This window comes from Hylobates moloch, unplaced genomic scaffold (genome assembly GCF_009828535.3).
Source record: "Hylobates moloch isolate HMO894 unplaced genomic scaffold, HMol_V3 SCAFFOLD_16, whole genome shotgun sequence".
Taxonomy (NCBI): Eukaryota; Metazoa; Chordata; class Mammalia; order Primates; family Hylobatidae; genus Hylobates; species Hylobates moloch.
The window spans coordinates 10,843,261-10,915,349 of record NW_026652291.1 but is presented as its reverse complement, the minus strand read 5'-3'; the positions used below and the strand labels follow the sequence as shown (position 1 = coordinate 10,915,349).

Genomic DNA, 72,089 nt, shown 5'->3' with positions numbered 1-72,089 from the left:
CAAGTGTCCCTAGGCTTTTATTCCCATGGTCTCTCCCGGCTCTGAGTTCTATCTTCTATTAAGGTTCTCCCTGTTCCTCCCCTCATTCACACTGATCAGCATCTCTTCTGTCTGCCCTCACCAACTCACATACAGAACCCAGTCTCTTTCCTCCTATTTCCACCCAAAGCCCTCCCACAAGCCACTATTATATGTTCACATCCCTGTAATGCCAGTGAGTAATAATTGCTAATGAGACATTTTTCCTTTTAAGGAACCAAGGCTGTCCCATTTCTCCTCAGGCACCGGCCTCCCACGTGTTGTCACGCCTCTTTCCCCTATTTTCCCTAAACCTTATTTCTCCCTTGTACTCCTTATTCCCAGGTTCCTATTGATTTCTCGTTTAGCACAAGGAACTAGGTCTTTCTTTCATGGCCCTTTTCCCAATGCAAGCCTGCTGGGCTCTCCTTCACCCACAATAACTTCTACTCTTGCCAAGCTACTTCTCTAAACCAAAGCAGGGTCACTCCTGTGAGGGACTCTGGGTACTTCCACTGCTGGGGAAGCAGGGTCGAGGCAGGGTGACCCTTGCACTCACATGTTCTCCAACTGCTTGCTCCAACTTCAGCCAAATGGGAGATGCCCTTTGACCCCCAAGATACTCGTGCGTCAAGGTTCTACTTGAGCAAGAAAAAGTGGGTAATGGTGCCCATGATGAGTTTGTATCACCTGACTACACCTTACTTCCGGGACGAGGAGCTGTCCTGCACTGTGGTGGAGCTGAAGTACACAGGCAATGCCAGCGCGCTCTTGATCCTCCCTGATCAAGACAAGATGGAGGAAGTGGAAGCCATGCTGCTCCCAGAGACGCTGAAGCGGTGGAGAGACGCACTGGAGTCCAGGTGATTCTTCCCGGCCCCCCATGACCCCACATCTCTCCACATCAAGGTCTCACCAATGTCCAGGGACAAGGGCACGGTGGTGGGAGAACTCATACAGGGGCAGGTGGAATTTACACTTACTTTGCCCTGTGCTGCCTGCATGGCTTTGGGCTTGATTTTGTTTTTTCTTCTTTAAGATGATGACATCAGACAGGACAAGGGGCTGAGGCTTCCTCTGACTCCAGCATGTTCTAAGTCATGAGAAATCTTCTGCACAGTCCCAAACACTCATGCATGGTTTCTCCGGTCTCAATTTCTTGAAGGGAGAGAGAAACAGAAGGAATTGTGATTGGTTGAGGGCTGCAGCGAGATGGACTCTGATAATCAGCTCTGCACTGGTGAACCACTATATTTATTCATTCGCTCAGCATTTGCTGCATGATTAATTGAGCACCTACTATGTGCCAGACACTAATTTGCACCCTGAGAGTAAATCAGCAAATAAAACACTAGACTCCCTGCCCTCCTGGAGCTTACTTTATAATTGGAGAGGGGACAGGCAATAAATAAATATAACAAATAAGTTATGTGATATGTTAGAAGGTGAGAAATTGAGTAGGTGGATAGAAACTGAGTAGAGGAGGATGAAAGGATCAGGAAAACTGGAACTTGTGCTAGTTTGTGATTTTAAATAGAGTAGCCATTAGGTCATGTTTGAGCATCCATATAACAGAGGGGAGGGTTGGAGTCATGTTGGTATATTAGGGAAAAGCATTCCTGGCAGAGGGAACAGTCAGTGCAAAGCCTCTGAGGTGGAAGTGAGCTTGTTATGGTCAAGGAAGAGTGAGGCCACAGCAGCTGGAGCAGAGTGAGTGAGGAGAGAGTTGAGAGAGGTCAGGAGTCTCCAAAGGGGTGGAACAGCTTATGTAGGGCCACGTAGACCCCTAGAAAACCTTGCCCTTCCTCCTGTCTGTGAAATGGAGAGCCATCAGGAGGTTTGGAGGAGTGCTGCGATCCGAGTGTTGTTTTAAAAGACTAATCCTGGCTGCTGAGAGGAGAATAACTGTAGAGCAGGTGTGGAGTCAGTGACACCCGCAGGAACCAGGCACAGACATGAGGTGAGAGCCCACTGTGGCTGGGATCCAGGAGGGAGCATTCATGTGAGAAGTCATTGAGTTCTGGATAAATCTGAGGGTAGAGGAACAGGCTGGGACACATGGAATTGAGCTGACCAATTTCATGGGGACATAGTGAGGTGGAGCAGTAGTTCTGGGCCCAGACCCTGCAGTGGGCCCAGGGAGTGCATGTGGGCAGCTGTGTGGGGTAGAGAGGAAGGAGCACCAGCCTTGGGTTCAGACTGTGGTGGCTGGTGTGACCTGGAGCAGGTTGCTGCTCTTCTCTGGAGCTCAGCTACCTTCTGAAGAGAGAGGAGTGTCCTTTCCCCACCACCCCTGTTTTCACTGGGTGATTATGAGAATCCGGTGAGGTATTGCATGCTGAAGCCATAATAAATCACCAAGGGTGAGGGAGCCGCTTCAACACCAACCTGAGGCTGCAACCCCTGCCCCAACCACTGTCCGGAAGGCCGGGCGCCTCTCAGGATTGCCTGACCCTCAGCCCCTCCTCACTCTAGATCCCAGGAGACCCCAGAACGTGGGGGTCCTACCCAACCCATCCATTTACTCCCAGACTCCTTCCTCTTTTAGCACCAAATAGCCACCAGGGAGCAGGCGCTCAGCAAATAGTTTTGAATGGAAAGAATTCTCCAAACAATTTTGATTTACAAAATGCTGAGGAAATATGTGTCCACACACTCCTGGCCCACAGAGAATGCTCAATAGATACTTGTTGAATGAAGGATGGAATGAACGGACAAACATGAATGAATGAATAAAAATAGAAATAGGACCCCTTCCTCCTTCGTGGGACTCAGAGTTTAATGGAAGACACAGCCTCCTGTATAATTGTAAGACCAGGCAGACAGTGACAGGCATCTCAAGAGGGCTATAAACTAAGGGAGGGGGGAGTTCGCACGTGGGAGGTGTAACCTGGGCCTCTAGGAGCTTGCTACCTGCTCTATGCCAGCCCACACCTGGCTTGAAGGACAGTGCCCACCAGTGAGGCAAGATGGGAACCTCCAATTTATTGTTTCAGGATCCCCAAAGCTCTTCTAATACAATCAGACTCCTCAGAGGCACCCAGGCCCTTTTTGACCTGCCTCTGGCTCCTGGCCCACCTCATCCCTCACTACCCACCACCCTGAAACACTGAGATCACCCACTGCCCTGTGGAGCAACTCCTCCTGCTCCCACCTTCTTCCAGGTTCTTCCACCTGCCTCCTGCCCATCTCTTCACCTAGCTAGCTCCTTCCTGCCTTTGGGACTCAGCCTCAACACCACCTCCTACAGGAAGCCCTCCTGGTGCCCCCGTGAAGCAGGCTGCCATGCAGCCACTGCAGCTGGCCCAGCCCAGGCTCTCAACACACTCAGGGGTCCCTGCTGGTGCGAAGGTGATTCAACTGCATTGCAAGCTGCAGGGAAAGGGCAGGGCCAGGCTTGAGCAGGGCCACAACTCCAGGCTCGGTGTGCTGCCTGGACACTTTCACCCTTGCAGATCTGAATGAATAATTAATGAATAAGAAGAGTAAAGACAGGGATTAAGAAATTGAGGAACAGATTATTTATTTTCCAATCAGAAGGGGGTGACTGTAGAGGAAACCAGGGAAGACCATGCTGCGAGGTGGGAGGCAGGTAGGCACTGATCAGCAGAGGGTCAGATACTTTTTTTTTTCTCATTTTCTAGACAGATAGATGAGCTCTACCTGCCAAAGTTTTCCATCTCGAGGGACTATAACCTGGAAGACATACTTCTCCAGCTGGGCATTGAGGAAGCCTTCACCAGCAAGGCTGACCTGTCAGGGATCACAGGGGCCAGGAACCTAGCAGTCTCCCAGGTGAGTCTTTAGATTTGGGTCAATTCATCCTTTGTATCCGAACTTGAGTTGGTGAAGGCCAGATGGACTTTTGGGTACTCTTGAACTTGGGTTAATGCACGTGCATTTCTCATTATGTACTCACCCTGCTTGGGACACCCCTAAGCCAAGGAGAGCTAGGTTACAGCCCAGCTCATCCTGGCATGTTAGGGGTTGACCCTCTACAACATAATGTCACCCAGGCTTGGAATCAGAAAGCCATGGACACCATTCCACACTATACCATTTACTTCCCGTGGGGGCAAACAATTAAAGTCCTCCACCCCCAGCTTTTCATGTGTAAAATGGTAGTGACAGTTCTTAGCTAGTATCCAGTGCCTGGCTGGACAGGAAATGCCAATAGGTAACAACAATGATTATCTGACAATTGTAATGAAAATATGCTCAGAGTATGAGAGAAGACTACTTGGGACACTCAGCCTGTGTTACTAAAAGCAGAGGCGCCGAGGCAGGGTGGCCATGCAGCCCTTTGCTCTTGTCTGCCCTGTGTGCTCACACAGCACTGGGTTGAGGTCTGCACTCCACCTTTCAAACAGCAAAGTAACAGAGGGCTGTGTGCAGAGGAGCAGACCCGTATGGTTCAAGAACTCGAGGCCATGAAAGGTACTTGAAAGCCCCAAGGATGTTTAAGCTAGAGCAGGAGAGATGCTGAAAGCCATGCTGGCCTGGCTGAGGAGGTTTCTGCAGCAGCTGCTTGTGGTCAAGAGCTGCCGGGATGTTGCTTGGAAGAAAAATGCTTTACATTGCTCTTGCTCTTCTTCCCAACAGTAGTGGCTGTTTTGGGGGCAAAATAGACTCTCAACTCAGACAGAAAGGGATGCATATGAGGTGCTCCATTCTTTACCTCGATGGCTCTGGGCAAATCATACACAGCATCTGGGTCTCCATTTGCACATCTAGGCATCAGGACTGTGCAAAACTAGTTGGCAGGGGAGTTGGGAGGAGCAAACATTCAACAGCACAAAGGCCAGTGCTAGGTGCTCAATGCACATTAGTCCCCTTAGCGGCACACAGGCAGGTCGCTGACCTCCTGCTCATCTGTGTCTCCCGTGAGTAATGTTCTGCTGTCCCCACAGGTGGTCCATAAGGCTGTGCTTGATGTGTCTGAGGAGGGCACAGAAGCATCTGCTGCCACAGCAGTCAAAATCACCCTCCTTTCCGCATTCGTGGACCCAAAGACCATTGTGCGTTTCAACAGGCCCTTCCTGATGATAATTGTCCCTACAGACACCCAGAACATCTACTTCATGAGCAAAGTCACCAATCCCAAGCAAGCCTAGAGCTGGCCAGCAAGCAGTGGGGCTCTCAGTAAGGAGCTTGGAATGGACGCTGGATGCTTGGGTCTGGGGGCACAGCCTGGCCCCTGTGCACCAAGTGGCCAGGGCATGTGTGGCCCTGTCTGCTCATCCTTGGAAGGTGACAGTGATTGCCTGTGTAGCTCCCACATGCACAGGGGCCCATGGACTCTTCAGTCTGGAGGGTCCTGGGCCTCCTGACAGCAATAAATAATTTCCTTGGACATGTTGCTTGTGCCTTTCTGTGCTGACTACCAGACTTTGCGCTCCTGAGGCTACTTGTGCCCCAAAGCCAAGCCCCCGACCTCCCATGCAGGCTCAGCTCCACCCCAAGATCTGGGCTCCTTCTGCCTTCAGCTGCAGCAGCCTGCCCAGGACCACCTAAGCTTGTGGCCAAGCTCACCCAGACCTCAGGCCTAGGGCTGGGAGGGGACCCTGCTGCTCTAAGGCCAATTCCTGCCCCCCAGTCTTCTGGGTGCCCACTTTCAGTTTCCCTCTTTCCACTCCCAGGGCCCAGGCTCCACCTTGCTCTTTCCTATCCCTGACCACATCTGGCACAGCCCCGGGACTCCTCGCTCCTGCAGCTGGGCAGGGCTTTATCATGTGACATCCTTCTTCTGCCCTTTAGCACCCCCAGTTTGGGGGAAGTAGCTACTTTCTGGGTTTCCAGACGGAGCCCCTCAACTGCCTCATCAGTTTCTAGCCCTGGCTCTGTGAATGATCTCCCTCAACAACCAGAATGCAGGGCTGAGGACAAATGAGCCATCAGCGCACAACTGCAATAAAAGCAATCGTGTAGTCAGGCATTTAACCAAGGCTCCCAGGCACCTCGCAATCTCTATCACAAAGGCATTTATGATAATGTTGACAACAGCTCAATACTCGAGGTTTTGATGCCAGACAATCTGCTAAGATCTCTCCCTGAAATAACCAATTGAATCTTCCTCATGTCCCTATGAGATAAATGCTCTCAGCAGTCCCATTCTATGGATGAGGAAACTGAGGTGCAGAGAGGCTTAGTAATTTTCCCAAGGCTACATAGCTAGTAATTATGCCTGTAGAATGTTATCCCAACACTCCTGACACCAGAGGCGCCCTCTTAACCACAAAGTGATTTCCGTAGGGATTGCCTTCATGGAACGTACAACCTGATGGCAAATAGACGGTGAAACAAGTCTGTGGAAGCTGAGGGAGAGCACCAAATTCAGTTTGGGAAGTCAGGGAAGTCTTCTTGGAGGAGGCAACTTCTGTGCTGAGGTCAGAGAAAGAGAAAGTGGTCAAGTGAACAGAGAGGACAATGCTTCAGATGGGAAAAAGAGCAATGGTAGCATTCAAGAAACCAAAAGAAGTTGGGTGGCTCTGGGGCAAGGAGCAGAGAGGCTGAGGGGCTACAGAGAGGAAGGGGCCATGACAGAGCCGCTGGGCTGCAGAAAGGCTGGCCACTGGCAAGGATTCCCAAGTGATTCCTTAGAGCCACAGGGAGCGCTAAGTGAGTTTAAACACAGGTGATGGAAGCAGATTTGCACACTAGAAAAGGACTCTGTCTGCTGAGTAGAAAACTGATTCATAGCCCAGGACAAGGATGTGGATTGGACATCAAGGTGGCTCTGTGGGAACTGGGGCAAAATAGGTCAGAAATGGGGAGGGAGAGCAGGGATGATTCTGTTGGAAGGCTTTGAGGAGAATGGGTGTGAATTTATGATTACAGGTGGGGTGGAAGGGAGAGTAACTGTATTTGGGTTTGGGCGCCTGGATGATCTCCAATTCTCTGAATAGGAAACCCAGCAGGAGCTTGCTGGCAAGGGAAGTCGATACATTCAGATTTGGACCCCCCATGTCTGAGGTTCCTGGGAGATACCCCAGGGGCTTGTTCAGGAAGCAGCTAGGCTGAAGTCAGGAGAGAAATCTGGGCTGGAGGGAAGCATTCAGGAACCTTGCCTGGGATGGGCAAGTGAGTATTGAGGGTGTCCCCTCAAATGAGTGCCATGCAGTGAAAAGAAAAGGGGAACCTCAAAGACTGGCTAAGAAAGGGCAGCCCACCGAGGAGAGTCACCAGCGTGGGGCAGGAGACAAGAGGACAGGAAGAAAGCTGTCGCCGCAGGAGCAAGAGGAGAGACTTATCCAGGGGAGATGGGGGATAACCTAGAGACAAATGATGAATGAATGGGTCCGTGGGATTTAGTGATCTAAAACCACTCGGGGATCACAAATGCACTGTTAGCAGAATTAAGGGAGGACCACAGTGGGCTGGAGAGTGAGCAGGAGAGGGAGAGAGGGAAGGCAAGACAGCGTGTAGGGAAAAAAAAGAGAGATCAGACTGTTACTGTGTCTATGTAGAAAGGAAAGACATAAGAGACTCCATTTTGAAAAAGACCTGTACTTTAAACAATTGCTTTGCTGAGATGTTGTTAATTTGTAGCTTTGCCCCAGCCACTTTGACCCAACCTGGAGCTCACAAAAACATGTGTTGTATGGAATCAAGGTTTAAGGGATCTAGGGCTGTGCAGGATGTGCCTTGTTAACAAAATGTTTACAAGCAGTATACTTGGTAAAAGTCATCGCCATTCTCTAGTCTCGATAAACCAGGGGCACAATGCACTGTGGAAAGCCACAGGGACCTCTGCCCCTGAAAGCGGGGTATTGTCCAAGGTTTCTCCCCATGTGATAGTCTGAAATATGGCCTCATGGGATGAGAAAGACCTGACCGTCCCCCAGCCCGACACTCGTAAAGGGTCTGTGCTGAGGAGGGTTAGTAAAAGAGGAAGGCCTTTTGCAGTTGAGATAGAGGAAGGCCACTGTCTACTGTCTGCCCCTGGGAACTGAATGTCTCGGTATAAAACCCGATTGTACATTTGTTCAATTCTGAGATAGGAGAAAAACCGCCCTAGGGTGGGAGGTGAGACATGTTGGCAGCAATGCTGCTCTGTTATTCTTTACTCCACTGAGATGTTCGGGTGGAGAGAAACATAAATCTGGCCTACGTGCACATCCAGGCATAGCACCTTCCCTTGAACTTAATTGTGACATAGATTCTATTGCTCACATGTTTGTTGCTGACCTTCTCCTTATTATCACCCTGCCCTCCTACTACATTCCTTTTTGCTGAAATAATGAAGATAATAATCAATAAAAACTGAGGGAACTCAGAGACCGGTGCCGGTGCAGGTCCTTGGTGTGCTGAGCGCCGGTCCCCTGGGCCCACTGTGGTTTCTCTATACTTTGTCTCTGTGTCTTATTTCTCTTTCTCAGTCCCTCGTCCCACCCGACTAGAAATACCCACAGGTGCGGAGGGGCAGGCCACCCCTTCACAGCGTGCAAATGCCTATTTAGAGACTGGCCTTTAGGGGAGGTGAGAGAGAGGGTGGTGGGTAGTGAGTGCTAGGCTGAAGTTAGCTGCAGTGCTTGACAGATGTGAGAGCCTTGAGCAAGCTTTCATAACCATAGAAAGGATTCAGGAGGTGGGGTGACAAGCAACCAGGGTTGCAGAGTGGCACAACTCCTCAGGTTACAATTCACAGGTGGTCTGACACCATCCTAAGGTTACAGTTCACGGGTGGTTTGACATCGCCTTCAATCCGGAGTTGCAGAATGAGCAGTCGGCCAGGCTGCATGAAGCATCCCTGGAGAGGGCACAGGTGGAGGGCTGGAGGGCCAGGATCAAGGATCAAGGCTTCCACTGTGATGGGAATGCAGGGAGGGCCTGGCGAGGGGACTGGTGAGGGTGTGTGTTTCTTGGTAGGATCAGGTGGGACCTCCTCTCCTCCAATGACTCTGATGATTTCTAGTATAGGAGGCAAAGTCACCTGCTTAGTGATATTTGCCAGAGGTTGGGGCAGGAAAAGGCACAAAATGGGACAGAGAGTGGACCACGGTGTCACAGCAGGTCAGCCAGGCTCACTGATGAGTGCCTTGGAGGTCCAGCTGCAGGAATTCTTGGTGGTTCCAGGCTTTACAGACAGTTGTGGAATCCCCCGTCTTGTGGACTATTTCTCCATCCTTACCAGCCCCCTTGTGGGCTTCAAGAAGACGAGCTGCTGATCAGAAGGACAGGAGTCAAGGGAGCTGGAAGTACAGACTACAGAAGGGTTGACGTCATGGACTTCAACCCTCACTGGGGGGTACAGATGAGGGCAGAGGGAGCTGATCACTGGGGAAGACTGAGGATGGGGAGATGGGGTCCCTAGAAGGTCCGAGAATGACCTGTTAGAAGTGCCATATGAACTATAAAGGCTACTTTTCCCACCGAAGAGGATTTTTTCACATTGACTCTCAGTTTTCTCAACTGTAAAGTGGAAGCCATGACAGTGTGTGCATGTCTGTGTGCATCCGTGTGTAAGAAGTCAGCAAGTCGCTGAAATGCATGCTCCTGAGTCTGAACGTTCCCTTGACAGCAATTTAAAAACTCCTAAGATGATCTTTTCCATGTTAACTAACTCCTCATCCAGGCTGGCATGGCTTCTCGTCACTCGGCTGGGGCCAGATGGCATTGCACTGGACAAGGCTCTGACCTGCCCAGTTCCTGCCCCCGGTCCCTCCTGACCTCAGTCTAGGTGTCTAAGGAGCCTTACCACAGCCCAGCGTTCATTCCTTTCTGTGACTTAGGTCTGGAAGTTGCTGGCTGAAAAATGAGTTCCTCCCTTAAGAGAGTGTCTGGGCCCCAGATCTGTGAGGGTGGGGCTTAGTTTCATTCTTCTCCCTCCCCTGAGGGCTGAGGGCCCATCCACCTGCTGGTCGCTAACTATTGCCCTTAAATGGCTTCCTGATGCTAGCTGCAGGGACAAGACAGCCCCTGTCCTGACTTATTATCTCCCTCACTAACCAGAAGTGAAATCCAAGCCTGAGAGGCACTGACACCAATAAAAGACACCTACTTACTCTCTCATTCAGCCCACGGGAATTGCCAACCCTCCAAGTGCAGACACTGAGCTGGCCCTGGGGATTCCGAGGTAAAGAATGTGGACCTGGAATTTGCCCTCATAGAATGTTCAATTTGTTGAGCAAGACAGAAAACTGAACACGGATGTGACAGCAGCCCTGAGGAGTGGGGTACATGATGCCCAGAGAGGGCAGGAATCAACCCCAGACTAAAAGAGTCAAGTTTGGTCTCCTAGAAGAGCTGTCCTCAAATGCAAAATCCAGTACAGTGAAGAGGAGACACCAGGGAGATGTACCAGCAGAAAAGAAGACGGAGTGCAGTGTGTACATGGAGCTAGAAGATCCTATGGTCAGGATAACTGATGTTTGAAGAAGCCATGGTCATCTGTGGAGCTAAAGAGAAGAATGTGAACAAGAACATGCCTTGTAAACCATATTAAGTATCTCAGAGTTTATTCAAAGAGTGGTGGGCCACAGTGAATATTATACACAGGGAGCTGTTTTGATTAAGTTTAATTAGAAAGATCACCGTGGCTGAGCAGGGAAGGATGGATACCGTATTGAGTGTGGATTTGGTGAAAAGAAGAGAAGCAGAATGACCAAGAGGTTCAGCCTTAGCTAGGAATTGGGAGAGGACAGAGAGGAAAGGAGACTAATTGGAGAGATATTTATTAGACAGAATTGATGAGACTTCATGGTTGATTGTGTAGGCGACAGAAAGGAAGCAAAGTTGCTGGGCTGGAAACTTGGGGAACTGAAATCCACATGCCATTCTATGAGCTAAGCATTACGGAATGAATAACTTTTTGTGCAGGAAGAAGATAAGTCCTGACGTGGGCATGTGGAGTTGGAGATGTCTGTAGGCCATCTAAGAAGAGAAGTCCAATAGAGAATGGGCTCTATGGATCTGAACTTCAATAGGGAAATTTGGGCAGGAGGGATGGATTTCAGGATTTCTTCTTGTCAAAAATGTGAGGACACTCCTGGCAAATAACTTCTATTTTTCCCTGTGCCATAGAAAGAGATGTTATCTGCTGAGTCCATCATGGGGAAGCATAAAACCCAGAAGTCTGGAGGAGGGGAGACGAGGACACATCAGGAAACCTCGATGTTCTAGCAGGCATTAATAAGGGTCCCTTGGGGGCTGGAGACTACTGTGTCACTAGCCTGTACAGTTGTGTGGTTCTAGGAATAGTCGGCAGTTCAGACATAGACAAAAAGGGTACAGACTACAAGTGGCTACTGGAGCCAAAATTTCCCCTGGCTACAGGACGGAGGGACCATCAGTGGCTGACACAAGGAAAAATAAATATATCTGAAAATATTGACCAGAGAGTCATTCAAATGATGGGATTTTCATATTCCAGGCTGGGGACACCAATGAGCCATAACAGGAGGAGCTGATGGGTGATAGAGGTGTCCGGAAACAAGATTGTACGTTGAAGTTGAATAGGGCATGGTGCATTGAGGTTGAAGACATGGGATGATTCATGTATTGCTAAAAAGGGTTCCTTCCACTTGCTCAACATCCATTTTACACAGATCTACCAGTTGGGAAATGGGGAAAAGATGTCCACAAATTCCATGCAGCTGGTTCTCCTGTCTACTCCCTCTTTCTTCTCAGAGCTGTTCCTCTTGCCACACAGCTCCCCATGGTGACTTTCGAGTCAGCAAACCTTCAAAGTGCAGTTCAGATCTTGGTCACACGACTTTGGCCAAATTGCCTGGCATCACTGTTACTGCCTCTGCTCTTGAATGATGGGAGAGCATCTACTCTAGAGGACCATCAGGTGGATTACAAAGAATAATAATAACAACACATGTCAAAGACCTGGCTGGGTTCCACAACCCCAGCTCCACTGCCCACAGCCTCTGCCACACCAGAAACATGCATGACGCCCTCTTGGGCCCACAGGTGCTGCTTAGGGCTGTGATTGATGTGGCCAAGAAGGGCACAGAGGAATTAAGCTTCAATTCTCTACAAAGAAAACCCCACTGACCATTGTGCACTTCAGCAGCCCTTTCCTGAAGACCATCCTCTCCCCAGATACCCAAAGCATCCTCTCTGGGCAAAATTGTTGACCCCAATAAGAAATGAAACAAAAATCACAACTTGCAAAGCAAACTGAACCAGTATGTGCAAAACAGGTAAACTATACCCAACCATGACGTGTTACATGTACTGCCTAGGTCCAGAATGTATTGAGAGCAGCATGTTCAGACCTATGTGCTCCACGGCAAGGCCACAGCAAATGCTTCTAAGAGTAATTCCAGACAGACTCATGGGTTTCATAGATAAAAACACTGACTACTCACTTAGTTTACAAATCCTGGCCATGCTTTCCAAGTATCACTCAGAAACCACCATAGAGTAACTCCAGCCCATGAGACCCTGTATTTCCCTTAACTACCCTCTTTCAAGACTTTGCTGAGCTGCCAAGATGGTGTTCTCCCTTGCTCAGAGAGTTTAACAAACCCAGCTTTGTTTGAGAGGAGTGAAGCACTGGCACATGCTACAATGTAGATGAACCTTGAAAACATCATGCTAAGTGAAAGAAGCCAGGCACAAAGGCCACGTATTGTATGATTCCATTTATGTAAAACATCCAGAACAGGTAAATTCACAGACAGTGAAAGCAGATTAGTGGTTGTCTGGGGTTAAGGAGAGAAAGAATAGGGATGACTACTCAATGGGTAAGGAATCTCCTTTAAGGGTGATTACAATAGTTTGAAACCAAATGGAGGTAATGGTTACACAACATATGAATGTACTAAATGTCACCAAATTGAACATTTTACAATGGTTAATTTTAGGTATTGTGAATTTTACCTAAATTAGAGAGACAGAGAGATTAAATGTCATATATAGAACTTATTTGTATCCTAATTGAAACAAATCAACTATTAAAAAAACAATTAGGGTCACAGTCACACACCTCTTCTGGCATGGGGAGGGCACTGAGGATCAGGGTCTCTCGGCCGCAGGCCACCTCCAGTGCCACGGGATGTAGCGTGGGGCATCATGACCTGGTTCATGCCCACTGGCCTGGTTTTTCTACCATCACAGGGAGATCTCTGCCCCTTGGGGCTGAGAGACCCCAACCTTTCCCCAAGATGAAGTTGCAGGGTATCAAGGTACCAGCCAGATGTCTTCTCACAAAGGGTCTGTGGTGGCACAGGAATGGGGCTCCTGCTAGTAACAGGGAAACTGACATGGTGGAACTGGCTGAACTCTGAACTGTGACCCCTGCTACAAGAGAAGGGCAAATGGGTAATCACCAACCCAAACAAAGCTGAAGAAGAGGAAACATGCCCAGTGCCCCAGGAAGAAGAGGAGGAGGTGTGGGTACTGACACTTCCCCTGCAAGCCCACCACACCATGGAGAAGATGGAGGAGTTTGTGTACAAGGTCTGAGAGGGACAGATGTTGGAGGGTCATCCCATACTGTCATGGGCTCCTTGGGGGGAAGGGGTCGCTTTGCCAGCCAGAAACCTCTGTGGCTGGCAACACCTAATGCCTGAGTATTGTTTGTGTCTGCTGGGCTCGTTCCACCCACTCAACCCAGCAGGCTGCGCTCAGCTCACACTATCAGCCCAGATCCCACACCTGCCAAAGGCAAGCCAGGAGCAGAGCGGCGGAGGGTGTGTGAATGAGTGAGTGCAGGGTCTGGCCATTGCACGCAGCCAGGCATGCTGCCTGCTGTGGGGGGGCAGGCAGCTCTAGGCACTGGCACAGGGGCTGGTTCCATGCAAGGCTGTGGCTGGACCAGATGTACCACACGTGGCTTCCGTTATGGGCACCCACATCTGGACAAGGGGAACATGGTGGCACCCAGAAGCTTAGAGACATGAGGAACCAAAGAGCCCCAAAGAGGGTGTCACAGCCCTGGCTTGGGGAGCCCCTAGGTCTGGGCTCCCCAAAAGGGATCAGCTATTCTCTCCTTCTTGTTGCCCACAATGTGGTGAGCAGTGGGACGTGTTTCAGCTCTGTGTTACAGCTCTTTTAGTCTTTCCATTTGGTGGGTCCCAAGTTCTCATGCTGCGTCCAGGAAGAATGAGGTACATGGACAACTGGAGGGTGAGCAAGGAGTAGAAGAGCTTCATTGATCAACAGAACAGCTCTCAGGAGACGTGCAGTGGGTAGCTGCTTTCCACAGACAGGTTGTCCTGACATCTTTTGGAGTCTGGCTGAGCCCAGGAATTTTATAGGTTCAGAAGGGAGGAAGTGCATGCTAATTGGTCCATGGGCAGTCATAGGCAGGCCCAGAAAAAGCACCATAAGTTCTCATTCTGTACCACGGAACCCCACTCAGAACTGGCAGCCCAGTCTCCAGGCTTCAGGCTGTCCCTGGCTTGAAGGTGGGGCTTCACTGGGGATCCACCCCTTTCAGCCCAGGAACCTGCCTGCCTCCTGCCATTAACATGCTGTCCACAGCATTCAAGCTGTTTGTGCCGAGAAGTGCCTGTAGGCCCACCTCGAGCCGCCCTCAGCACCCCCTTGATCTCCCTCCTGTGCTTGTCGGAGCTCAAAGTCCGGAGGGTGCTGAGGTGGCAGGGGGCTGGCATGTCAGCACTGCTCTGAGTGTGCACACACCCAGCTGGCCTGTGACAGCACCTGGGCTCGGCCACAACTTTGCTCCACCCTGGAGCGGACACCGGCCATCATGTGCAGAGATCTCATGGTGGGACAGCAGAAGCCAGTGAGAAGGGAGGGAGGCACCAGGCTCTTTCTTTCTTGCTTGCCCCTTCCTTCCTTCCTTCCTTCCTTCCTTCCTTCCTTCCTTCCTTCCTTCCTTCCTTCCTTTCTCCCTCCCTCCCTCCTTTCCTTCCTTCCTTCCTTCCTTCCTTCCTTCCTTCCTTCCTTCCTTCCTTTCTTTTTTTGATACAGAGTCTCACTCTGTTGCCCAGGCTGGAGTGCAGTAGCGTGATCACAGTTCACTGCAGACTCAACCTCCTAGGCTTAAACAATCCTCACACCTCAGCCTCTGGGTAGCTGGGACTACAGGCACATACCACCATGCCTGGCTAATTTTTTATGGCATTTTGCCATGTTGGCCAGGCTACACCAGGCTCTTTTTAACATTGGTGCTCTTGGAAACTGTGTGAGAACTCGCTTACTTCCACAAAAATGGCACCAAGACATTCATGAAAGATCCACCCCCATGATCCAAACAGGATCCCAGCAGGCCCTACCTCCAGCATTGGGATTCGAATCTCGACATGAGACATGACGGGGCCAGACAAACCATATGCAATCTGTAGCACTGGGTTTTATACCCCGGGGCAACATGACTTGCTGGCTAAAGCGTTGAAGGACACCATGTTTCTAGGGAGGATGGGAACAGAGCCTGGGCTGTTCTGGCCAGTCCTTCCCTATCTCAGGATATTGCATTCCCAGCCCATGCTACAGTTATTCTTGAGAACTACAAATGAGAAAAAAGTGGGGGAGAACTGGATCATCCAAGACCACCTGGAGAAATGCCCTGCACCTGCCTCTCACTAGACACCCATCCTAGAGCCTTACCAAAGACAGCAGGCAGGCACAAGGAGCCATGCTTAGTGCTGGTCAAGGAGCCAGGCCTGCATGAGCCCACCTAACCTTCATTTTGCATTCTACATTTTTGCAAGAGATAAAACTTATTTTTTTTTCTTCTCTCCAATGAGAAGGTGCCCACAAAGTACCAATGAGTCAATAAAAATTAGCCTCCCCCAGAAGGGGGCAGCCCTGGAGTCACTGGGGGTAATACCCCTTAGAAGGTAGAGTGAGCAGCCCCAATGTACAAGAAAACAGGTGTCTTACCATTTGTTTTGTGAGGGTTTCCAATGAAAGGATCACAAACTCAAATGCCTATTGGGCTAGGTAGGCAGTAACCCAGTAGGTAGGGATTAGAAAAGGAAAACAACAGCACAAGTTCAGTCATGACCTGGGCCTCTGTGAGGGGATGAAGTGCTGATAACTCAATGCTCTCTCCTCCTCCCTTCCTGGCTTAAGGGACACTGTTCCCTCTGTCTGTCAGATCTGGCCAACCCTGTGCTCCCCATTCACACTCTGAGGGATGATCTAGTCCAATGCCCTGGCATGACCCCAGGTGCCCACAATACCAAAGCCAGGAGGGGGCTGTTAGCTGTCTGACAATGTGACTCTCAGTCCTGTGATCCCAAATTCCTGAAACGAGGAATCTCAAAGGCTGGCCCACCTCCTGGGACAAGAAAGCACACCAGCAGCACAGGGAACATCAGAACAGGAGACCCTGCTGCACACAGGAGCACCAACGCCATCCCTGTCCTTGAGGAGCCCATGGCAGAGAGAGGAGGATTGTGCCATGCACAACCAGCCAGAATGCAAGGCAATTACAGCTGTGACAGAGTGGCCCAGAGGACAGATTTCAATTCACAAAGGATGAAGGAAGCAGGGTAGCATGCCAGAAAGACCCTGGCAGTGGGGGGGTACCAGGTGCAACTTGGTGCCGCCATGAGCCATGTGAACGTGAGGAGGTGACTTTCTCTCTCTGAGCCTCAGCCCCCCATCTGTAAAATAGAAGCCATCATAACGCTGCCACCTGCCAGACACTGTTACGGAACGTGACATGTATTCATGAAGTCCTCATGGCAACTCGACCTGGGGGCTCCCTGCATTCGACAATTGAGGGAACTCAGACAGAGGCTAAGAAACTTCCTCTTCCATGTCTCCCTCGTGGGAGTGACGTCTGCCTCCCAAATCTCATAGCACCCTCCACACCGCTGCTGAGCCCTGAGCCCTCTGTGTCATGCATTTTGGTTTTAGTCTCTGCCTTTCATGCCTGCAGCAGATCGAACCATGTCTGAGCCACCTCTGGACCTTTTAGGCCCGAAGGCAGTGGGTGATCAGGGCCTGGCTGGCTGGAACGCCAGCAGACCTGGGTTGTTCTAATAATAGAGCAGAGAAGAGAGATTGGGGGAGAAAAGGAAAGGAACAGTAAGACACACAGAGACACACACACACACACACAGGCACACACACAGAGACACACACAGACACACAGATACACAGGCACACAAAGACACACATGCAGAGAAACAGACACACACACACTCAGAGACAGACACACACAGAGACACAGACATACACACAGAGACACAGACACACACACAGAGACAGAGACACACACACATAGGACACACACAGACACACACACATAGGACACACACAGACACACACAGAGACACAGACACACACACACAGGACACACACACAGACACACAGACACAGACACACACACAGACACGCACACACAGAGCAGGCTACGGAAAGAGGCAAAGCGGAGCCCTGGGAAAGGGGCTGAGAAAGGCAGCAGGGAGACAGGAGAGAACATTTCCCAGGCCCCCAAAGCACAGCAGAAGAAATTGTTTCCAGAGGCCATTTAGAGCTGCCTCCCACCCCTCCGCCTCTACAGCCCTCTACAGCCCTGTCACTTAGCAGGTCTACAGGTCCCCTTGCAGCTGCCAGGACTGGGTGGAGGGAGGGCAAGCAGGGCAGGGCAGACAGGGCCTGCTGGAGAAAATCTCACCAAACCAGGCTTGGCATCCGTGTCCCCCATGGCCCTGTGCCTGGGTGGGGGGTGGGGGGATGGCAGAGAAAAGTGGTCCAATATGGCTGGTCTGCACATGCCCCAGATGCCCGCAGCCTCATTAGGAGAGGCCAGGTGGGTAACCCGAGAGCCCTGAAAATGTGGCCTTTAGAACTGCCAGCTCTATGCTCTTCAAAAGGGGGCTCTGTCTGCTGGATCCCAGGTAGGTCAAAGTAAAACACAAAAAGCTTGCATCTGCTCTGGAGGAAATACATTGTGAAGCAAAGCAATTCCCCCAAATTTCTCTCTGACTTTTCTTTTATTGTTGTAAAAGCATTTAACATGGATCTACCCTTTAACAATTTTTTTTTCACAGACAGGGTCTTGCTCTGTCATCCAGGCCGGAGTGCGATGGTGGGATCATAGCTCGCTTCAGCGTCGAACTCCTGGGCTCAAATGATCCTCTCACCTCAGCCTTCCAAGCAGCTGAGACTACAGGTGTGCATCACCACGCCTGGCCAATTAAAAAAAGAAAGTAGAGCTGGGATATTACTATGTTGCTCACGTTCCCTTTTACGAATTTTTAAGTGCATGATACAGGATTGTTTTCATGCACGAGGTTGCACAGCACATCTCTAAAACTTCTTCATCTTGTATAACTAGAAGTTGTATCTGTTAAATCACACTGCCTCAGTTCCCCCTCCCTCCAGCACCTGGCAACCAGCATTCTACTCTGCTTCTATGAGTTCAGCTGTCTTACGACCTCACATAAGTGGAATCATGCAGTCTGTGTCCTTCTGTGATTGGCTTATTTCTCTCATCATGATGTCCCCCAAGTTCATCCATGTTGTCATATATTTCAGGATTTCTTTTTCTTTAAAGGCCCAATAATAATTGATCATATGTATATAGTGAAGAAACCATCTACAGACTGGAAGAAAATATTTGCAAACTCTACATCTGATAAGGGGTTAATATAAAAAATACATAAGGAACTCCCACCATCAATAGCAAAAAACAAAACAACCCAATTAAATAACGGGTAAAGAACTTGAACAGAGACCAGGCACAGCAGCTCATGCCTATAATTCCAGCACTTTGGGAGGCTGAGGTGGGAGAATCACTTGAGCTCAGGAGTTTGAGACTAGCCTGGACAACATAGCAAGACCCCATCTCTACTAACAATGAAAAAATGAGTCAGGTGTGGTGATGCACGCCTGTAGTGCCAGCTACTTGGGAGGCTGAAGTAGGAGGATCACTTGAACCCAGGAGTTCAGGGCTGTAGTGAGCGACGATCACGCCACTGCACCCCAGCCTGGGTGGCAAAGCGAGACCCTGTCTCAAAGCAAAAAAACAAAACAAAAAAAACCCAAAAAACTTGAAGAGACATTTCTCCAAAGAAGACATACAAATGGCCAATGGGCATGTGAAAAGACGCCCAACATCACTCATCGTCAGGCAAATGCAGATCAAACCACAAAGAAGTATCACCTTGTTAGGGACCATTATTTCAAAAAAATATTGGTGGGGTGGTGAAGAAATTGGAACACTTGTACACCGTCGGTGGGAAGGTAAAATGGTGCCGCTGCTAGAAAAACCAGTACGGCAGTCCCTCAGAGTATTAAAGATAGAACTGTCGCATGATCCAGCATCCCCAATTCTGGGTATTGATCCAGAAGAATTCGCAGCAGGATCTGGGAGAAACATTTGCTCCCCCTGTTTATCGCAGCGTTATTCACAAGAGCCAAGACTGGGAACCACCCAGAAGCCCGTCAGCAGGTGAATGGATTATGAATTCTTCTGGTTCATTTTCTCCTTCAGTCTTCACCACCCAATGTTAGAGAGGGGAAAGATTCCAAGACCACCTGCCCCTGGGCTTTTCAAACAATGCTTGAGGGGAAGACCACAGAGGATGATGAGGTCGAGGGGGCCTGCTGGGGGTATCAAAGTCCCCATCCTGCTCCAAGCCGGGCAAATCTGTTGTTGAAGATTTTATTTTATTTACTATTTATGTATTTATTTTTGAGACAGGGTCTCACTCTGTCACCCAGGCTAGAGTGCAGTGGCACCATCATGGCTCACTGCAACCTCTGCCTCCTGGGCTCAAGTGATCCTCCCACCTCAGCCTCCTGAGGAACTGGGACTACAGGCATGCACCACCACACCCAGTTAATTTTTGTATTTTTTTTTTTTTTTTTAGAGACGGGGTTTCACCACATTGCCCATGCTGGTGTTGAACTCCTGAGCTCACATGATCCGCCCTCCTCGGCCTCCCAAAGTGTTGAGAGTACAGGCTGGAGCCACCAACCCTGGCCAAAGATTTTAACTGAGCTGCTAAAAATACTTTAAATTTAAAACATCCTATGATCATATTATATAACTCACTATTTCCCAGGGAGGAGAAAGTGGCTGTTAATGTCCCCAGGCCTCATGACAAAGTGGATAAGAACCTGGCCTGGGCACATGGGCCTCTGAGTCAGGGGGCCATGGGTTCTTGCCTGAATGCTGTCCTTGTCTAGCTGTGTAACCTTGGGCATGCTGCCGAAATGGCTTCCTCCCTCCCTTGTGGATTGGGATAATATAGCCTTCTTCATGGGGTTGTTGATACAGTAAAACGAGTCACTAACCCCTAAGTGCTTAGGACCATGTGGGGCACAGGCAGCCTGGGGAGGCACCAGCTGCTGTGTCCTTCACAGAGGACCCTGGAGACCCAGGAGACGTCGTGCTGCTTAGCTACAGGACCACAGACAGCTCCCTTCTCTCACTCACCCACTATCTTGTCATGTGCTCAGCGAGGACATGGGTCTAAAGCAGTGGGTCCTCGCCCAGGCTCCGCAGCGAAGTCATCTGGGAGGTGTTGCAGTGAGAGTGAGCTCAGCTCTCACTCCCACAGTCTCTGATATCATTGCTCTGGAGCGGGCCTGGGCATCCGTGTTTTGTGTAAGTTCTCTGGCAATTCTCTTGCGCAACCGCAATTTGAGAACCACAGCTCTAGCTCATTATAAACCCCTCCCCAGTTCTGAAACTCTGAGGCTGGACTGAGCTTGATTCCAAAAGTCTCTGAAAAGCACCTCATGTGTTTGGAGCACTGGGTTAGGTCACTGGCCTAGTGACGTCTCATTGCCTGGGAAAGGCTTGATGTAGCTGCAGCTAGGAGTGTTCAAATGAGATGCCTTTCTTTTCTTAACATTAAACTGCCTGTCTCCATCTTGCCAACTTTTCAAATAAGCTAATTTTGTAAACAGTAGCCATACAGCTGAAATTTATTGTCCCACAATATCTATAGGTTAAATACAAGAAAGAAATTGTCTTTGGGCAACTCTGACTTACCCTTATGTTGACACTGGGTCATGCCCATTCTACTCTATCTTTGCCTTCAGTTTAATACTTTTTTTAAAAGTTGGAGACATTAATAGCTTTCACATATACAAAAAATAACGAAATAGGAGGGAAAAAGAAAAGGAGAAGGAGAAGAAGAAAAAGAAGAAGAGGGACAAAGAAAGGAAGAAAGAGCAGGAAGAAAAAAGGAAGAAGAAAAAAAGGAAGGACTTCTTTTTATACAATAGCAATGATGATGGCAAATAAAATACTAAGCACAAACTTGAGAATTATGCAAGCTCTAGGCAGAGGAAAAATTTTAAAAGCTGCAAAAGAACAAAAGGAATGCTTGAACAAATAAAAAGGCACATAGTGGCCTTGGATGGGAATACTCTACATCGTAAAGATGTCAGTTCTTCCTAAGTTGGGATATAAATTTAACAGGAACTTAATAGAAACACGAGTAAGTATTCTTGGTCTTACACACACACACACACACACACACACTGGGGTTGGGAGGTGGACAGGCTGAAGCAAGAGAGAAACAAAATAATTTTAACTAGACAAAATGAATCTAAAATGCATATAAAAACAAAATAAGCAAGAATAGTAAAATCTGAAAAAAAGACTATTGGAGGAGGGCTAGACATATAAGTATCAAAACATATTCTGAAACCTCTAATAAGTTATAAATAATAAAATTGTAATTTATTAATTATATAATGGATAATTAAAACTATATGGTCCATGAACAAAAAGACTGATCAATGGAACAAAATAAGAAATCTGTAAATGGTCCCAGATACATAGTAGAATTTAGAATACTATACAAAAAGGTATTTCAAATCAGTGGAGAAAAAGTGGATTTGCCATTAACTAGAACTGAGACAATAAAGTTGTCATCTGGAAATAAAATATTGGATCCATAATTTTTGTTAGTGATCCAACTGTTTACAAGGATTCCAGTGCTCCTCTCCTTCTCACCATGTGATTTGCTTTGATTAATGAAACATGGGGGGAGCACGTCACTTGTAGGAGGAAGCCTTTAGGAGACAGGGCGTGGTTCACCATCTCTCTATGCCTCTCCTGCAGTGACCAACAAGGTTCCCAGTGACGTGTTCTGTCAGTCTGGGTCCCTAAGCCCCCTGCTAATAAAAAATGAACAGAGAACATGAGTAAGAAGTTAGCTTTTGTTTATTTCAAATATTATGATGTGGAGATTCTTTGTTACTGCAGCACAAAACATCTTATCCTAACTGATGCAGTCACAGCATCACATTTCAGTCACATTTCATAGACATCAAAGATTTAAATAAAAAACAACATAACCTAAAAGTAGTCATCAGAATCATTCTGGAAGTCACCAGAGAACCATTTAAAACCTTGGAGTAAGAAATGCCTAAGAAATAAAACCCAAAGGCCATTTTTTTCCAAGATTTTTAAGTATGTATAAATTTTTTAAGATTCTACATGACAAATACTATGGTAAGCAGAATGAAAATAAAAGGAAAAACTGAAGGAAATACTTACAGCTTAAAAGGGGATTAATTCCATATATTTGATTGTCTATATATTACGTATATGTATATATTGTATAACCAAATATATGGAATTAATCATCTTACGTGTATATATATACAATTTAGATATATATGAGCAAAAATATTAATTGATTGTTCATAATAAAGCAAATAAGTTGGCTCTCAAACATATAAAAATATATTCAACTTTCCTCAGGTTAGGAGAAAAGCAAATTAACTACAAATGAAATCCTGTTTTACCTGTCAGATTGGTGAAGATTTAAAAAAAGGCATGCTGTATGCATAAGAGTGTGGGAAACAGGGACTTTCATATATTCCTTGGGGAAGTATATAGATATCCCTTCACAGAGGAATATCTGATTATATCTCTCAAAATAAGTGCATATGCCCTTTGACCCAGAAATTCAATTTCTAAGAATTTATTCCATAGGTAAATCTATACAGGTGAGAAATAATATATATACAGAGTATTCATTGCAGCATCATTTGAAATTGCAGGAAAAAAAGGTAAGAAATTATTTTAAAAAAAGAAACAAAGTAAAAAGAAAGCGAACAACTCAAATACTCATTAATAAACAGCTATTTATATAACAATGGTCCATGTACATGATGAAATATGATGCAGACAAAATGAATGAGTAAACTCTTTGGGATTCTTTGTGATCTTACATAGAAAGACCACCATAAAATATTAAACACACAAAAAGAGCAAAGCAAAGAACAGAATGAATATTATGTTATCTTTTATATAGGAATAAAATATTTCTGGAAAAAAAGTTCAAGCTGCTTATAACATGTTTGCCTTGGGGAAGTGACCTGAGTGCCTGGGAGAGATTTGGAGGCAGACTTTACTGTATTCCTTTAATGAATTTTGAATTTTGAATCATATTAATTACATTACCTATTTAAAGAACAACTTTAAATAAGAGAGAGAATGAAAAATCTCTCTGAATATAACTAGCCCTTCTAGAGTTTCCCAGCACAAGACCACAGCTAGGACCCATCAAACAATGGAATTAAGTGTTTATGTGTTTCTGAGTATTGGAAACAATTACGTAACCCTAGATGCAACTGAAATCTCATACCAAGAAGGTTCAAGGCATTTGGCCATAATTTCCCGCTGCATTGAGTTTTGTATATTTCAGAATTGAAAGACGTTTCTTTAGAAAAATCTAAGTCCTCAGGGGCTCAGAACGGGTTGCCCAAGAAGCCATCACCCTGAAGAATTGGCTGCCCGGCCTATTCCCAAGGCATCTGCAACAGCTCAGCTCCTCCCGTTTGCCAGGCCCCACTGCCACTCTGGGGCCTCCTCCTGCCCTTCGGAACTCAGGGCTCCCTGGTACCTTGGCATAGCTTGTGGTCCAGACCCAGGCCTTTGGGGCCAACCCTGAGGCTGACCAACATTTGGACAGAGATGCTCACTCATGGACTGGCAGAAATCAACATTACTTCTGTTCAGTGCAAGGGCTGAAATCAAACCGGAAGTTTCCCACATGCTACAAATAAAATAAGAGAGAGGAAGCAGGTGAAATTTTCCTCTCCTGTTTTATTTTGAAAAACTATCAAATAAATAGAAAAATGAAAAGGATAGCACAATTAACAACCGTATACTCTTCTTCTAGATTTACCAGTCATTAACATTTTGTCACATCTTCTTTGTCTCCTCTCTCTTTCTGTCTCACACACATGTACGCACCCGGTGTATATGTGTGTGTATATACTTTTTTTGCTAACCCATGTGAAAATAAATTACATGCATCAAAACACACTACATATAAAAACACATGCACATATATACATATAGGTATTTATATGCCTACACACATATATATACATATCTGTGATTATACATAGACACAGACACACACACAAACAAATGTATTACAGAACACAGAGGCAGGCATCTCTGTCTCTGCAGGTTGAGTGCTCAGGGCTTCCTAGTCAATCCTAAACATGACCTCTAACTAACATCGTTCAGGCCCCGTGAAAACAGAAACATTCCTCCACAGCTCTTGCCTGTGTCATCAAAACAAAAGATAAGTGTGTCCAGATGCTGGGAAGGATTGTGGGTTGTGTCTCTGTTGATTTTGGAGGCAGACAAAATCTGAGTATGAGGAGGCTTGAGTGTTTGGGCAAAAGGAAAGACAAATACTTTGACTTCCAAAGTCCTTCCTCTAAGATAGCAAGAATGCAATAGATTCTTACATAATGATGTGTCATTTTCCAGAAGTACACACATTCATTTTCCTGCCTCTTTTTATGTTACAATTTGTGCTTCTGGAGGTACTCACAAATTAGCAGAATATTCCCAAACAGTTGCTCATGACAGCTGAGGAATATTTTTCCGTATTAAGGAATGCATATCACCCCTAAATTTGTATAAATATGGATCTAAACAAACCACATATCAAGTGTGAGATGGACTACTCACCTTGGCAACTACAGTAAAATTGCAAATGGTTTTATAGTTATTAAAATATTTAAAAAGATTTAATTAAATTTACAAGTAAATTTTGCTTTATTTGAATAATACTGATTTTAAATGTTATATTTATTATATATTAATATAATTTGCATTTTTCATTTAACAAAAGATTATTTAAAATATTTTGGAAAAATCATAATTTGGAAGTATTTTTAATTTTAACTTTCTGTATTTTATATTTTTTAATTTACATTTTCATGCAAATATATTCACATTTTGTATACTTTGATTTCAATTATTTTATTTTTTTAATCTTTTAGCTCATTACTGTCAATAGAAAATAATATGTGGTAATATTGATTATGGCAATGTAACTAGTGATTTTGCTAAAATGAAGGCATAAAATACTTTCTGAAATAAATACATTCTAATTTAAGAATTTTGTGTTTATACGTTACATTCTTCATCCAAACTTTGACAGTCCATAATCACAACAGCCAGACATGAACTATAACAATTAGATTCAGTTTTTCTTAAATATTTTGCCAACTTTTAGTCATATGAAAATCATAGCTTTATAGATTATTTGTTCTGTCATTGTACAAGTATATTTGAGAAGGTAGGCTAAAACACATGTAAATTAGTGATTCCTTAGTTTTGTATAAAACTTTTTTTGTTTTGTTTTTTAAATTTTTAAAAAATATAAATAGAGATGGGGTCTTGCTATGTTGACCAGGCTGGTCTTGACCTCCTGGCTTCAAGCGATTGTCCCATCTCAGCCTCCCAAAGTGCTGGGATTACAGGTGTGAGCCACCATGCCTGGTCAGTATACAACTCTTAAATGTTTACACATATGGTTTGTGACTTCTGTTTATACTTTTATCCGAGGGCCTCTATTCATAGTCTCATAGGTCCCAAAATGTTAGGACAGACCTACACACAAAGAACTTTGGACACTCACAAACCCACATGCGCGTATGTCATTTATATAAAATATAAATGTAAAAACAAATAAGGGCCTGGTAAGGCAGCTCATGCCTGTCATCTAAATACTTTGGGAAACTGAGATGGGAGGATTGCTTGAGGTCAGGAGTTTGAGATCAGCCTGGGAAACATGGCAAGACCTTGTCTCTATAAAAAGTTTTGTTTTAAAAATGGCCATGTGTGGTATATGCTAGTAGTCCCAGCTACTCCATAGGCTAAGGCGGAGAATCATTTGAGCCCAGGAATTCAAGCCTGCAGTAAGCTATGATCATGTCACTTTCCTCCAGCTTGGGTAATGGAGCAAGACCCTGTCTCAAAAAAAAGAAAGAAAAGAAAAGAAAAAGAAAAGAAAAAGGAAAAGAAAAAGAAAAACAAGTATTGGCAAGCCAAAAAAAACCCATATTCATTTATAGCAATGTTCTCCAGAACCAAATAGATAAATTTGAAAGGTAAGTGGTTTAATGGTAGAGAAATTATTAATATAATAAAATCCATTTTTAAAAAAATGATCCCGACAAATGACATGGAAGCACATGATAAAATTTAATATTCATTCTCAGTTTAAATTTCTAAATTGTTTTTAAATTGGGAAAAGTAGAACATCAAACTTAATGTCACATTCCATGGTGACATATTTCAGATATTGTGCTTAAATTTGGAAAAGAAAAGAATGCCAGGGGATATTATCATTTGTCAACATTGTCCTTGAATTCCCATCTGAGGCACTTCTGCATAAAGTAGAAATAAGATATATAATTGTGGGAGGAAGAGACAAATTCAGGTTATTTGCAGCTGGTATATGTCAAGAAAACCCAAGACAGACATCTGAAAAGCTATTAAAAATAATGACGTTTCAATAATATGGCCAGATACACAATAAGTATGCCAAAGTCAATAGTTTTTTAATATACTAGTAATAACAGATGAGAAGACATAAGAGAAAAAGAGGTTCCTTCCTTAATAACAATAAAAAATAAAATATCTAGGAATGGCTCTAAAAAGATAATGGAAGAATCCATATGAAGAGAAATATAAAGGTTTAGTGTGGGCTATAAAAGATTTGAGACAATGGAGAGAACATGATCCTGGATAGGAAGATTCAATAAGGAAAAGATGTCAATTCATCCCAAATTAAATGAACATCTAATGCAATAGCAACCAAACCAACAGAAGTTTTTTATAACTTGACATAAGTGATTATAAAGTTACTCTTTTAAAAAGTTAAAATAGCAAACAATTTTTCAAAAAGGGTAAAATATAGTCATTTAAGCTTCCATTAAGCTATAAAACATTATAAATAAATATCAATTAAAAGAGTGTAGTACTTGAGTGATTCAAGAAAAAGCGAAAGTCTGTTTGTCTGCAGCTCTTTAATGAGCTTGCCCTTGTCTTCCTCCCTATCTCAAGTTCTGATAATCTCCTCAATAATCCTCAGCACCAGTTCAACAAAATCACAATCTACACATGTCCCCAAGAGACCGCTTGATTTTTTAAATCGGTTTCTGATTATAAAATTTTATATATTTGGACGGCCAGGCGCGGTGGCTCATGCCTGTAATTCCAGCACTTTGGGAGGCCAAGGCGGGTAGATCACTTGAGGTCAGGAGTTTGAGACCATCCTGACTAACATGGCAAAACCCCATCTTTATTAAAAACACAAAAATTATCCGGGCATGGTGGTGGGAGCCTGTCATTCCAGCTACTTGGGAGGCTGAGGCAAGAGAATCACTTGAACCCGGGAGGCGGAGGTTGCAGTGAGCCAAGATCTTGCCACTGCACTCCAGCCTAGGTGATAGAACAAGATTCCATCTCAAAAAAATGAAAATTAAAATGTATATATTTGGAAAATTCAAAAATTAGAGCGGTGAAATATTCATCACTAATATCACTACCTGGAAACAAAACCTGTTATGTTTTTGTAGATGTTTTTCATGTTTGTTTCCAAGTAAAAAATAAAACACAAATGACATAGCTATTAGCGATAATTAGGATTATAGTGTTTATACAATTTTGGCTTTTTTTCATGAAATAATTATTTTACAGTATTCAAAATGGTCTGTCATATGGATATCATATAATATCAAGCAATAGTGTGCTGACAAATGCTTGACAACAGGCTTTTTGGGTGGTGGGCTGGGGAGCCATATTTGTAGCATTTGCCAGATTCTTTGGTGTAAATGCTTCCGTCACTGTCAATTTCAAGATAGTGATGTAACATCACTGAACGTATACACCATTGGAAAGAAACACCCACCATCAACTCTCATGAGACCATGCTAGCCAACTCCAGCACACCACTGATTTTAAGCAACTTTGTTTTGGTGGACATTGAGTTGGGTGAGATATTTTACCATCATAAATAAGTATTGTGGATATTACCTTATTCCACAAATTAATAGTTCTGATTATTTCAATAACACAGATTCCCAAAAAATAGAATTCTAGATCCAAGAAGACTATCACTTTGAAGCTGCTTATGAATACTGCTAAATTGCCTTCCCAAAATGTATAGATTTATTGCACTATCAAAAATGCATCTGCCTCACTCTATTCTCCTCAGAAGTATGATCATTTCCAAAACAATGTTGACCAATTTCATAGGCCAAAAATGAAAGTTTCACTTGCTCTTTAATTATCTGTGAAATTTAAAATTTTTCGCTTTGTTAGCCTTTGTATTTTGTCAATAAATTCTTTCATCATAGCCTTTGCTTATTTTCCCCTTCAATTATTAAGTTTTATTGATTTGTAGGGGTTCTTTATATGTTAAATACCTAGTCCTTTGACTAGTTTGCCAAAAAAGTTTGCATGTTTTCTAACTTTTTAATTTTATTTATTTTTTTCTTCTTTTTCTTTTACAGCATCACTAGACTTCTGATAAGTTTTATTTACACCATATTTTGATGAAGAGAAATTTTAATTTATAGTAGTCAAAACTATTAATATTTTACATTGTCAGTTATTTCATTGTTTTTTAGGCTAAAATGTCCTTCTCAATTTAATCTCTGATAAATGTGGCATTTTAAAGTAGAAAAAAATCGGTTTTTTCAATCAATATTATTGGGATGATATAACTATGCAGAGAAAATTAATTTTGACTTCCTCATTATGCAGATCTATTTCAGATGAAGTAACAATTTTAATGCAAAAAAATGAAATTTTAAAAATGCTGAAGAAAACATAGGACAAATTTGTGTGTGTGTGTGTGTGTGTGTGTGTTTCTTGCCATGATCCTAAATCCAAAACCTATAATAATTTGGACTACATAAAATTTCAATATTTGACATGACATAAGTAGCATGAAGTTATAAGTAACATGAAGTTATAAGTAACAAACTTTAAGAACAAAATTCTAGGAGATGATATCGCTATAGCAATACTTATAGAGATATTGATATAGATAGAATCTTCTCCAAATTATTAAGGAATTATTGATAGAGAAAAAACAAAATCAGAAAAGAACATGAACAGTTCACAGAAAAGCAAATACAGGTGGCATTTAAGTGCAGAGGATCACAATAAGTGAAATCCACAAATTGATACCAGATTCATCTAAGAGAGTGATAAAGAGCTGATGAGCTAGACTGGCAATACATTGTGTGGTAAAGGGTATGGGAAAACAGGCACCTGCAGAAACTTTGGGTGGGTATGTAAATGGATATGACCTTGGGGCCAATTTTTACAATATTTGTCAAAATTTAAAGTTTTTTCTTTCATTGACTGTTACACTTGCAGGAATTTGTTTAATAAACCAATAGGATGGTCACGTGCAGTGTCTCATGCCTGTAATCCCAGCACTTTGGGAGGCCCAGGCGGATGGATCACCTAAGATCAGGAGTTTGAGACCAGTCCCAGCTACTCGGGAAGCTGAGACAGGAGAATCTCTTGAACCTGGGAGGCGGAGGTTGCAGTGAGCCAGGATCAGCCACTGCACTCCAGCCTGGGCTACAGTGAGACTCCGTCTCAAAAACAAAACAAAACAAAACAAAACAAAAAACCAATAGGACAAGTATTACACACACACACACACACACACACACACACATCACACACAAGAATATTCAGTACAGCATTGTTTTGGGGGCAAAGAACCAGAAACAAGCTCAACAAGAGACTGAGGGAATAAGTATGGTACAGCCATTCAGTCCAGTGCTACCCCGTTATTAAAAAACAAGAAGCAGGTGGTGGTCTCTAACTCCAGCAGCCCCTCGAGCTTGCTGAGCTGCCACTGAAGGAGAAGGTGTAAGTAAGGAGATCTCTACACTGTGGTTTGCACAAAGCCACCTGCCCCCAAAACCACCCACAGCTAAGCACCCAGGAAGCTGCAGGCTACAAAAGCCCCTCTCAAGAGCTGCCGGACAGGTGAAAAAACGTCAAGATCAGAGGCCAGAACTGCAGCATTCCATGAAATTAGAAGTTATCAGAGTCAGAACTTCAGATTTGCTAACTTTCTTTCTAGTGCCTGGTGCCAGAAATTGCTCAAAACTTCAAATCAGATCTGCGCTTCCAGACCCAGCCACTGGTACTTTACAGAAGGCAAGGGAGGCCTTTTCTGGTTGGCTTTGAAAAAAAAAATTGTACATACACGGTAGGTGTATGTATTTGCAGGGTACATGAGATATTTTGAAACAGACATGCAATGTAAAACAATCACATCACGGAGAATGGGGTATCCATCCCCTCAAGTACTTATCCTTTATGTTACAAACAATCCAATTGCACTCTTTTAGTTATTTTTTAAATATACAATTAAATTATTATTGACTATAGTCACTCTGTTGTGCTATCAGGTAGTATATCTTATTTATTATTTCTACCTATTTTTTTTTACCCATTAAGCATACCCACCTGAGCCTCATACTACCCTTTCCCGCCTCTAGTAACCATCATTCTATGTTCTATGTCCATGAGTTCATTTTTTTTTTTATAGATCTCACAAACAAGTCAGAATATGAGATGTTTATCTTTCCGTGCTTGGCTTATTTCCCTTTAACATAATGATCTCCAGTTCCACCCACACTGTTGCAAATGACTGAACCTCACTTTTTTTTTTTTTTTTTTGAGACAGAGTCTTGCTCTGTCGCTCAGGCTGGAGTGCAGTGGTGTGATCTCAGCTCACTGCAAACTCTGCCTCCTAGGTTCTAGCAATTCTTCTGTCTCAGCCTCCCAAGTAGCTGGGATTACAGGCGCGAGCCACCACACCGGGCTAATTTTTGTATTTTTAGTAGAGATGGGGTTTCTCCATGTTGGCCAGGCTGGTCTTGAAGTCCTGGTCTCAAGTGATCCACCCGCCTCGGCCTTCCAAAGTGCTGGGATTACAGGTGTAAGCCACTGAGACTGGCCTCTGATTCTTTCTTTACGGCTGAATAGTACTCCATTGTGTATATGTACCACGCTTTCTTTATCCATTCATCTGTTGATGGACACTTAGATTGCTTCCAAATCTTAACTAATGTAAACAGTGCTGCATCAAACATAGGAGTGCAGATATCTCTTCAATATACTGATTTCCTTTCTTTTGGGAACACACCCAGCAGTGGGTTTGCTGGATCATATGCTAGCTCTATTTTTAGTCTTTTGAGGAACCTGCAAACTGTTCTCCACAGTGGTTGTACTAATTTACATTCCCACCAACAGTGTACGAGGGTTCCCTTTTCTCCACATCCTCATCAGCATTTGTTATTGACAGTCTTTTGGATATAAGCAGTTTTAACTGGGGTGAGATGGTATCTTATTGTAGTTTTGATTTTCGTTTCTCTGATGATCAATGATTTGAGCAACTTTTCACATGACTTTTTGCCATTTATATATCTTCTTTTGGGAAATGTCTATTCATGTCTTTAGCCCAATTTTAAAATCAGATAATTAGATTTTTTTCATGTAGAGTTGTTTGAACGCCTTCTATATTCTGGTTATTAATCCCTTGTCAGGGGGGTAGTTTGCAAATATTTTCTTCCATTCTGTGGGTTGTCTGTTCATTTTGTTGATTGTTTTCTTTGCTGTGCAGATGCTTTTCAACTTGTGATCATGTTTTCCATTTTTGCTTTGGTTGCCTGTGCTCATGGCGTATTGCTCAAGAAATATTTGCCTGAACCAGTGTCCTGGAGTTTCCCCAATATTTTCCTGTAAGAGTTTCATAGTTTGGCATGTTGGATTTAAGTCTTTGATCCATTTTGATTTGATTTTTGTATTTGGTGAGAGATAGGGATCAAGTTTCATTCTTCTGCATATCAATATTCAGTTTTTCCCTCACCATTTATTGAAGAGAACGTCTTTACCCTGGTGTATGATCTTGCCATCCTTGTTGAAAATGAGTTCACAATAAGTGTGTGCATTTGTTTCTGCGTTCTGTAGGCTGTTCCATTGATCTATGTGTCTGTTTTCATGTCGGTACCATGTGGTTTTGATTACTATAACTCTGTAGTATAATTTGAAGTCAGGTAATACGATTCCTCCAGTTTTGTTCTTTTTGCTTGGGGTAGCTTTGGCTATTCTGGGTCTTTTGTGGTTCCCTATAAATTTTAGGATTATTTTCTCCTTTTCTGTGAAGAATGTCATTGGTATTCTTATAGGGATTGCAATGAATCTGCAGATTGCTTTAGGTAGCATGAACATTTTAACAATATTGATTCTTCCATTCTTCCAATCCATGAACATAGAATATTTTTCCCTTTTTGGTGTCCTCTTCAATTTCTTTCATCAGTGTTTCATAATTTTCATTACAGAGATCTTTCACCTCTTTGGTTAATTCCTAGGCATTTAATTTTATGTGTGGCTATTGTAAATTGATTACTTTTTTATTTTATTTTCATATTGTTCACTGGGGGCATATAGAATTGCTACTAATTTTTGTATGTTACTTTTGTATCCTACAATTTTACTGAATTTGTTGATCAGCTCTAACGGTTTTTTGGCGGGGTCCTTAGGTTTTTCCAAACATAAGATCATGTCATCTGCAGACAAGGATAATCTGACTTCTTCCTTTCCAATTTGGATGCCCTTTACTTGTTTCTCTTGTCTGACTTCTCTAGCTAGGACTTCCAGTACTATGCTGAATAACAGTGGTGAAAGTGGGCAACCTGGTTGTGTTCCAAATTTTAGAGGAAAGGCTTTCAGTTTTTCCCCCCTTCAACATGATACTAGCTGTGGGTCTGTCATATATGGTTTTTATTATGTTGAAGTACGTTCCTTTTATCCCCAGTTTTTTGAGGGTTTTACTCATGAAGGAATGTTGAATTTCATTAAATGCTTTTTCAGCATCAATTGAGATGATCATATGGTTTTCATCCTTCATTCTGTTGGTATGAAGTATCACATAGGCTGATTTGTGTATGTAAAACCATCCTTGCATCCCATGGATAAATCCCACTTGTTCTTGATGAATAATCTTTTTTAATGTATTGTTGAATTCAATTTGGAAGTATTTTGTTGAGAATTTTTGCATCAATATTCATCAGAAGTTTTGGCCTGTAGTTTTCTTTTCTGATGTGACTTTGACTGGTTTTGGTATCAGGGTAATATTGGTTTCATAGAATGAGTTTGGAAATGTCCTCTCCTCCTCCATTTTTTGGAACAGTTTGAGTAGGATTGGTACTAGTTCTTCCTTAAACATTTAGTAGAATTCAACAGTGAAGCCATTGGATGCCAGAGTTTTCTTTACGGGGAGACTTTTTCTTTTTCTTTCTTTAAACTTTTACGTTCAGGAGAACAGAAGGTTTGTTATGTAGGTTTAATTACATAACAAATAGACAAATAGACAAATGGGATCTAAAAGAGCTTCTGCATGGCAAAAGAAACTACCATCAGAGTGAACAGGCAACCTACGGAATAGGAGAAAATTTTTGCAATCTACCCATCTGACAAAGGGCTAATATCCAGAATCTACAAAGAACTCAAACAAATTTACAAGAAAGAAACAACCCAAAAACGTGGGCAAAGGATATGAACAGACACTTCTCAAAAGCAGACATCTATGCAGCCAACAGACACATGAAAAAATGCTCATCATCACTGGTCATCAGAGAAATGCAAATCAAAACCACAATGAGATACCATCTCATGCCAGTTAGAGTGGCAGTCATTAAAAAGTCAGTAAACAACAGATGCTGGAGAGGATGTGGTAAAATAGGAATGCTTTTACACTGTTGGGAGTATAAATTAGTTCCACCATTGTGGAAGACAGTGTGGCGATTCCTCAAGGATCTAGAACTAGAATTACCATTTGACCCAGCAATCCCATTACTGTGGATATACCCAAAGGATTCTAAATCATGCTACTATAAAGACACATGCACATGTATGTTTATTGCAGTACTATTCACAATAGCAAAGACTTGGAACCAACCCAAATGTCCATCAATGACAGACTGGATTAAGAAAATGTGGCACATATACACCATGGAATACTATGCAGCCATAAAAAGGATGAGTTCATGTCCTCTGCAGGGACATGGATGAAGCTGGAAACCGTTATTCTGAGCAAAGTATCACAAGGACAGAAAACCAAACACCACATGTTCTCACTCGTAGGTGGGAATTGAACAATGAGATCACTTGGACACAGGGCGGGGAACATCACACACTGGGGCCTGACAGGGGGTAGGGGACTGGGGGAGGGATAGCACTAGGAGAAATACCTAATGTAAATGATAGGTTGATGGGTGCAGCAAACCAACATGGCACGTGTATACCTATGTATCAAACCTGCATGTTGTGCACATATACCCTAGAACTGAAAGTATAATAATAAAAAAACTTCTTCCTTTTCTTGGTAGTTCTGAACATTCAATATTTTTCCCATGGGGTTAAATGTACCTAAGTATATGATTACTTGCAATCGTGAAAAAAACGGGGGTCAGAAATCAAGAATTGGCAGTTTTTCTATTTTTATTTCTTGTGAATATTTAATATAAATGCAGAGAAGTAAAGCATTAACACAAGCCTGAATGTTTCAGTGAATAAGTTTCAGCAGTTCAACTTAGTATCAACTATAAACAAACATGTCAAAGTTTCCTGGACAATGCGAGCATTCACATTTTGTAAAACAGGTAAATTTCTTACTGACGACCACTAAGTGGTGTCTGTAGCATTTTTATCATATAGTGATTCTATCTATTCACTATACGTTGTCCTACATTGCAAGTATGTGTTTTAAATGTTGTCTGGCTTCTGTGCTTTTCCTGCAGGTTTGCTATTAAAATACATTAAACTGTATTTTAGAAAGAAAGACACAGATCTGCACACATGACAAAAAATAACAGATGGTAGTGGCAAAAAGGTAAGACATGAAACAATGTATGCAATATGATTCTGTGTTTTTTAAAAAACACATATAATGCCTTTAAAAGGATACACAAAAGCTGACAATAATTGTTAAAACAATGACCCTGGGGTAAGAGGTTGGGGAGGTGGTGCAGAGTTTGTGTTGGGGTTGGGAGATGATGAGAAATGTGCTTCTCAGTGACATGCACAAGTGCCTGTTGGATTGCTTACCACATATTAACTACGCAAATAAATGTATATGACAGGTCTTCCCACTCTGAGATCAGGTAAATAATCACATATTTTCTTAGAGATTTCTACATTTTTCTTTTACTTGTTTTTAGATTTAAGTTTCTAATTCAACTGGAATTTATCTTGGGAACAAGTGTATGATACTGTTTCTCTAACTCTGAGCCCTGGGCTCCATAGAGTTACAGCCGGGGAAACCCCCAGGCAGGGAGCAGGGAAAGGAACAGGCTGACACAGCTCCACCTTCATCCGGACTCTATGTAGGAATGCTGCCTCGATGTTGCAGTCCGCGCATGCAGGTGGGGAAATAATAGCCAGGAATTCAGAAGTGAGTTCAAATCTAGTGATGCAAAATTCAGTAATTTCAGAGAAAAAAAAAACAGAGGAGGATGTCAGCGTTCTTGTAGTCACCAATCCTGGAAAAGCAAAATAAATAGAGGAGAACAAACAACTAAACCGTCAACTTCTGAAAGTCTGACCTTAAATCAGCCTTAATGAGAACTCATGGACACAGGAAGCGGAACATCACACTCTGGGGAACTGTTGTGGGGTGGGGGGAGGGGGGAGGGACAGCATTAGGAGATACACCTAATGCTAAATGACGAGTTAATGGGTGCAGGAAATCAACACGGCACGTGGATACATATGTAACAAACCTGCACATTGTGCACATGTACCCTAAAACCCTAAAGTATAATAAAAAAAAAAAAAAAAGAGAAAACTCCCCCCAAAAAAAAAAAAAAAAAAGAAATTAAAGGGGCCAGGCACGGTAGCTCATGTCTGTAATCCCAGCACTTTGGAAGGTCGAGGCAGGCGGATCACCTGAGGTCAGGAGTTCAAGACCAGCCTGGCCAACGTGGCGAAACCCCGTTTATATTAAATATACAAAAGTTAGCCGGGCATGGTGGTGCACGCCTTTAATCCCAGCTATTCAGGAGGCTGAGGCAGGAGAATCACTTGAATCTGGGAGGCAGAGTTTGCAGTGAGTCGAGATCGCACCATTGCACCCAGCCTGGGCCACAAGAGGGAAATTCCATCTCAAAAAAAAAAAAAAAAAAAATTAAAGGGAAAGTAACACAGAACGTTTTAAAGTCTACAGTTTTAAAGAAAGAGCCTGTCTCAAACAGGGAGGAGGCGCTCCTCATCAAGAGCCTACACCTGGGACATCAGATAGGAGACACGTGGGAGAAGATGGAATTCTGCAGCCACTGAGGCTGGTGACACAAGAAAGCTGAAAATCTATGGGGCTTGGAATGGCGTATATTTCTTTACTTTTTGGTCTTTACTGAGCTCCTACTGCAAAACAAGAATTTCCTAGGAGCTGGGGATACCGCAGTGAGCAAAGCAACCAAACACCTCTGCCTCTAGGGTGTTTGCCTCCTAGTAGGGCGTGACAAGCAGCAAAGAAAACCATGAAGGGGAAAGACAAGACAGTGCATCAGATGGAGATGACTGTCACGAAGAAACCATAGCAGGGGGGCGGGGGAGGGACAGGGAATGAGGGGAGAGGGATGGTGGAGGTGGTTGGAGAAGGTGACCTAGAGGGTGCTCTGTAGATACCTGGGGAAAATGTGGCCAGGCAGGGCCAGCACATACAGTAGTGCCCGTGCTATGAAGGTCCAGTGGAGAGAGCGAGGGGGGACGTGCCTGGCCCCCCTCATGGACATTGCTCTCTGGGGCCTGGAGCTGGACTGGTGTGACCTCCAGCTTCAGGACTCACACTCTCATAAGAACAATCTGATGCCCAAGGAGACTGGGAGCTTTTGGAGGCAAGGCCCTGCCCAGGCAGGATTACCTTAAATAGCCTATTTGTTTGTTTGTTTGTTTATTTATTTATTTATTTATTTATTTATTTATTTATTTATTTATATTTTTGAGACAGAGTCTCACTCTGTCCCCCAGGCTGCAGTGCAGTGCAGTGCCTTGATCTTGGTTCACTGCAACCTTCACTTTCCAGGTTCAAGCGATTCTCGTGCCTCAGCCTCCCAAGTAGCTGAAATTACAGGTGTTCACCACTATTCTCGGCTAATTTTTGTATTTTTAATAGAGACGGGATTTCACCATGTTGGCCAAGCTGGTCTTGAATTCCTGACCTCAGGTGATCCACCCACCTCGGCCTCCCAAAGTGCTAGGATTACAGGCGTGAGCCACCACGCCCAGCCAAAGAGGCTCTTTTAATGCCCAGAGCCCGTCACTGTCAGAAAGATTTGCTTCCTAAAGCCTTAGTTCATCAGATATGTCAGTTTTGTAAACATTCTGAGCCTCAAGTTTTGGGGAATCTGAATTTAAAGAGCAATGCAAGGTTTTCTTTTTGTTTTTGTTTTGTTTTTCTTTTTTTAAGAAAGGGGAGAGGGAAAGAAGGCAATTGGTCAGAGCCAGCCACAGAGAGGCCTGGAGGATGCGTGCATGTGTATGTCCTATGCCTAGATACAAAGCTGTACAATAAGCCCTGTGGCCACCTGGTGGTGGCCACTGTCACACAAGGAACAAGGCCCCAGCCCCAAGCAAAGCCCTCTTCAGTTCAGTCTGTCTTCACACAGAGGCCAGGAGAGGGGTCTGGGCTCTTTCCCTGGTGAGAGACCACTGATCGTGACATTTTTTTTCTCACCCCCCCAGCTAGGGCTGGGCCACCCCTGCCAACAGGACACCCATTTCTCCCGTCTCTCTTTTTTGCTGTCTTCAGGGTGCAATGTGAATTGGGGCGGGACAGTCTGATGTCGGGTGAGCAGCCCCAGCACTCAGCACTGGGCTCTGAGCTCCCGGGGTGGACAGGCAGAAAGAAGTGGATCCACCTCCTAGCCCTGCGCCTGAATTGTTGCTGGACTTTAGCACTTAATTCAGATCAAAGGCACTCAGTACTGACCCCCTCTCGACCCAAGTCTCTTCACCTGTAAACCTGGGACCAGGTTTCCTGCTTCAGGGGATTCAGGGAGGATCAGTCACACAGTGTCCTCCTCCAAGACAAAGACTGGGTCTTGTTCATCTGCAGCTGCTCGGTGCCTCCAAGTGCCTTTTGGTTAAGCAATGTCCTACTGAATTCCTCTACTGAAATGCATGTTCATTAACGTCTCTGCAATTTAGCATAAATTAAATTATTGATATCTTTGTGCCACTCCAAAAGAGCAAGGATTTAGAGGAGCCTCAGCTAACAGAGCTCAGATAAGACACTGTTGGTACCAATGATAATTCCTGCCAAGAGTCCTGTCCTAAACCCAATGGAAACTCCTGGGAAACAGAAGGCATCAAATGGCATTGGCTGGCATGGTGGCTCACTGCTGTAATCCTAGCACTTTGGGAGGCTGAGGCAGGTGGATGGCTTGAGCCCAAGAGTTCCAGATCAGCCTGGGCAACATAAGGAAACCCTGTCTCTACTAAAAATACAAAAAATTATCCAGGCGTGGTGACACGCACCTGCAGTCCCAGCTATTCCGGAGGCTGAGACAGAAGGATCACCTGAGCCCAGGAAGTTGAAACTCAGTGAGCCAAGATTGCACCAATGCACTCCAGCCTGGGCGACATGAGTGAGATCCTGTCTCAAAAAAAAAAAGGGGGTGCTAATGAGCCCTGTATGAATGTTCATTAACAGGCATGTGGAGTCAGAGGAACAGAGTCCAAGTCAAGCCATTGTGTGTGAGTAAATTCCTTGACTCTCCTAGCCTCGGTATCCTCATCTGTAAAATGAGGACCAGTGAACTGTCCCCATGTGCCCCGCGCATTGATCGGGAGCATCAAGCGAGATGAGTGAGCTCGCTTTGCTAAGGGCAGGTGTGGTGGGGGTGCTTGCTGTGGTGTACCCAGAGGGTGCATGGGACAAGCCACATAGCTCCTAACTTCCATGCTCAGGAGATTAAAACGGGACTGTGTCAAGTGTCCACTGAAGCCCCCCAGGGGTCAATAGTAAAACAGTAGGCCTCCAAATCTCCCCATAATCCGAGATGAGATGCTGAACTACTGATACGGGACTTGTAAAGATGGTGCAAGAAAACGCGTTTGGCGACCCTCAGCCTATTCTATCTAACTGAATAGAAGAGACAAAGAGAGAGGGGACCTCTTGGGGACAGCTGTTGGACTAAGGTATTCCCTGCCCCTGAGAAGGAACTATCCTCCCTCCTTACCTCAAGCCCTGGGAGAGGGCCTTGGTAACCCTGGGAGAGCTATGTCCCCGGGTGTCCGTGCACGCAGAGGCTGGTGGGTGTCAGCCTCGTGCCTGGGGAAACCTGAAGGCAAGAGGGCAGCTGCCAGCCTGAAGTGTCAGAGAGCAGAGGTGTCCGGGAGGAAGAAGGGCTGGACCGGGCTTGAGCGGTCCTTCCACAGAGAGTGGTCGGAAGCATGAAGCTGTGCCCCCACCAACTTAGCTTCCACCAGAGGAGCTGGCTTGGGGGGTCTTGGAAAGGGACTTTGCACAGAGGCACCTGGAGGGATGGAATGTCCCAGGACCACAGGCTGACAGAGCCCGAAGGCGGAGGGTACAGGCGAGTCCTGGAGGTTTCAGGTGAGGGGATTGCTAAGAAACCTGCAAGAAGGGTGCCCGTGAACATCGCCAAGCCCAGACCTCGAGTGCTCTCAGGCAGAGCTTTTCACATCCTAGAGCAGCAGGAAGGATGCCTGGTGAGCAGAGGGGAGGCGCTGGGGGTAAAGACAGAAGCAGCCACCAGCCCACCCCCACCGGAGGAGTGAAAGAAAAGTTTATCTTTGGCTGGAATTCAATGTTTTCATTATGACACTGGACTAAACAAAGGATTTTTTTCATTCATATCCTGTTTTATTTATGAGCCATCCCAACAACATTTAGCTTATGTAGGAAATATGTATAGAATCTCAAAGTTGGCTGTTGAAAGTTTAAAACAAAAAAAACTCACCTGTTTTGTCTTTTAAAGTAAGCAAAATTTCCTTTAAATAACAACATGGTGTCGAATCTCAACATTTACTTGTTTTTAACCCCCAACAGCAATCTGCTTTCATACATACTCTGCACATAATATTTTTTGAAACATATATAGAAAATTTTCTTTTTGGCTAAGCATAGTGGTTCATGCCTGTAATCCCAGAACTTTGGGAGGGCCAAGGCGAGAGAATTGCTTGAGTCCAGGAGTTCGAGACCAGCCTGGGTAACATGGCAAAACTCCATCTCTAAAAAACAAAATAAAAGGAAAAGAAAAACAAATTTTAATTAAAAATATAAAACATAAAATTTAAAAAAGGAAAGAAAAAGTTTTTATTTTTTTACCAGAACAAAAATATTTGCGCACTTTCTGTTTAGTAGAGTTAGCAATGCAGCTATGCTGACAAATTTAGCTCTTTGTTGGGAAGCACCTGTTACATACACAAAAAAATCCAAGAGACAGCAGATATTTTCACCTGTAAGAACAATGTCTAATTTAACTTTTTTCTTCTATTTTTTGAAGAAGATACTCCATTTGTGAATTTAAATTTGGTTGGCCCTTTTTAGTCTCTTTGTTTCATTTTTTTTTTCTCTATTTTTTTTTCCTTCACCCAGGCTGGAGTTCGGTGGCGCCATCTCGGCTCACTGCAACCTCCGCCTCCCGGGTTCAAGTGATTCTCGTGCCTCAGCCTCCCAAGTAGCTGGAACTACAGGCGTGCACCACCAGACCCGGGTAATTTTTGTATTATAATTTTTTTTTTTTTTTAGTAGAGATGGGGTTTTGCCATGTTGACAAGGCTGGTCTCAGACTCCCAGCCTCAAGTGATCTGCCTTCCTCGGCCTTCCAACATGCTGTCACTACAGGCATGGGCCGCTACACTCAGCCCTGGGCTCCATACTTTGAGCACTCCCATCTTTTTCTTTTTGTAGGGGCTTTGAGCTTCTTCTCCCTCCTGTTTTCTCCTCTCACATTCTTGTTTCTTAGCACGCTTAGCTTGTACCTGTTCCTAGTCTTCTGTGGCTCTCTGATTTGATGTTTGAACTTTTCTTTGGGATGGCAAAGGAGTTCACTGTTGTTCTGCATTGTTCTTCTGGCTGAGGCTGGTCACAGTGACACTGACCTTCAAGCAAACCTGATCATGCTACACTCTTCTTCAGGCAAAGGCTGGTCAACTTTTCAGAGCTGCTTCCTGAATCTCTCCTCTTCAGTTAAATAGCGACATTTCAAATGATCTGGGCATCGACCTGTGAATTGAGATTCCTGTGACATTGGAGACTTCTTTTCCTTCCACGGCAATTTCTTGTAACTTTGCTGGATCTTCCATTTTTTTCAAAATGCAAAGCCTGTCTCTAGTGAACACTCCCCACGAAGGCTTGCAGACAGTTAGGCAGCCACGATCTCTCATTCACATTCTTATTCCTGTATCCATCCAGAGAAACCCCTTCACCATACCACCATATACATATACATTAACTATTAGTAGGCAGAGGACTTTTTATTATCCAAGAGTGACTAGAAAAAGCTAAGCCATGGGACCTGCTGGAGACAGCGCTTAGGAACGGGGAAAAAAGTAGATCATCACTGGGGTAATAGAGACAAGGGGAGGGCAAATCCAGACGCTTTAGGATGGAATCCTCGAGTCCCACCTGTGAAAACCTGTAGCCCTGTTCATAGAAGAGCATAAAGGCATAGAGGGAAGTCTTGTAAAATAACCACTAAAATGTCAACGGTGGTTTGTGGAAAGGACTGAGGAATGTGGGGCAGGGATACTGAAAGGCATCTATTGCTTTTTTTTAATTCTAGGTGTTCTTGTATACGGGGGTACTTTTTTTGAGATGGAGTCTCGCTCTGTAGCCCAGGCTGGAGGGGCAGTGGTGCAATCTCGGCTCACTGCAACCTCCACCTCCTAAGATCAAGCAATTCTCCCTGCCTCGGCCTCCTGAGTAGCTGGGATTACAGGGGCCTGCCACCACACCCAGGTAATTTTTGTATTTTTTCATAGAGACGGGGTTTCACCATGTTGGCCAGGCTAGTCTCGAACTCCTGACCTCAGGTAATCTGCCCGCCTTGGCCTCCCAAAGTGCTGGGATTACAGGCATCAGCCACTGTGCCTAGCCTAGGGGGTACTTTCTGAGATGAGGGTGTAGACAGGCATCACTGGAGTAATTACAGGACAAGTAATAAGTGCATCTGTATACACACACATACCCCACCTCTTCCCCACCTTTAAGGCCAACCTTTGTCCTCTGACCCTGTCTCTTGCTTGCAGGCATCACTGGCCTCTGGAGACCATGAACATCTGCTGCATCAACCCAAATTCAGGCCTGGCCTGGCCCACCCCAGTGCCCAGCAGTGAAGGCTGAAGGAGATGGAAGCTAAGGAATGAAAGGGAGACAGATTGCAGGGAGGGGGCATCCATATGCCTTCCTTGTTCTCCTTTCTTTTATATAAACACTGTCATCTGCCATTAAATGTGAAGACTATGTCGACTGGAGAAACTGTCTGACAGCTTCCTGGAAAGCACTCTCGGTTCATTACGCAAATATCCATGGCCTCACTTGTAATCACTCATGGAGTGCCAGAGTCACTCCTAGTTCCTGCCAACAGCACGGCCCTTCTCCTTGAGACGTCGGAAGGAATCGAGAGGAAACCAGATGAGCCTGAGCCTCTTACCTACTCCCTGACCCTTCGGGAGGAAAATGTGTTTAGCCAGAAAAGCAGTGTCACCCCCCAATCGAGAGACCATTATTGAGCCAGGGAGCAGCTCCCATTTCCGTTCAGGGTATTTCCTTTTGGTTTGAGCCCCAAGTACTATCCTAGGTGGAAAGAGCTCCTGGGATACTGTTTTCTGTGGAGTTTGAAAAGAACATCAGCATCATAAATGTGGGCTCACTTAGAAGCCTCAGATTTCACATCTAGTAAGCGCTTCCAGGTCCCTGGCTTTGAGGTGGGAGCACAAGACCTTGTGATGTGGACTTCACCATTCATCCCTCCACCCACATGCACAGAGCACCTACTGTGCGCCAGCTCCTGGCTATGCATGCTGGACTCAGAGAGGGAAAAATGTAGCCTGCCCTAGAGGCTCAGTCTGGGGGAAGGACAGATATGAAAATACATATGAGCAGGTGGCCTTTGCGGATGCTGGGATGGAGGTCTGTATAGGGATGGTGGGACGCAAACGCAGGAGAGGCAGGAGAAGGAAGCAGGCAGAGCTTTGAGGAGGGAAAAAGACCTGAGATTACCAGGAAACAAGGCCAAGAAGGAGACACGAGAGGGAGCCACGCCAGCGAAGAGATGTTAGAACTTTCATGGGACCAGAAAGGGACCAATGTGGAAATGGAGGACATTTGTGTGTGGCTCCCTAACTTCCCAGAGCCTTAGCACACACTTCCCATATTTCAGGTTTCCCCTCTTAGGAACCCCAGCCTTCCCAAGGTAGAAGCCAGCAGCTCTTTCCCGGCTTCCCTTCCAGCTAAGGTACAGCCATATGACCTTGAGTCCACCAATCAGATTCAGCCGAGGGAGGCTTCATTTTGGAAGCCAGTGGTGTGATGACAGAGGCGGCTCTTGGACTAGCCCTGCAGGCTTCCTCCTACAAGGGTGACTGCAATCCCAGGGGTAACCCGCCATGTCCACCATCGCCCACACCAGCCTCCTGTCCTATTTAGCAGCAGAGGCACCAGGCCCTCCACTGGGCTGGAATGTGGCCACTGCTCCTACCCAGGAGACTCCAAGCCTGCACCCCTGGCTCTCCTGAAGGGTCTGAGAGCTGCTAACACCCTTTAGTGATCTCCTTTTCTCTCTAAACTCACAAGAGTGGGTTTTATTGCTTGTAACCAAGAATTCTGATTGGTATAGTGGGGATATAACAAGAGCTAGAACTAGAGATGCAGACAGGAGCCAAGTGCCAGCATCCGTATGCAGCCCTAGGAGTCTGGACTAGACCCTGGAGCCCAGTGGCTATCCGTTGGGTGCTGCAGAGACCTGACAATTTCATGGAGCTTCCTGAAGGCTGAAGTGGGGGCTTCTGCACCCCTTTCCTACACCCAGCTGTTCTGTCTTTAACTCTTTCACACACTGCTGAGCTTTCAAATGCAGATTGCATTTCTAAAAAAACAACAATAATACCCCTACCATTCATTGAGCACTTGTCACTTGTCAGGCACTGTGCCACAGGTTGTATTATCCAAGGTGGCTGCAATAGCATCTTCCATCACACAGGCTCTTGTTTCAACGTGACCTTGACAGCCCCTGCACCAAGAGGCCTGTGAATCCGTGGCTACTGTGAAACTGACGCTGCGTGACTTCCAAAGCTAGGTCATAAAAGTGGATGCAACTTCTGTCTGGTTCTCTCGGGACTCTCAGTCTTAGAGCCCAGCCACCATGCTGGAAGGAAGACTTGGCCAAGCGTGGGTGCTGCAGCTGAGTGAGTCTGGGTCAAATATGGGTGTTACGATCTGGACACTTGGCTAAGAACCCAGTACACAGTCAACATCATCTGTCAGGCAGATAAGCAAGGAAGCTCAGGAATGAGTCTAGCCCCAGCCACTTTCTGACTAAACCCATGAGAGAACAAATGAGAACTGCCCAGATGAGCCCCATCAATCCCCAGAAATGTGAAGGACAATAATAAAATAATTGTCATTGTTTTAAACCACTATGTTTTGGGGTATTTTATAGTTGCAGCAATATCTATTGCTGGAACACATTGTTTAAGTGCCTTAACTAACTGACGCATTTAATATTCACCATGACCTATGAGGTAGGTGTTATTATCATCCATTGTTATTAGTATTAGCCTCACTTTTATAAATGAAGGAGCACAGACACAGAGAGGGTGAGTAACTTTCTCAATGACACACAGGTGACAAGTGGTGGAGCTCAGATTAAACACAGACTGGCCTTAGAGTCAGTCTGTGTTACCACAGGGGTGCGCGGCCTCACTTGAAAAGCCCTGTGGTAAGCCCAGAGAGTCATAAGAGGATCTTAAGGAGGGAAGTGAGTGGGGTAGCCATGGTCAGATTTGTGTTTTAGGAAGATGTGATGTGGGGGAGGGACTAAGGGCAGGTGTCAGGGCAAGGCTGGAGGCAGAGGCCACCTTGGCCATTGCAACATCTAGGTTAGTCCTCAGCAAGGCCTCACCCCAGGCAGTGGCTATGGGGATGAGGAATTGAGAAGAGGAAACAGATTTAAGAGACAGCATCACTGGCTAGGTCATGGGAATGGGGAGGAGCAGGCTCAGGGATGATGCATTGTAGATCGTCAGCATGTTTACTACGGTGGCTGGAAGATAAAGATACCAGCTGCCACTTGTCTTATTGATTTCAGCAATTGCTAAATGCAATGAGTTATTGCTCCCAAAGACCAGCCTTGGGTACCAGCTAATATCACAGTTATCAGCAAACATATTCCCAAGGGTTAGCAGAACTAGGATGTGTGTCAGTAGAAATATGCGTGGTTCTGTCACGCTAACAATCAACCCTAAAATCCCAGAGGTTTAAAAGAAAACAGTACTCATTCATCTGTCCCCTGAGGTCAGCCAAGGGCTCTGCTCCACATTTTCCCCCATCCGTGGCCTCCTTTTCAACCATTGCTGATTACCATTGCAGAGGGAGAGAGAGCTATGGAGAGTCTCAGACCAGTCATTAAGTCTTTCCCCAAGAAGTGACCCAGGTTATACCCACTCACACTGATTGGCCAGATCAGGTCACCTGATCTACACAACTGCCAGGGGGCCAGGAAGTTCAGCCAGGTCCCAGGATGCAAGAGCTAGGTCCCGATAGTCAGCAGGAGATGATGGCGTGGGTGTGTCCTGCCTATAGGGCAGCGTGCTTGTGCCTCCACACCCTGGCTTCGTTTGGGTTAGCACTATTTATGCAACCTTTGACCCCATGTGAGACCCTCGAAGCTGAAAGCCTGTCTCCCTCTTCTCCCCAGCAGCGAGCTCTCGCATCGATCTGATTGCCAGTTACACAGACTGAAAAGTCATCAGATGTGCACTTTTTCTACGTATATATTACACTTTAATAAAAAGTTAATTTAAAAATGGGAAAGACCTACTCACTCCAGCAGGGTAGAAACCCTTTTATCCCAGAGTCTCAGCTCTTGGGACTGGTCCCATTCATTCCTCAGATCTACTCACTCACAAAATCAAAAAGCTGATCCTCAGCCTGACAGCTGTCGGTCCAGGAAGCAGGACCAAGTTAGCCTCAGTCCTCATCCAGTCTCCTTAGGGTCTCTCTGCTTTCTGGCTGAGGCTGAATAAAGGTATCGAGTGGGTTAATTGTGCGGCTACACAGAGGGAACCTCTCAGTTGCACAAAGTCCACTAACCTGGAAACCTGGGCGAGGAGACACTGTTTGTCTCCCAGTTTGTGCTCTTGGGACCTGGCAAACATCTGACCTCTCCTGGATGACTTTTCCAGGGTCAGCCTATTATGAACGAATCCTGACTAATTCAGTCACCCTTCCATTTCTTAAGTATGATTTGTAGCTTAATTGCAGCAGGAAAAAAATAATGAGAAGTGCACAGCCCAGGCCATATCCATAATTCATAACTGCAATAAAACCCTCGACATGCTGTCGTGACTTATGGTAGACTTAGTGGTGTGCACCCTGGGGCCAGCGGAGGGCCCAGATGTTTCCGCTGCAGAATTTAGAGCTCACAGGCTGGAGGATCCAGGCTTCCCAACACTCATGGCAAAGCTCAATCCTGGTTGCAGGCAAAAACCAGAGCTTTGGCTTAGGGCCCAGGGACTCAGGAGGGGCCCATGTGTAGGCTGCCCAGGAAAGCAGGGTGTGTTGGAGGCTTGGAGTCTGGAGACACCATTGAGGAAGCAACTGCAAAGTATCTCAAACCCACAGAGCCCCTCGCCATTGTCATACAGCAGGGCGGGTCTGCACCAGCCCCAAGAGCGCTTAAGGATGATATATCAGTTAAGAGGCAAGGCCATGAATGATAGAAAACCCAGGTCAAATAGCTTAAACTATAAGGGGAATTTATTGGCTCACATAACTGAAAAGTCTAAAGATCACAGGCTTCAGGTGAGGCTTGATCCAGAGGCTCAAATGACGTCATCAGATAGAAGGCATCGTCCATTCTTCTCTCTGCCTTGCACCTCTGGCGCCACACAGTGGCCACTCACTGGCGCTTCCAGGGTTCCCTCTCAAGAAGTCAAATGGCTGCATGAGTTCCACATCTTACAGCGTCAGGGCAAGAAAGACTGCCTCCTTCTGCCAAGCACTGAACAAAGGCCCCAACTCTCACTGGCACCCATTGGGTCAGGTGTCCGTTGCTAAACCAATTACCAGCAGAGGGGTGTGGAGGAGAGCAGAACACGCTGATCAACTGGGGCCAGGCAGGCCAGTGAAGTCCATGGACTCCGTATACTTAAAAAGAGGAGAAGGGTAGTTCCCTAGGGGGAGACTTGTTTGCCCAAAAGAAGCAGAACTGGAGATACTAGGAAGGAAAAGGAGAGATGCTCGCGCCCTAGGCCAGGGGTGGACAAACTGGGTCTGGGGGCCACATCCAGCCCAACATGTGTTTGTGTAGATAAAGTTCTGCTGGAGCTCACCCATATGCCATTCCTTTACAGGCTGCCTGGGGCTGCTTTTGCACTGCAGTGGCAGAATTAAGTCGTTGTCACAGATTCTGTCTATCTGGCCTGCAGAGTCTAAAAAGCTACTACCTGGCCCTTTTCAGAAAGTTTGCTGAGCCTGGACACAGGGGAAGCTTTATTTTAATGGGGGCCTTCTGAGACGATGGCTAAACACAAACACTGGAAACTTCCAGCATCCAGGCACCTTGAAATCATAGTTGGCACCTGCTCCAGCCTTCTGCCCACATTCTGGCTGGGGAACAGGGTGGGGCCGAGAGAGTCAAGATGCAAGAAGTCTTGTGGGTTGTGATCTGGTTCAGCCAGGTCAGGGCAAGGGCACCTGGTCCCTCTAAGCTGCTTGCCAACCAGGTGGCTTAGAATGTGGCACATCTCTTTTGGCCGGGTGCACAGGATGGGCCTGGGGGTCCCAAGGCCCTCTCCATAGCTGGCAGTCGGGACCCCCTGGGGTATGCCATGGAGGGGGCACCCCCCTCTCCCTTCAGCCAAATCTGGCTGCAGGAGGCAGAGTCACCAGCAGGAGGCACAAAGAGACCCCATCAGTGCTGTGCAGGAGGAAGGGAGAATGCCTGCACCGCACTCCTGCGACCACCTGTGTGCCTCTGACTGTTACCCTCCTGCAGGCTCTAGTCACCAGTGCCATTTGGGGAACTCAAAACAGGCTGGGCTCTGATGTCGGGAGAGGTGCACCTTCCACAGCTGTCTACTGGTGTCCCAGAGCCCCGGCCACTTGGCTCTCCTTTCAGGGAGGATGGAGGGGACTCGGCCTACACAACCTCTCCCATCCCTACTCTGAGGTGTGACTCCGGCGGAGGTGACCCCACCTACCCTCCCAGAAGTCCCATGTGCAAATGAGTAGGTCCTGGGCAGTGTGCAGTTTTCTATGCAGGAGGCCACACCCCACCCCACCTCTGGACCCTCTGCACTGGGACTCCATGTCTGCAGGCCTATTCTTTGACCAGCACCAGGGGAGGCAATGCTTAGCGTTGACTTCAGTATTTCCCATGAGCCCATGAAGAGTTGTTGTCCCTGCCCAGTGCCCTCTCTGCTCCGCGTGTGCTGGTCCCCAGCTTCCCATTGGGTTTGGCCGGTGGGGAGCCCGGCAGGGCAAGTCAAGGGAAGACAACTAGATTGGGTGACTTCTCCCTCTCTGTGGGAGCCTCAGGGGCTGGCTGCAGCCCCTCACATGTGGCTCTCTGTATTCTGGTAACTTCTCCCTCCCTTCACCCCTTCGTGTTACTTGTAACTGCTCCTCACTATTGCGAGCCCCTGGGTGCTGACCTCCTTCTTGGGGTTTCCCCAGCCCCTGCGCAAATCTTGCATCTTGGTTTCTGTTAGGACCCTGATACTCAAGCCAAGCCACACAGAGCCTCAGAGGGGCCTGGATGCTGACGGGGCTGGTGAAGGCAGGGTGGGGTGGGGAAGAAGGCCTGGCTCAGGCGGAACCAGCCTAGATTGCTCTGGTGGCCCGCACACCTGCCCCAAATGCCTGCCCACAAAGGAGTTCCCCCAAATTCTGAGGATGGCCGGTTAGCCAGAGCTCCCCTGGCCTGCTGAAGACCGCAGTGGTGGGGCCAAGTGTTTCCCAAGGTTTGAGAATTCCAGCAAGTTTGCTAAAGGGCCAGCACGGGCTTGTTTTCCTGGGGCCTGTGCCCTGGAATGGGGCAAGGAGCTTGAAGCTCCCTCAAAGGCTTCCCACGGAAGCATGCACACAGCTGCGCTCTCACTCCACAAGCAAGCATAGAGACGACACTGCCGTGCTGAAGAGTTAGGGAGCTGAAAGATTTGCCCTGTTACGAAGAGTTTTCTGTCTATAGAGACAGACAAGTAATGATTAAAAAGAAAATTCCAATGTTAGCATGAAAAATGCTACAATTTAGGGAAACACCAGGAATGGGGAGTACTGAGACTTAGGCATTCAAGAAGCTGTTTGAAGGAGGAGACATCCGAGTGCCTCCTAAAATGAGGCTAGAGGAACGCTGTCACCAGGAGGAGAGGGGAAGGGAGGGCCCCCTGCAGAGGGAGCTAGTTTAAAGGTCAGTGAGACAGCAGCGATCCTCCCGGCAAGGAGAGTCACCTGTGTGCCCGGCCCTCCTGGAATAACCTCCTCCCTCTCTCTCACTTAGTTATGTTCATTCTTTTTTAGCGGACCAGAAGTCTCAAATCTTCCCAGTCCCAGTAGTCTGGAAGGCTGCTCTCTGGCATGGTGAGATGGCTGATTCCCACTTTCCACAGTTTGCTTTATTGACAATTATGCATGAGCTCATTGTTCTCAGTGTTTGGACCAATGCATTAATAAGGCTGGAGACAAACGAAGAGGCACCCAAACCTAAGCCATGAAGAGTTAAGGAACACATACTTAGCTTTAGAATTGTGTATTTCATTCTAAGTAATTTAGTTCCTGCCTTTTACAGTTGCAATTAAGAGATGGTAAGTGACAAAAGATTTCTTTTTTATAGGCAGAAAAGCACGTACCCACACGCTCATGCACCCACACAAATTCTATCAGCACCCTTGTGCATGTCCAGGCACACACAGCAATACACAAGAGCCCTTGCCTCTGCCTGTACCACATTTACACACACGTGCACACATGTGCACACTCCATGCAAATGCACGCAGAGATTGGCGCAAATGAGAGCCCACGCTGATTGACTATACATCATGTGCGTTCATTGCATGCGTGGGCATGCTCGCACTAGCACCTGTGTGTGCTGGTGACACATTATGACTTGTAAGAGGCCCTGAGCGTGGAAAAGCTTCTGAAGTATCCTTGCCTCCTATGAGCAATTTAAAAGAAAAGGTTATTTTTTTAAATATCAGAAAATTTGCTGGGTGCGGTGGCTCATGCCTGTAATCCCAGCACTTTGGGAGGCCAAGGCAGGCAGATCACCTGAGGTCAGAAGTTCGAGACCAGCCTGGCCAACATGGTGAAACCCCATCTCTACTAAAAATACAAAATTAGCCAGGCGTGGTGGCACATGCCTGTAATCCCAGCTACTTGGGAGGCTGAAGCAGGAGAATCACTTGAACCTGGGAGGCGGAGGTTGCAGTGAGCCGAGATCGCGCCATTGCACTCCAGCCTGGGCAACAAGAGCAAAACTCCATCTCAAAAAAAAAAAAAAAACTGCTGAGGGCTGGGCACAGTGGCTCATGCCTGTAATCTCAGCACTTTGGGTGGCCGAGGTGGATTGATCACTTGGAATTCCTGGTCTCAGGAATTTGAGACCAGCCTGGGCAATATGGTGAAACCTTGTCTCTACTAAAAATACAAAAGTTAGAGGAGTGTGCTGATGCGCACCTGTAGTCCCAACTACTTGGGAAGCTGAGGTGGGTGGATCGCTGGAGCCCAGGGGGTGGGGTTTGCAGTGAGCCGTGATCATGCCACTGCACTCTGGCCTGGGTGACAGAGTGACACCCTGTCTCAGAAAAAAAAAAAAAAGGCTTTGAGGGGTCCTGGGTCCCATCTCCTACATTTTGATCCAATTGGTTTAGGGTGGGGCCTGAGCATCTGGGTTTAGAAAACCTTTCAGGTGATTCTAACATGCAGCCAAGGTTGGGAATCTTTGGTCTACAGGACCCCTGATGAGTCAGTGTCCCATGACAGGAACTCACTACCTGAATTAGCAGCCCCCCCACCGCCTTGCTTTGGGGACAAGTTCAGAGTTTAGAGCGTTTCTCCATAACGTGGTTCCTAATTTCCAGAAAGGTGAAAGCAACCCCAGGGAGCGTCCTCCCACCGTCATTAGCTGGGGAGGTGTTCATTGATCCTGCTGCCCTCCTCTGGTGGCTGGTTGCCCACTCTAGCAAGACCTGCCTCCTCCAGGAAGCCTGCCTGACTACTCCAACCCCCAGGCCTCTCTCCCAGCTCTGGGCACCCAGACCCCCGAGAATGGAGTGCTTGCTTCTTGTTCCTCATATCTAAGCCTCATCCCCAGCAGGCTTTTGTCAGGTGAAAGTGCAAGCAGCTGACACTACAGGGCGGCAGGTCTGAAGAGAGCACAGGGCGGGAGACCAGCAGATGCCGCCAGATGCATGGCCCAGGCAGGCCCTCCGCTGTTCAGAGCCTGCTTGTTCAGCCACGAGGTGGGGCTGATGCACCTGCCTGAAACACCTGAACAACTGTGCAGAGCACGCAAGCACCGAGCCTGCACACAGAGGGCTCCACATGGCTTCATCCCAAGCTGGGTGCCTGATGCTAGGCTGACTTCTCCACTAGGCACTGCAGACCCCATGCCGAGAGCCTACGCTACTTTTAGAGCGCCCTCAAAATATCTTCAATTTCTTTTAAAATCAGAAGAAAATGATGACTATGACGTAGCCTGGGTTATATTTGTCTTCATACCAACAACAGTGTAAAAGATAAATGTGAATGTTTTATGGAGAGAGGACCCATGAAAGCCATACTGCACCCCTAGCAAGGGAGGTGATATCCAGGCCTAGAAGGGGGACCAGCTGGATTCCCCCACATTCCCAGTGGGTCCAGAGATTTGAGGATTTCAGAGAAACCAGTGGGTTTCAGAGAGCACGGTCTGTGCCCATTGAAGCTAACTTCTACCAGAGGAGTTTCTCCAGCAAAGCAAGGCAGGTGAAAGCATCGGCTCTGGAGTTACACGGTTGGAACCTGAGCTGTGTGACTTAGGCTGGTTGCTTCACCTCTCTGTGCTTCTGTTTCTGCTGCTGTAAAATGATGGTGCTAAGACTCCTCCCAGGGTTGGGAGGACTCAGGGAGATGATGCACCGAGAGACCTGGGCACCTGGGAGGCCTGTCCTCATCCTCCGCTGGGACAGCAGCGCCTCCAGGGCTATGGCAGCACGGCAGCGGGCTCTTTCTGGGGCCCCGGGACAAGGCCAGGCCCTGGGCATCACTGCAGGTTGCAGACAGACGTGAGTCCATGGGAGATGCCTCACGCCTCTGCCTCCTCAAGCCTGAGAAAGGGGCTGAGCTCTGGGGCCTCCGCCTGAGGAGCCCTGGGGAGCTGCTGTTTGATCCCTTTGCCTGGCTCGTGAAGGGGTCCGAGGGAAGCCAAGAGCACTTTTCGGGACGTGTGGCTGCTCTGTGCCTGGGGCTCCTCTTCCTCCCTCCTCTTGGTCCACACAAAGGAGCAGCGGTAGCTCTGCTCGTTCTTCTGGCTTTTTATTCTGGGCACATTCAGCAAGCACTTACTGAGCACCTACTGAGTACTGGGGGGCAGATGGAAGCAGAGCCACTGGCTGGGATTTCTGGGACTCAGCCAGGCTGAGGGGAACCTGAGCAGCCCAGGGAGGGAGGGGGTCTCCTCTGCTGCAGAGTGTCCACAGGGGCTCGACCCCCACTGGTGGATGCTCTCTCCATCGTCACGCTGCCCCGCAAGATGGGGCGGTCATCACCACTTTACAGATAAGGAGATTGATGCCCAGGCAGGAGAGGGTTTCCCTAGGTCATGTGGCTGTCACTGGTGAGCCGAGGCCCACACCCAGCTCTGTCTGACTCAGAGCCCCCGCCCTAAGCCACCTCACCTCCCCTGCCACAACTGAGGCGACCCTTATGCCAGCGTTCCTGGGACCCTCAAGCAAGAGCCTGCCCACAGGCCCACCCTTTTGGCCTGGAACCCCAGAATGGCTGGGACAGGTTAGGAGGGAGCCAATCTTGATCTTCCCCCTGGGGGTCATCACCAGCACTGCAGCTGAAAGGGAGGCTGCAGCCTCGGGAGCTCCGAGAGGAACATCTGACAGATGGGGAGGGCGGAAAGTGACTTCCTCAAGGTCACACGGCAAGGGAACAGGAGAAGAGGGCTGGTGGCCGGGGGCAGTGGTTCACGCCTATAATCCCAGCACTTTGGGAGGCTGAGGCGGGTGGATCACTTGAGGTCAGGACCTCAAGACCACCCTGGCCAACATGGTGAAACCTCGTCTCTACTAAAAATAAAAAATTAGCTGGGCGTAGTGGTGAGCGCCTGTAGTTCCAGCTACTCGGGAAGCTAAGGCACAAGAATCGCTTGAACCCAGGAGGTAGAGGTTGCAGTGAGCCAAGATTGCACCACTGCACTCCAGCCTGGGCGACAGAGCAAGACTCCATCTTAAAAAAAGAAAAGGGGGCTGGGATCAAGTAGCCCTGAATGTCCTGTTTTCTCCCCACTGGGGAGAACCCTCTAAGCCATCGGATGGGCATTACACCCCACTGGGAAAGTGGAAGATGCCCTTTGAGGCCCAGTGGGCTCTTATCTGGATTTACCAAGTATCCATCCCCCACCCATACTCACAAAAATCTCCCTAAAGCACACATTGAACCTGACAATTCTTTTTTTTTTAAATATATAAAGAGAGTCCCACTATGTTGCGCAGGCTGTTCTTGAACTCCCGGGCTCAAGCAATCCTCTCGCCTCAGCCTCCCAAAGTGCTGGGATTACAGATGTAAACCACTGCACCTGCCACCTTCCCCCTCTTTTTTTTAAACCTGACAGTTCTTAAAACATTTTGCACTTTGCAAAGCGTATATATGTGTGTTATTTGTGCTGCCTTACCACAAGTGTTGGATAATCTCTTTTAAGGGTGATTTTTCTGATTTTAAATCTTTAAAGCACAGTAATAAATAAAAAGATGGGAAAATTCTCCATGAATAGAATCCCTCAGAAGTAACCCCTTTTATTAACATGTGGGCATATTTCCTTTTTCTTTTTTTTTTGAGGAGTCTCGCTCTGTCACCCAGGCTGGAGTGCAATGGCGGGATCTCAGCTCACTGCAACCTCCACCTTCTGGGTCCCAGTAATTCTACTGCCTCAGCCTCCCAAGTAGCTGGGATTACAGGCTTGCACCACCACACCCAGCTAATTTTTGTACTTTTAGTAGAGACAGGGTTTCACCATGTTGGCCAGGCTGGTCTCAAACTCCTGACCTCATGATCCGCCCGCCTCAGCCTCCCAAAGTGCTGGGATTACAGGTGTGAGCCATCACACCTGCCCTCCTTTTATTTTCTTTGCTACTTTGTTTTCACTTTCTGTTGACGTATAACATCCCCCAAATCTGTAAAGTGTACAGTCTTAAACCTACAACTCCCTGAGTTTTTAGCCACTAGCTAGATCCAGATCAGAAGTATTTTAACACCTCCACAGGTTCCCACCCCACCCCTGGCCCAGGACCAGTGCTGTTCTACCATCAATCAACATAAGGTAGTGTTGCTTGTTTTATAATTTTGTAAGGAAATCATTGGTATCTTGCTTCTTCCACTCAACATAATAGCTGTGAGGTTCCTTCCAGCTGTTGCCTGTGTCTGTGGTTGTGCTTTTTGTTGCTGTCTGCTATTTTATTTTATTTATAATTTCTACTTTTTTTTTTGAGATGGACTCTTGCTCTGTCGCCCAGGCTGGAGTGCAGTGGCGCCATTTCAGCTCACTGCAACCTCCACTTCTGGGGTTCAAGCGATTCTCCTGCCTCGGCCTCCCAAGTAGCTGGGATTACAGGTGCCCACCACCACACTTGGCTAATTTTTGTATTTTGAGTAGAGATGGGGTTTCACCATGTTGTCCAAGCTGGTCTCAAACTCCTGACCTCAGGTGATCTGCCTGCCTCAACCTTCCAAAGTGTTGGGATTACAGACTCAAGCCACCTTGCCTGGCCTGCTATTATATTAGAAGGATGTACCATTATTAATTCATCCATTCCACTGTTAATGGACATTTGGATTGTTTCTACACTGGGGCTATTAGGAATGAAGACGCTGGGAAATTCTTGCTTTTTGGAGGATTTCCTACAGTGAATACATCTCAATAATAACTGTTATATAGTATATAGTATATCAGGTTATATAATTAATAAATATATTAAATTTTAATGACAACAATAAAAACTAATATAATTTTCATCATAGCCAATGAAATCTTAGCTTTGCCGATATTTTAAATGCCACATCATTAAAATCCCTGCCTAGTCATTATGCTTAAAGGCTCTACATAATCTCCGATTTTATTTTTCTGTTTTGCAGACGAGAAAACGGCAAGGAAGGCTCACCTCGGGCTTGTCCGGGGCTCTTCCCCCTCAGCGTGGAGTTTCAATGCGACGAGGCAAAGAGCCTAAGATACGAACGCCCAGGAAATTAAGCAGGGGAAGAGGCCCTTCTGAGGCAATAAAGAAACACACATCCGAAGACGGTGGAAAGTGTTTAGTTGTTGGCTTCAGCAAATACAAAGCAGAAAGAGCCACGAGGGGTGGACCGAGCCTGGGCGCGGCTGGCAGGGGCTGGCCGGGGCCTCAGCGCTGGATCCAGGGAAGCGCCGTCCCCTCACTCGCCACGAGGTGGCGCCAGAGCAGCGTCCACTGCCCGGGCCTCTAGGCAGGCCTGGGGCTGCGAGAGGGGCCGCGGAGACAAACCAGGCCTCCAACCAGGCTTCCTGCAAAGACCAGGCAGGAGAAGGCTCTGGCCGCGGATTAGAAGATTTTCCGGCCGGGCGCGGTGGCTCACGCTTGTAATCCCAGCACTTTGGGAGGCCGAGGCGGGCGGATCACGAGGTCAGGAGATCGAGACCACAGTGAAACCCTGTCTCTACTAAAAATACAAAAAATTAGCCGGGCGTGGTGGCGGGCGCCTGTAGTCCCAGCTACTCGGAGAGGCTGAGGCGGGAGAATGGCGTGAACCCGGGAGGCGGAGCTTGCAGTGAGCCGAGATTGCGCCATTGCACTCCAGCCTGGGCGATAGAGCGAGACTCCGTCTCAAAAAAAAAAAAAAAAAGAAGATTTTCCACAGACACGCTCCACTCTGCCTTCCATCCTAAAGCTTCTGAAATTACCTACGCTCCCTGAGCTTCCCTGACCTCATCTGTCAGCCAGGAAGAAAGATGGAATGAGAGTGGGTGGGGGGCCTTATCAGACACAGAGGGTGATTCTCTGCTGTGCCGCCCCATTCCCATAGAATTTCCCAGCCGGGCAGCACCTGGAAGCCAGTCCCTCACCTTTACAGCGAGTTCAGAGAGGGCCTTCGGCCAGCCTGAGGCCACACAGCCACCCTGGGTCCTCTGTCTTCTCCCAGAAACCCTGGGATTTCCTCTCCAGCAGGGACCACGCAGAGAAGCAGCCAGTCCACAGGTCTCCCATCTGCACCCCGCCGCCACACCTGCCTCTGCCGCTGTGAAACGTTGTTCAGAATAACTAGCTCCCCCTGCGATATACAAGAGCGAGCTTTGCGAGTGGCTCTTCCAGTCACTTTTATGCTTGGGGTCGGAGGAAGGCACTAAAAAAGCTTTAAGACAAAAGCCACGTGGATGTCAGGAGTGCGCGCGGGGCATCGTCTTCCACGGAACAGCTGCAGAATCATCGTTGGAAGGGAACTCTGAGACCATCGGATCCCAAAACTGAGTCCACCGACTGGGGACCAGTGTGCCTGCCTCGTGCCACACAGCAAATGCATTTTATTTCCAACAGATGAAGCTGTCACCTAAGGGGGGCTTCTCAGCCTAGGCTCGGGGAGCTGCAGAAATGTCTTTCACCACACTTCACCTGCAGGAAGCTCATGAGACGAATGAGGGGAAATGGAGGGAGGAGGCGAATGGAAGAGGAGAGGCGAGAGTGTGATGCCCTCCCAGAGGCGGCAGTGCTGCAGAGGGCAGAGCCACGTCCTGCTGCCCTTCTCTCCCCTGCCCAGGGAAGCGGCAGACCTTCTCCTCGGGGAGCGGTGAACTGAGGGCCGACGCAAACACCTCCATGTGTGGAACACCGATTAGACAATCATAGCTGTCTGGCATCATTAATACCACTAATATTAACTCTTCAGCCCCTGCCAGGCATTTGACGGTTGTCACTTCTGGTCCCATAATGACCCTGCGGAAGTACATACTGTCATCTCCATACTGCGGTGGAGAAAATAGTTGGGGAGGCAACGTGACCTGCCCAGACCCACACAGCTAAGAGCAAAGCAGGCTGGACCACATCCAATGGCGGCGCCGGGACTTCCTCCTGCACTGCTCGGCCACCGTCCCCGGACAAGAGAATACATGGCTGCTTGAGCTGGAAGGAAGCGCGGTGATTGCCGCTCTAGGGTGTGTTCACATGAGGTCGGCAGGGTGACTGTATGCAGGGGATGCAACATGCACACACGTGCATGTACAGGATACAGCGGGAATCCCACCGGCCAGAGTCCCGGTGTTAGTGTCCAGCCACTTTCCCCCACAGCACGGGTGAATACTTCACTGGGATAAGAGCAATGCCTCCTTTGACATGCAGGCCACATCTCCCCTCTGCATCTGTGCTTGGATTCTGCACATCCGCATTTCTCTGGCCTCTGCCGTCCGCATCCCTCAGGATTATCCAGTGGAGTGGGCACCCTTGGAATGGCTGAAAGTTCCCTTCACCTCCTGCCCCAGTTGCTCAAAGCACGCACACATGGCCTGGGCTGGCCCCCTTTGGATAGCTCCCTATACTGGGTCTGCCTGTCCCTGATCTACTCTGGACACTTCTTTGCGGGGCAGGGAGGCTGCCTCATCCATCCCCTGATGTCCACTGTCTGTCCCAGGCTTGGCACCAACGGAACGTCCAGACCCCCAGCTCAGGGGCCTTCAGATTTTAGCTGCTATTGATGGCAAAAGAGTTCAGGAAACAGGGCAGGCCTCATCTAAGTTATGATGTCAGCCTTGGACAATATCCTCAGTGTATTTTTTTAGGATCCCAGGGCCACCAATTACTAGATATTCTTGGTTACTCCCACGCTAAGCTGTGCGTCCCCTGATTAAGGAGGCTATGGCATTGCTGACTCAGCTGGTGCCTTCTCTCTCACGAAACTACCACAAGATAGTCTCTGACTCATCACACTTATTCTTACTGGATGTGCACATGCTTGTTCTTGTGTGCAAGGCATGTGTGTGCATTAAAAGCCATTTAATATGCAGAACACGTGACATTATAACTGCCGTTGCATGCTAAGTCACTTTGTAAACGTATTTTTCTTCATGATAACTTTATTTTTGTTTTGTTTCATTTTGTCTTTGAGACAAGGTCTCGCTCTGTCACCCAGGCTGGAGTGCAGTGGGACGATCATGGCTCACTGCAGCCTCAACCTCCTGCACTCAACTGATCTTCCCACCTTGGCCTCTGGAGTAGCTGCAACCACAGGTATGCACCACCACAGCTGGCTAATTTTTATTTTGTGTAGATACAGTGTCTGGCTTTGTTGCCCAAGCTAGTCTTGAACTCCTGAGCTCAAGCGACCCACCTCCCTCTGCTTCCCCAAGTGTTGGGATTAACAGGCGTGAGCCACCATGCCCGGCCTCTTCGTAACATTAAGCCTCTTCATTTGTGGACTGCTTCCTGTCTTGTGTTTGCGTTTTCATCGCTGGTAACCCTGGTTCACAAATGCACATGGGGATGTAGATGTAGCGATGGTGGATTTCACATCAGCTGCAGGGAAAGATGGAGCACTCATGGGTGCTCTTAGAGGAGCTGGGTGGTCGCCAGGAAAAAACGGGAATCACACCTCATACTATATGCTAAAATAAATTCCAAATGGGGCAAATATTTAGATACAAAAAAATCTCTAAAAACTTCAAAAGAAAGCACAACATTTTGTATATAATCTCAGGATGCAGAACTCCTTTCTCTAAGCATGGCATAAACCTCCAACAACAGGATGGGCGCGGTGGCTCAAGCCTGTAATCCCAGCACTTTGGGAGGCTAAGGCAGGTGGATCACGAGGTCAGGATATCAAGACCATCCTGGCTAACACGGTGAAACACCATCTCTAGTAAAAATATAAAAAAAAAAATTAGCCAGGCGTGGTGGCGGGTGCCTGTAGTCCCAGCTACTCGGGAGGCTGAGGCAGGAAAATGGCGTGAACCTGGGAGGTGGAGCTTGCAGTGAGCCAAGATCACACCACTGCACTCCAGCCTGGGCAACAGAGCAAGACTCTGTCTCAAAAAAAAAAAAAAAAAAAATCCAACAACGTAAAAGACTGTTCAATTCTCATAAATAAATTTTAAAGTCAAAAGTCTAGCAAAAAGCAGGGGAAAATATTTGCAACTCCTATCACAGATACAGAGACAATTTGCTTAATATGTAAAGACTCCCTACAAATCAGTAAGACCAAAAATTCAATAGAAAAAAAATAAATAAACAAAAAACAAGCCCAGGACATCAACTGTTGATATGGTTTGGCTCTGTGTCCCCACCCACATCTCATCTTGTAGTTCCCGTAATTCCCACTTGTTGTGGGAGGGACCCAGTGGGAGGTGATCAAATCATGGGGGTGGGTCTTTCCCCTGCTGTTCTCCTGATAGTGAATGGGTCTCACAAGATCTGATGGTTTTAAAAACGGGAGTTTTTCTGCACAAGCTCTCTCTTTGCCTGCTACCATCCATGTATGATGTGACTTGCCCCTCCTTGCCTTCCACCATGATTGTGAGGCCTCTCCAGCCATGCGAAACTGCAAGTCCATTAAACCTCTTTTTCTTCCCAGCCTTGGGTATGTCTTTTTTTATTTATTTTTCTTTTTTTTTTCTGAGACAGAGTTTCACTCTCGTCGCCTAGGTTGGAATGCAATGGTGCCATCTTGGCTCACTGCAACCTCTGCTCCTGGGTTCAAGTGATTCTTCTGCCTCAGCTTCTCAAGTAGCTGGGATCACAGATGTGTGCCACCACACCCAGCTAATTTTTTTGTATTATTAGTAGAGACAGGGTTTCACTATGTTGGCCAGGCTAGTCTCAAACTTCTGACCTCAGGTGACCCACCTGCCTCAGCCTCCCAAAGTGCTGGGATTATAGACATGAGCCACTGCACCTGGTCTCAGGTATGTTTTATTAGCAGCATGAAAATGGACTAATACAACTGCCTTAACTCAAATCCCAGCTCTGCAAGTTACCACCTGTGTGTCCTTGAGCAAGTAAGTTACTTGACCACTCTGGCCCTTGGTTTCTTTGTCTATAAAAGAGCCCTGGCCTCACTGGGGTTGTTGTAAAGATCTCCACTATTACTGCTGGGTTTTTTTTTTTCATTTATTTTTTATTTTTTATTTTTTGAGATGGAGTCTTGCTATGTCAACCAGGCTGGAGTGCAGTGGCACGATCTCGGCTCACTGCAAGCTCCGCCTCCCAGGTTCACACCATTCTCCTGCCTCAGCCTCCCGAGTAACTGGGACTACAGGCGCCCGCCACCACACTCGGCTAATTTTTTGTATTTTTAGTAGAGACGGGGTTTCACCTTGTTAGCCAGGATGGTCTCGATCTCCTGACCTCGTAATCCGCCCGCCTTGGCCTCCTAAAGTGTATTACTGCTGTTTATTTACCTCCCCACCCTCCCTCAAGACTGGGGCCTCCTGGGGGCAAAGGCTGGGCCCCTGCAAAGACCCTCTGGCATGCAGCTGTGGTTGGTGAATTGTATTCAGATGGGCCTTGATGAAGGATCCAATTCCGGTTCTTTGGCCTAAGCCACAGTGCTGCCTGAGTCACTGATAATCCCTGCTGAGGTCCCCACTGTGCGTCCAGGTTAGAAGGAAGGAGAAAACACACCAAGGACTTGGAATGGCAAATGCAGGCCTCTGCAGAACGTTACAGCTACATGGCCCTGGGTGGAAGTTAAAATTCATAGACTGTTAATTAGTATGTGGAACAGGAAGTTTCTAAATAGCTTTGCAGTAAGGCAGTCGGCAGGCTGAGGGCCAGCACTTAAAAGCCTGCTTTAAAAGCGAGAGGAGAGAAAAGGAAGACAAAACAGTCACGACTCAGGACGTTTCTGCTTCTTTTTACATCACAGCAACCCAAATACTCATTTCTGCTGGGGCTTCCTATGGAAATGAAGCCATCTGCCCTCGAGGTGGGCTTCGAAAGGACTTGGGGCCCTGCAACAACCTAGGGCTGGGAGGGTGGGAGAGAGAGTGTGCATGCGAGGGGGAGTGTGTGTGTGTGTGTGTGTGTGTGTGTGTGTGTGTCTGTAACCACCTTCACAGGTCACAAAAGGCTTTTTCCTACCTGCTTTTAAGGCCACACCTGCCTCATTGATGAGCCAGGATGCGGGTATGGGATGAACCATAAGGAGATGATAGTGACCCTGATTCAGTGAAACGGATGCCTTTGGCTTTCAGCAAGAAGTTAACATTTCGGGGAACCTTGAATCCCAAATGCGCAACTCAGTGACCCCTCCCCCGCCGCCTTCCCTGCCTGGGCCTCAATTTCCCCTTAGTAGCAGGAGACCCAGGCTCCACAAATTGCTGAGGCCCTGCAGCTGCACAGGTGGGATGCACCCCGTTCCCTGTGGGGCTTGCTCACTGTCACCCAGCACTGACTCCGGGCCGAGGGCGGTGGTTCCCAGGCATTGCTGCCCAAGGCCAGTAGAGGTGACAAGTATTCTCCGAGGTTTGTGCCTGCTGCTGCACTACTGTGTCCCAGTAGCGGCCACAGCCTGCTGGCTCATGGACCAGGCCCACTGCCCAGTGCCCACCTCGAGGTAGCTGTCCTCAACGTTCACAACAGGGGGACTGGGCATCTGAACTCACTCTGCTTGGTGTCTCCCTGCCCTCAGTGGCGGGTTGGAGCAGGGTGCACAGGCCTGCGTTCCAGCCTGTGGGGTGGGAGGATGCACCGGGTTCCAGAAGGCCTGCTGGCAAGTCTGAGAGATGTTTTGAGAGCACGTGCCCTGGCCAGGAAGGCAGCTCCAGGGCTTTCTGCCCCTCAAGGCCCAGCCTCTGTCAGTGGCCAGTGCAGTTTTATTTAAAGGTGGCAATGTGCCCGTCAGGGAGGCCTTTCACCATGAAGAACCTGGGAAGGTGATTGTCTTTAGAATTTTTTCAGTCTTGCTAATTGTGTGGAAGAAGAAGAAGGGCTCAGCTTGGCGCTAATGTTTTTGTTTTTGAGGGTCTCCCTTCTGCCGTCATAGCTCACTGCAGCCTTAAGCTCCTGGGCTCGAGTGATCCTCCCACCTGAGCTCCCGAGGAGCTGGGACTACAGGCCCGCGCCACCACACCCAGCTAACTTTTGTATTTTTTGTAGAGACGGGTCTCATCACGTTGCCCAGGGTGTTCTAGAACTCCTGGGCTCAAGTGATACACCCGCCTCGGCCTCCCAAAGTGCTGGATTACAGACATGAACCACAGCACCTGGCCTGCTCTTGTTTTTAACACCTCTCTGACACCTGTTCACCCCTATTTTCCGACTGAGTGTGTCTCAGGGCCACATCCTCCAGCTGACAAAAGACCAAAGTACACAGAACAAAATGTCACGGTGTCCACGTGTGTGTTTTTGTTTTTTTTGTTTTTTTTTTTTGTTTTTTTGTTTTTTTGAGATGGAGTCTCGCCCTGTCGCCCAGGCTGGGGTGCAGTGGCACAATCTCGGCTCACTGCAACCTCCGCCTCCTGGTTTCACATGATTCTCCTGCCTCAGCCTCCCAAGTAGCTGGGACTACAGGCACCCGCCACCACATCTGGCTAATTTTTTGTATTTTTAGTAGAAATGGGGTTTCACTATGTTGTCCAGGCTGGTCTCGAACTCTTGACCTTGTGATCTGCCTGCCTTGGCCTCCCAAAGTGCTGAGATTACAGGCGTGAGCCACTGTTCCCAGCCAGTGTCCATGTTTAAGAATGCTTTTTTAAAGCTTCTTTTTAAGAATACTTTCTGTTCGCAGCAAGGGGTATGGTTGTCTGTTTATACGCAGTATGTGGTTTCCTCTTGAAGGAAATTTACTAAAGTGAAAAAAAGAGAAATGATTAGTAACTGTGGACATAAACTTGTTTAATTTTAAAATTTAATTTAATTTAACATTGTTACATAAACAAGAGCTAGGGGGCTCTGCAGCTCTGGACCATGCCTGAGGGTGGCTCCTGCAGGCCTCTGGGTGGGTGAGCCCCATTCAGCCCCATAGCTCCTGCTTAGACTGCACTTGACCCAGACGGGGGACAGACATGCTCTCTCCCCACTATGGCCACGTCATGTGCTGTGCAGCTCTGAGCCTGACGACAGCACAACTTGGTTTACCCAATTCCCAGGGATCAAAGCAGGGGTCCAGTGTCTCCTGCCCAGGACGAGATTTCACCATGTTGGCCAGGCTGGTCTTGAACTCCTAACCTCAGGTGATCCACCTGCCTCGACCTCCCAAAGTATTGGGATTACAGGCATGAGCCACCACTCCCTGTCCCATGTAACTACTTTCTGCAGGACCCAAACCACAGGGACAAACTCCTCAGCATGCATCAAGCAGCTGGTGTTTAAGGAGCAGTGGGTTAGGAGTTGGAGGGTGGGGCCCATCCACCTGAAGAAGAGCAGAGCTGGCCAGCAGCCTTGCAGAGCTCTCAGCGATAGTCAGCTCACCCTCGCACCCTGGGAATTCCAACATTTAGGGACTTGCAGAACTTTCCAGCTGAACCTGGTGAGCATTTGGCTGCAGCCCTGCCGTCTGTGGAGGCGACTAGTCTCAGAGAGGGGAAGGGGTGGGGATTGAGGGGCCCATGACTCCCGCCCTCCTGTATTTGGGAGCAGGAGGAAGCAGGTGCAGGAGCAGTATCATTGCAGACCGCAGTGTCTGCTTTATTGGAACAGCTGATTCGAGAGCTAGGCTTAGATCAGAGGCCAAATGCAAATCCCTAAGACTTTCTGTGCAGAGTTAAATTCACGCACAGCCGCGAGCCCCCTTCCCATCCTGAAAAGAGGGGCTGAGCTGCACCCCATCAGTTCCCCATCCCAAAGTCACCATCAGCTAAGTGACTCCTCCTCCCAGGGACAAGATTGAGGCAAGGGCTAGCGAGAGAAGAGGCCAGACTGTTTACCTCTCACGTTTTTATCCTGCAGGGGGAGAACAAACTCTTCCCTCTCTGGGCTCTCATGAGTACATAATTAGCGGAAGAGACTTGTCTCAGATCACGCATGTAGGCTGTTGGTGGCGGAGTTGGAATTAGAGGCAGAGACACGCATTATCGAGCACAACATGTTGAGAGGTCTGGCAAGAAAGAGACAGCCTCCTGCACAGCTGGCATCTGGGGAGAGTGTAACCCAGGGACTGGTCCCAGAGTTGGCAAGGCAAGGGGTACAGACACATCGTGGACTAGTGAGGGGGTGGCATTACCACCCCAGTGTTGCAGGGGCATGTGGAAAAACTGTGGTGGGAGCCCGGTGGGAGCTGAGCTTGGCTGAAGCCACAGAGCAAAGGAACTGGGGTAGTGACGTCCATGTGGCAACCTCTCCAGGCACAGGGCCTCAGGGGAAGAATCCCAAGGGGTGGAGGAGGCATCCTGAGGGGTGGAGGAGGGATCCCAGTGGATGGAAGGGGATCCCAAAGGGTAAGGTTGAGCCCAAAACAAAGAGCAAGAGCGCAGGAGCCCACCATGCCGTGCGCCTTATGGACAGGGTTTCACTGAAGCCCCCAGGATGCTTCAAGGTAGGAGACAGCTGCCCCTTTTATAGATGAGAAAACTGAGGCTCAGAGAGGTTAGGAGCCTTGGCCAAAGGATACCAGCAAAGAGTCATGGCGCCAATCATGGGACCTCCATCTTTAACGTCTTTCCACTCCCTCTCGTCTCACCTTCACAGCAGACGGCGAGAGGGTCACCAAGCTTCCTGGGGCTCTGGCTGGGTCAACGCCAGGCAGGGAAATGCTTGCTTTTCCTGACTGAAAGGATTCAAAGTCTTAGAAAGTCATCCTGCCTGTGTTCCAAGAGCCATTCTACTTGCCAGTTCTGTGGCAAAGTGCGAGTCTCTGCTAATCAAGCCCCAAAGGCTATCGACTCTGGGCGCTTTCAGCATCATTACCCCAGTGCACCCCTCATTGCATTTCTCCAGACATGTAGAAACATCTGTTGAGCATTTGGTTGTGAAACACTCAGGTGCTCCTCTTCAGGACCGCTCACATGAATGGATCCACAGACAGCTGGGAAAAACAGAGCAGGAGGCTGTGAGAAGGGGCCTCCCCTATCATTGATGGTGAGGCCAGAAATTCACTGGAGTTCGTGACCAGCCTGGGCAACATAGTGAGACCCATCTCTACAAAAAATACAAAAATCAGCCAGTCGTGATGGCATGTGCCTGTGGTCCCAGCTACTCTGGAGGCTGAGGCAGGAGGATAGCTTGAGCCTGGGAGGTGGATGTTGCAGTGACCCAAGATCAAACCACTGCACTCCCGCCTGGGCAGCAGAGTGAGACTCTGTCTCCAAAGGAAAAAAAGAAAAAAAGAAAGAAAAGAAAAGAAAGAATCCAGGCCAGGCGTGGTGGCTTACGCCTGTAATCCCAGCACTTTGGGAGGCTGAGGCAGGTGGATCACCTGAGATCAGGAGTTCAAGACCAGTGTGGCCAACATGGCGAAACCCCATCTCTACTTAAAATACAAAAATTAGCCGGGCATGGTGGTGGGCGCCTGTAATCCCAGCTACTCGGGAGGCTGAGGCAGGAGAATTGTTTGAACCCAGGAGGTGGAGGTTGAAGTGAGCTGAGATCGCGCCATTGTACTCCAGCCTGGGAGACAAGCATGAAACTTCATCTCAAAATGATAATAATAATAATAATAATAATAGTAATAATAGAAAGAGAAAGAAAGAGAGAGAAAGAAAGAAAGAAAGAAAAGGAAAGGAAGGAAGGAAGGAAGAGAGAGAGAGAAAGAAAACCCACTAGAGATGGCAGAGTCAGTGCAGTGAGGAGGGAACAGTAGGGATGCTGCCCTCGGGTTCCCCATAGTGGACGCTTCATAAACGGCTCTTAGATGAATGAGCACCTACCTTGTGCCTGTAGGGTGCTGTCCAGGGAAGGTGCCCTGCACAGAGTTAGATCTCCCAACAGAGCATGGCAGTGTGATTAATGCCAGTGGCTCTAGGCAACAGAACCTGGCGCTGAATTCTGTCTTCCCTTCTCATTAGCTGTGTGATCATGGAGAAGCATTGTCCTTATCAATCTCATTTTCCAACTGTGTTTGGAAAAAAAAAAAAGGATTGATGGGGCACAGTGGCTCACGCCTATAATCTTAACAATTTGGGAGGCCCAGGCTGGAGGACTGCTTGAGTTCAGGAGTTTAAGACCAATCTGGGTAACATCGTGAGACCCCCTGCCTCTACAAAAAAAATTAAAGATTATCCAAGGGTGGTAGTGCATGTCTGTGGTCTCAGCTACTCAAGTGGCTGAGGTGAGAGGATCGCTAGAGCACAGGAGGTTGAGGCTGCAATGAGCTGGGATTGTGCCACTGCACTCCAGCCTGGGTGACAGAGTGAGATCGTGTCTCAGAAAAAAAGAAGCATCATAAACAAAGACCACAGTGAAAGCTCATAGGGCTGGTGACAAATATTAAATGATGTAAGAGTTGGAAATAGTTAACCCTGTAATTGGTGTATTAAAAGCATGTGATAAATGATACCTGTGGTTATTGTAATCAGCTCTGTGGCTCTGGACAGTTTACTTAACCTACCTGTGCTTTAATTCCCTTATCCAGGCTGGGCGGGATGGCTCACACCTGTAATCTCAGCACTTTGGGAGGCCAAGGTGGGCGGATCACCTGAGGTCAGGAGTTCATGAGGAGCCTGGGCAACATGATGAAACCCTGTCTCTACTAAAAATACAAAAATCAGCCAGGCCTGGTGGCAGGTGCCTGTAATCCCAGCTACTCAGGAGGCTGAGGCAGGAGAATCACTTGAACCTGGAAGGCAGAGGTTGCAGTGAGCTGGGATCATGCCATTGCACTCCAGCCTGGGCAACAGAGCAAGACTCCATCTAAAAAAATAAATTAAATAAATAAATAAATAAATAAATAAATAAATAAATAAATAAATAAATAAAAAACCTTGCCTATAACGGTGATAAAACAGTGCCAACCTCTAGGGTTGTTGTAAGCTTACATGAGATAACACAGTGAAGGGCTTGGCCCAGGCTACCTGGCACACAGTAGGAATTCTGTTAAGTCTAGCTCTCTAATCAGCAACCATCATCATTGTCAACTACACCCATCTCTATTCTCCCGCCTAATTCTTACCCATCTGCATGGATCACCTCCTCCACGAAGTCCTCCGTGATCTTGCTGTGAGATCTTAAACCAGCTTCCCAACTTTACCCCTCCCTCTATTACTCACCTACTTCTTCCCTGAGGCCACAATCTGGTTCCTCTCCTCCCTATCCTCCCAGTATCTAAGTCAGGGCACATTCTGCAGTAGGTTTCATTGGATGAACGAAATGGAGTTGAACTTAATAAATGTTACTTGAAACAAAGTCTGAATACAGGTGATAAGGGAAACAAAAGAGAAATGCTACCAGAAGGCGATCGTCCCCGCTTTCCAGGACTGAGGCTCAGAGAGATTAAGTCAATTGCTCCAGATGACCCAGCAAGGAAGTGGCAGGCCTAACCTAGAATGCAGGCCTGTGACCCTTCCCTTGATGCCACCAAGCCTCAGAGGGGCTTGTATTTCTTTTTTCTTTCTACTTTGGCCCAGTGGTGCCATCTTGAGCAACTCCAGCTCAGAGACATTTTCCCAGCATTTCTTTCTGCCTACATCCAAATTCCTGGGTCCAGCCAATCACCAGGGCCCCTGCCCAGGACACATCAAACTCAAAGGAGAAATTTCTGATGTCTTCCAAAGTTTACATTTAATCAAGGATTTTGACCAGGTACAGTGGCTCACACCTGTAATCTCAGCACTTTGGGAGTCCGAGGCGGGCAGATTTCTTGAGGCCAGGAGTTCGAAACCAGCCTGGCCAACATGGTAAAACCCCACCTCTACTAAAAATACAAAAATTGGCCAGGTATGTTGGTGCATCCCTGTAGTCCCAGCTACTCAGGAGGCTGAGGCATGAGAATCTCTTAAATCCGGGTGGCAGAGGTTGCAGTGAGCCAAGATCGCACCCCGGTACTCCAGCCTGGGTGACAGAGACCCTGTTTCAAAAAAATTTAAAAATAAAAATAAACAAATAACATCAAGGATTTCGCTGCATTCTACATTGTGTTAGAAGCTGGGGAATCCATGCTGAACAAAGTTGTCAATCAATGTCCCTGCCCTCACAGGGAGAGTGTGTGTGTGTGTGTGTACACAAGAAGTGAAAAGAAGGAAATAAAAGGGGGGTTGGCCTTGAAGAAGGTGGTCAGGTAAGGCCTCTCCAAGGAGGTAACACAAAAACAGAGATCACCTTCTCTTAGACTTGACTTAAGACACTGCCCTGCCCACCCCCACCGGACACTCATGCGCTCACTGCAGGGCAGCTGTTCCCCATCCCAGCGTGCAATCCATCCCCTGGGACCACGGTCTAGGGCAGACCTAAGGCAATGGGTCTGGTCCAGGGTCTGAGATCCTGCATTCTTTCCAAGCCCCTGGGTGAGGCTGCTGCTGCTGGTCTGTGGACCCCACTGAGCAGGGCAAGGGATACTGAGATCCCTCCATAGAGCTCTTTGCCCTGAGTCTTCCCTTCTAGCCCCTTCCTCCAGACCCTTCATTAGCACTAACACTGGGTAGCAGTGGGTGGAAAGAACTAGCTAGAGCCTCCCTTAGATGCCCCTGATGACCCCTCCACTCTTCGATATGGACCTTTTACAGTCTTATTAAAGTGATACAAAGGAAGGTCCAAGCGCCTGCAAACACCATGCTTCTAGCCCAACTACCCCCCGATCCTGCTACATAGAAGTGTTGAGCCCCATTGTCCCTGTTCTTCAGAGCATGTCATCATGGTTAAGACAAGAACTCTGGGCCAGGCGCAGTGGCTCAAGCCTGTAATCCCAGAACTTTGGGAGGCTGAGGTGGGTGGCTCACTTGAGGTCAGGAGTTTGAGACCATCCTGGCCAACATGGCAAAACCCCATCTCTACTAAAAATACAAAAATTAGCTGGGCATGGTGGTACATGCCTATAATCCCAGCTACTTGGGAGGCTGAGGCAGGAGAATCGCTTGAACCCAGGAGGTGGAGGTTGCAGACAGCTGAGATCGCATCACTGCACTCCAGCCTGGACAACAAGAGCAAAGCTCTGTCTAAAAAAATTAAAAAAATAAAAAGACAGGAATTCTGGGCTACTTGCAGTGGCTCACACCAGTAATACTAGCACTTTGGGAGGCCAAGGAGGGAGGATTGCTTGAGGCCAAGAGTTCAAGACAAACCTGGCCAACATAGTGAGACTCTATTTTGGAAAAAAATATATATATATGTTAAAAAAAAATGGGAGATCTGGAGCCAGGCAGCCTCAGTTGCAATCCTGAATCTGCCTTCTATTTACTGTGTGGACTTGGGCAAGTTTCTTACACTCAGTTTTCTTACCTGTAAAATGGCCATAGCAGTATACCTACTTTAGGGCTATTGTGAGAGTTTAGTGAGTCAGTTCTGGGAAAACACTTAGAAGATGGCATATAATAAGTGCTATGAAAGGTTTGTTAGGTAATTAATTAATTACATTGCCCTTTACATTGCCAAAAACCACAGCCCATTTGTGGTCACTGTTCTCAGCAACAAGGGTGTCCCTTGTCACTTGTCTCAGCACCAAGGGTGTCCCTTGTCACTTGTCTCAGCACTTTTTTTCACAGCAACCTTGACAACTGGTATTATTAAGCCCATTTCATAGATGAGTAATCTAAGGCCCAGAAACACTGAAGTGAGTTACACAGCCCATGGCAAGTTGGTTATCAAGTAAATGAGGGCACAGATCAATTGATCTCCTGTCCTGGTCATAGCACTGGACAAGACATAAATTGATCTGTGCCCTCAAAGCACCTTTTTCCCAGCTGTAAAATCCCATGCGTAGCATGCTACTTTACTTGGGCCCCTTTCTTTTTTTTTTTTTTTTGAGACAGAGTCTCACTCTTGCCGCCCAGGCTGGAGTGCGGTGGTGCCATCTCAACTCACTGCTGCAACCTCCGCCTCCGAGGTTCAAGTGATTCTCCTGCTTCAGCCTCCCAGGTAGCTGGGATTACAGGCACCTGCCACCACGCCCGGCTAATTTTTGTATTTTTAGTAGAGGTGGGGTTTCGCCATGTTGGCCCGGCTGGTCGTCTCGAACTCCTGACCTCAGATGATCCTCCCTCCTTGGCCTCCCAAAGTGTTGGGATTACAGGCGTGAGCCACCGTGCCCGGTACATGGGCCCCTTTCAATTAAAAGGAACAATAGCTACTGTTCAGTGAGGGCCTATCGGGTACCAAGCACTTTGCATCATCTGGGGCCAGGGTGTGCAAATGTCATTCCCCAGACCCCTGAACCAGCTGGCTTCCTGCTGTGATCTGCCAAGAGGGGGCACTAGCAGGAGACTGGACAGCAGGAGGAAGTGAGCAGCACCGCCTCCTTCCCCCCTGCCCATTGCTCCTATTGGCATCTCCTGGCACTAGTCCTTCACCCCAATTCCACAGCACAGGCATTTTCATTTCTACCCCTCAGAAGTACCAGCAGCAACATAGCCACACCCCATCTTGGGGGTTCCTGGCTTCAGAGACCCCCATGCTCAGTCCTCTTGTGTCCTCTTCCCCTCCCGTGGCCACCGCTTCCTGAGTTGGCCTCTGGGTGAGCTCAGCACTGTTTGCTGTTGCATCACCTGGGGAGTCACTCTGCACATCAGTCCCCGCCCTGCAATGCCTCGTGTGGCTTGTTCTCCCGGACGCACCCCACTGATACAGTACTTGCCAGGAAAAGTCCTGGAAGAGCGACCCACAAAGACAGGTTTTTGAATCAGCCTGCCTATGAGCTAGTCTTGCAGAGTGGCACACTGGTGACCCTTGGCAGGCACGGTGGCGACACTTGCTACTCATCGGGTCATCGCTTGTGTTGCTTTGGATAAAATGCCTTTGTAGCACACGCTGCTGCTTGCCTTGATCCTGTTCGTGTATATATTGGTTAGATGCTTGTCCTCTTTCTGACAACTGAAATCTGAAAGACTCCGTGGCCCTGGTGGGCATTTGAACCCATGTCTATCTGACTCCCATTCCAAGGGAAGGATCGCATGAACAGTCAGACCAAGCTGTAACTTCCAACTTTGACCAGGGCCAGGGTCACCAAACTGGAAGAGAGAAATAAAAGCTGTGCCGGACAGTTGGAGGCAGACAGGCTGGGAGTCAGGTGCCCCAGGTCCACATCCTGGCTTAACCATCCATGGCCACTGGGGAACCGAAGTGTTGAATTTAGCTCTTTTGTGTCTCAGTTTCCCCATCTGAAACAGGGACCTACGTCTATGGGTGTTTGTGAGGATAAAACTTCACTGGGAGATTATCAGGCCATTATTAGGAAAATCACATCAAATTCAAGGATTCCGGGAATCCTGGTTTTGGGAGATAAGCAGGCATTTGCTCACAAAGACCATAATGAATTTAAAATGAACACTCAGTTGATGTCAGCTGGCTTTCTCCTGAGCACCAACCTGCTGACCGTCCTTTG

At 47.2% G+C, this 72,089-nt stretch overlaps 1 protein-coding gene and 1 pseudogene across 1 annotated transcript in view; one reads left to right on the top strand and one right to left on the bottom strand.

Annotated features, from left to right (window-relative positions):
• The window catches only part of SERPINA3 (serpin family A member 3), an 11,533-nt gene extending 6,162 nt beyond the window's left edge, over nt 1-5,371 (top strand). Inside the window, exons 3-5 of the mRNA XM_032134856.2 lie at nt 608-881; nt 3,663-3,813; nt 4,929-5,371. Coding sequence (XP_031990747.1) covers nt 608-881; nt 3,663-3,813; nt 4,929-5,132 — 629 coding nt within the window. The 3' untranslated portion in view covers nt 5,133-5,371. The remainder of the gene's footprint in view (nt 1-607; nt 882-3,662; nt 3,814-4,928) is intronic.
• A 35,351-nt stretch (nt 5,372-40,722) lies between these two features.
• Nucleotides 40,723-43,269, bottom strand: LOC116456225 (thyroid transcription factor 1-associated protein 26-like; annotated as a pseudogene).
• Nucleotides 43,270-72,089: the final 28,820 nt, after the last annotated feature.